The following is a 70,827-nucleotide window of genomic DNA, read 5'->3' on the forward strand; positions in this document are numbered from 1 at the left end:
CCTCTGTGTGCTTATTTGGTAACCTGAAGTCACACCTGGCACACAGGTTTTGTGAGGCTGGAGCCAAAGGCATCACGATGATGATGGTGAAGCCATCTGTCTGCGCAGGAGTCAGTCTCTTGGTATAAATGACAGGTGTAGGTATTGCCAGGAAGTTAGGGGCCAGGCCCAGAGTCCCAGGGAATGTGAACAAGTCTTTGAAAGCCTTCCCCATGGCTGAGCACACATTCCCAACAAAAGCTGTTATCGGGGGAAAGGGAATTGATATTTGCTGGCTACCTACATGCATTTGTTCCTTCCATTCCTGTAGGTGTGTGTAGGTGTCCCCACTTACCTGCCAGGTGACCAGCAAGTAAACCCTTCAGAGACACGATCTCTTCATGCGTAAAATACAATATTCCCCAACTCAAGGTTGCTAAAGACTTTAGTGGATATTGACTGCGCATGGCTGCTCAGCACCCAGGTACGTTGCCTACCTGGAGGAATTCCAAGCTGTATGGAAGCTGAAGGGGGCAGCAACTCTCCCCCTGACCCCTGTGGGTCTGGGCAGAGCCACATCAACACCCCCACCTGGGCCTTAAGTCCAGCAGGAATTAGGCAGGTGGGTGAGGATGAGATGGTGTCAGGAGGCTGTGGGACCAGAGCCCAGCAGCATAGTAGTGAGCAGCAGTGGCTGTGCGGTGTCAAGTGGGGCCTGTCCTAACCAGACAGCTCCTGTGGAGGGTGGACGGCTTCGGCTGTGTCCAGCTACCCCTGATTTCTGTCTGGCTCCCTCATCTCCTCATCATTTCAGTGAGCCATCCAGCAGCCTTCCAGTAAAGCTTCTTTTTGCTTTGTTTTGCCAGGGATGGGTGGTTTCAATTATTTGCAACCGAGAATCCTGACTGATATAAGGTAAGCCATGTAACATGCCAGACATGGTGCCCGGCATGCTCTAAGCACTCAAAAACCACACACACACACACACACACACACACGCACGCACCCCCCCCCCCCACACACACACACACGCATGCACGCGCACAGAAACCGAAGTTCAAGAGCGCCTGGGCGGCTTAGTTAAGCATCTGCTGTCAGCTCAGGTCATGATCTCAGGGTCCTGGGATCAGGCCAGCCCTGCATCGGGCTCCCTGCTTCTCTCTCTGCCTCTCCCTGCTCCCCTACCCCACAGTCTCTTTTGCTATTTCTCTTTCTCAAATAAATAAAATCTTTAAAAAGAAAGAAACTATGGTTTAGAAAAGTAAAATGACCTGCCTAAGGTCGCACAGCTAGGCAGTGGTGCTGGTATGGGGCTGCCCATGAAAGTCGTAGGGGTTTATGGTATTTAGATATCACTTTACATCACAATGCATCATTTTCAAACAATTTACTGTTGACACATTGGTTCAGAAGGTTCTGAATATGCTGGGAGGCTCACGGGGCCAAAACGTTTTCTTTAAATAGAGAGGAAGGTGTTAGCTCAGTGTAACCCCATTATCTGTAGTGGCCTGGGAGCCAGGTCTCAAGGCCCAGGGCTGGTGTGTGGGTGGTGTCCACACATAGAAGCTCACATTTGCCCGTGCTGCTACAGCTGGTGAAGCAGCCCCATCTAAATACGTGGATACCTGGTGCGTTAGCGACCTGGGGTGAGTCAGCAGCTGCCTGTGAGGCCATCAGGGAGGAACACGATGTACCAGAACCTGCAGAAAGGAATGCTCCTGCAGCTACTTACCTACTTACCCTATGCTAATGGGTGAGGGGGAATAGGGGGAGGGTGCTCGGAGTATGGGGTGGGGGGCGACAGGTGGAGTCATCCTAAGTTGGGGCCTCCTCTGCTGGGCCTACTAATTGAGGGAGGTTTTGATTCCTGCAGTGTTGCCAAAGTGATTTAATTGGGCCTAATGGGAGACTGTGTGTGATGAATATGGATAATACAGGTGATGAGGCCTCAGGGAAAGCTGGCTGGAGGAAGGGTGAGGAGCTGAAGACAGGTCTGATGGGAATTAGGCTGATTCCATGGGTGAGCCCAGACAGCAGGGCCGACTGCTCCCCACCAGAGGCCTAGACGGCTGACCTGGGTCTTCATCCTGCCTGGCCTTCAGACCTTGCCTTCACACTTGCATGAAATCAGAGTATGTCAGACTCACTGGGTTTTGTGATTAGAATCAGGTTTAGGATTCTAGAATCTAGACCTTTAGCCTAACACATGTTAATCATAGATAACTTCAGGATCTAACAATCAGAGGGCCTTGGGAAAAAAATGTAGGCGATCCTTCTCCAGCCTTCATTTAATAACAAGATATAACATCTGTTGAGCTTATCACAACTTCCAAAGTACTTTCACATCTGCACAGCTGTCACACGGAAGGGGTGGTGTTGGACTTTGAGGCTGAGTCCTGTGCGCAAGATCCAGATGAGCAGGTTGTGACCGGAATCCAGCTTTGCAGGATAAATTCTATTTTCCACGTGCCAACACATTTTCCATGTGTCTTGTGTTTCAGGGTTACAGACACACTTTTAACTGCTTGGCATAATGTGTCCAAATTCTCAGATGTTTGTTGTGTGAATTCTGCATGATCTTACACCGTTTTTCTTAATGCGTTCTGGGGAGTTGCAGCGCTCTGCGGGCGGTGATCTTTGCTGCATCCGCACCTCCTCCAGCCCTATTTCAGTTCACGAAGGACGTAAGGACAGAACCCGGAGTCACTCCGGGTCTAGTCAGGACTTGCTCTGAGTTTCTTGGAACAAAAAGTCAAAATCCCAGAACTGCGGAAAGGAGAGACGGGGCACAGCCCGCCTCCTGGGCCGCGCGGAAGGGAGGGGGGGCTCAGCTGTACCCCGATCCCTGGGGCGGCCTGCGGCAGGTGCCTGCCCTTCTCGGGGCCCGAGGCTGGCGGGGGGGGCAGCGCCGCGTCCTGGGAAGTTGGGGAGAGGGCGGCCGCCGTGGGGGGCGGGGAGCAGGCGGGCACGCGGCGTGGGAAGCGCGGGCTGCAGGTTCGCAGGACGCAGGTGCCCGCACGGAAGCTGCCCCGCCGGCAGGGCCGGGCTCCAGATGCCGCCCCCGAAGCGCCGAGGCCCAGGCCGGGGCATCCGAGCCGTCCGGACCCACGGCACCGCCGGGCGCCGTCCCGCCGCGCGGTTTCTCTGCGCCTGGGTCTCCCCGCTTGCACCACGCGGCGGTTGAAAGGCCTGGGTCTCCGGGGGCCCCTGGGGTCCCAACGGCGCTTCCTGGGCCCCGCGAGCGCACGGGGGCTGGCGAATCCCCGGACGAGCACCGTGGGAGGGGTGGGCTTTGTCTGCTGGTCTCTGGGTCCCCCACCGCAAGGAATGGGGAGGCACAGGGAGGACGTTGGTATCCGTGGGCGAGGTTCATGCAGAAGGACACATTCATTCTTTGGTTCCACAGGTTTGAAGAGTACCTATTATGTGGCAGATACTGTGATAGCTCCGAGAAAGCCTCAGCCATTGAGGACTGCAGTGTTCTGGAAGCCTCGAAGGAGGAGAAAGCCTGGAGCAAGGGAAGGGGGTGCCCAAAAGGGACAGATGTTGGAGAAGACTCCAGTGCCTGGAGCCACCCAAGAAAATCCACTGCTTTCATGTCCTGAGGCTTCTCAGCCAAGCATGACTTTCCTCATCCTGTCTCCAGAAGGAGGATTTCATTCTCAAGATTCCTGCTGGGCAGTGAGGTAGGCAGGGCTAAGACCTTTTGTTGGAAAAAATCAAAAGTTCTTTCGAAGAAGAGGTAACCCCTGCTTCCTTCTCCTAGAAGGTCTCACTTTATTTATTTATTTTTCTTTCCTTGTTGGCTTATTGGAGAGGTGTGTTGAGGCCAAGCCTCTTGCTCACCCCTCACCTGGTGTGGCAAAAAAAGAACAGTGAACCAAGAGTCAGAAACCTGGATTCAAATTCCAGCTCAATGTGTGGCCTTCCACAGGTTATTTTCCTTCCCTGGTCTTAGTTTGCCCAGGGAGATTAGATAGATAGATAGAGAGAGAGAGAGAGAGAGATCTTCACAGAAGAGAATGAAATGGGAAAATAGCTATGAAATCCTTCCTACCTCCTCACCAAAGTCATATTTATCATTTACTGTGAGCCAGACATTTTACAAACTACCTATAACCTGAGCAACAATCCTGGAGTGTTGGTATTTGTTATCCAAATTTAACACCTAAAGAAACTTGAGACTCTTCTGGAGAAGTGAAGAAATTTGCCTTAGGCCAACCAGCTAGGAAGCCACAGGGTCAGGATCCAGACCCTAGTCTTTCTGATCAAAGTATAACTTTAACAGCAGTTTCCTTGGAATTTTCATTCCTCCACCAAATGACAGCTATTGAGCATATACTGTAAGCTAGGTTGCAGCTGAGGGTAGAATAAGGAATGAGACACTATCATTCAGGATGTCAGAAAGAAATAGATGACATTCTCAAACTGGGTAATTTGAGAAGAGTTTAATAAAGGGATTATTTAATATAGGGACAAGGAGTAAGGAAATCCTCCAGGGCAAGTCATGTTAGAGCACTAATTAGTACCCATAGGCCTAAAGGGGCAAGGGACGGAGGACTTACTAGAATCTGGATAAAGAAAGCCATTGTAAAACCTGACGGGAATCATATCCCTTGGTCCAAAGATGTACCTGGTGGTGAACCTTCAGGGAGGAAACTAGGAGAATATGTACTCTGCTGGGACTCCAGTTGGCCAGACCCTACCAGATTCTAGAAGGCAAGGAAGCCCCTGTGTAACCCTCTCAAGGTACAGAGCAAGGTGAAGAAGGAAAGAGAGTGTATCTGGAGTGGCAAACAAGATATTTAGCACAGTTTCCTTCCTCTAAGGAGGAGCTCATAGACAAATGGAGAAGACACGTACATCTGTTCACAAGTGTAACAAAATAAGTGAAAAGAACTCACATAAAAATGAGCGTGTCACTTACAAAGTGTCAGTAATCTTTTGCTATGTAACAAACTACCCCAAAATATTTGGCTTAAAACAATAACCATTTATTTGCTCATGATTCTGTGGATTGGCACTTTGGGTTTAGCTAGTGATTCTTCTGTTGATCTCATGCAGGGTTACACATGTAGTTCCACTCCTCTAGTGGTTCAGCTGGCAGCTGGTTGGTTTAGAGGGCCTCCATGGAGAGCTCATGGTGTTTCGACATAGTCCCGGCTTCCAGCGGGCTAGCCCAGGCTTAGGGCTCTCCTGCATGAGCTCCTTCAGACCATAGTGACATTGCATTCAAGAAGGTGAGAGAGGAAGCTGCAAAGTCTCCTGAAGTCTAGGCTCAAACGTGGCACAACATCACTTCTGCCACTTGCTATTTTTCAAAGCAAATCACAAAGTTAGGGTAGAAACAAAGGATGGGAAAATACATCCCATCACTTGGCTGAGGGGTGGCAAAGTTACATTGCACCAATGTAACACCACGCGTAAGGTTAGCATAACCATCTTCCAATCAACAAATGAACAAAGCACTCTCTGCACTGTACTGTAACTGTCCCTTTAAATAACTGGTTTTCCCCAACAACCTGAGAGCTCCCAAGGATAGGAATTTTGACTGACTCATTACTTTGTTCCTCATGCTCAGAACAAGGTTTGGCACACAAAGGATATTAAGTGTATGTTTGTTGAATGACTATGGCTGGAGTAGGGCTGGTGAATGATCTCTTTGTCCAAAGGCCTCGGAGCCACAAGTAGTATCTCTTTATTTATTTATTTTGTAAAGATTTTATTTATGTATTCATGAGAGACACACAGAGAGACAGAGACACAGGCAGAGAGAGAAGCAGGCTCCTTGTGGGGAGCCCGATGTGGGACCCTGGGATCACGACCTGAGCCAAAGGCAGACGCTCAACCATTGAGCCACCCGGGTGCCCCAGTAGTATTCTCTTTAAATATAAAGTTGACATTATAGAACACTTTCTCTACCTCATTGAAACTCTTCAAATACTGCCATGATCCATCAAGGTCAAATTCAACCCTGACTTCTTCCATAAAGGCTTCCGAGGCTATTTCTTTTCTTCTGTTAAACTCTCTGCAACTCTAATGGCTTAGAGTGCCGACAGCTTGGCACTTGGTTTTGAATTCTCTGACTGCTCCCCTAGGGGGTTTATGGGTCAAACCTACTTTTCATCCCTAGTGGTAAGTCCCCAAGGACAGAGCTGCATCTTCTCCCCTAAAGGGCTTGTCACAGTGCTGGGCCCATAGGATGTCCCCAGTCAACACTCCCTGAGGGGACCATCCACTCCGGGTGGCTTTGACCCTGTGAGGTATGGAGAAGGCATGCAAGGAACCATTCATACCCTTGTCAGTGCTGTGCACATGGGAGCTTCCCAGGTCTCTGGGACAGAGCAAGTCATAGCACCCTTCTAGGTCTGGTCTAGGGCCTGGGCCTTGGTTGTACCAGGCTCTGGCCCCTGAGCTAACCGGGCCCAGGCCAAGAAGAGCAGAGTCTTAAATGACAGTGGAATGGCCTCCTCCTCCTAATAAGAATCCAGGGCCTGAGCTATTTCTTGTGGACAGATGAGCCATCACTGCCCTGCACACTTCTGAGGTTTCAAGAACCTAAGGAGCAGGTGTTGAATAGACCCCCCAGAGCAGAGCTCCTGGGGAACGTATTTTACTCGAGTGTCATGAAGAACATGAAAGCAAGCTACTGCATAAGGTTCTGAGTCCCTTCCCATGCTAAACCCTTTCCAGTCACTTCCGTTGCCCTCAGGATAAAGTGTGAGACCCTTAATATGGCGAAGCCTTCAGGACTTGGCTCACATATCCCTCCAGCTTCATCTTTACCACCCCACCGTGACTCTAGTGTCCATCCGCTCAAACTGAACTGCTTATTGTCCCTTGAATCACCATCTGCTCTCTCCGGGCTCAGGCCTTCATGTATGCTAGTCCCTGTGCCTTAACTGCTGTTCTGCATCTTCCATCACGAACCCCTTTTCACCTGTCAGTGGGTTCCTCAAGACTAGGACATCACTTCCTCCCAGAAGTTTCCCGGAAGGCATCTCCTGTAGATGCCAGATGTGGATCCTGGCAGAGAATCACTGGCAGTCAATGTTGAAGGAATAAATAAATGAGAATGTTGGAGAGGCTGGAAAACCGACTGGCAGGAGTGTGACAAGGGTGAGTGCAAGGTTCTAGTATTTTCAAGATCTAAGATTCAGCAGTTCCCCAATTCTTGGCTGAAGATTCAGACTTGGACGTCCCTTCATCTGGGCACCCCCCCCCCGCCCCCCGCGAGTCCCCTCCCACCCTGTGCCTTCTGAGTGTTTGCTCTCAGCCAGGCAGGCGCACATGTTGTGAACATAACCGGAAAGCAATTTCCGAGAGATAATTGCTGGTGGATGTGCGCTTGAGGGCAGGGTGAGCACAGGCTGTTTCTGCGTCAGCCCCCCCCCCCCCACCGCCCCGGGAGGCGGCTCCCACTGCTCCCACTGTTCCCACTGCACCGGGTGAGCAGTTGTCTTCTGAGCCCAGACTCAGACAAGCCAACCCCAGGGGAGAGAGCCAGCTCCCAGGGTTGATTGAATGCAAATGGGAGAACCTGAAACTTGAGGGGATGGGAAGAGCTTTTGGGGGGCCTGAGGTGACAGGTCAGCGATCCTTTTCCACCTATCCCTGCCCCATCCACCCGGGGCTCCTGCTGGCAAGTTCTACTCCGCCTTCAGGGAAGCTGCTCAGTGTGAGGTGCCTCTTCATCTCTCCAGCCCAGTCCTCTTTGTTCTTCCTGGCCAATCATGCTCAAAAAGGTGAGCCCAGACCAGCAGCATCAGCATCACCTGGATGCAGGTTAAAATTGTGGGGACTACTCCAGACCCACAGATTCAGACACTCTGAGGTAGCAAGAGGTGGGAAAGAGATGGGCCCAGAATCTGCATTTTAACAAGCCCTCCATCTGATTCTGATGTTTAGTCTGAAGTTTGAGAACACTGCTTTAGGCCACTGATGACCAATCAAGCATTTTTGTTTAAGATTTTATTTATTCACAACAGACACACACACACACACACAGAGGCAGAGACACAGGCAGAGGCAGAAGCAGGCTCCATGCGGGGAGCCCGACGCAGGACTCGATCCCAGGACCCCAGGATCACGCCCCAAGCCGAAGGCAGATGCCCAACCGCTGAGCCACCCAGGGATCCCAAGTTTTTAGAATTTATAGATTATGTCTCCCATCAGACATGAGCAGCCTAAAGCACAGGCAGTACTGGATTCTTCCCTGAGACCGCTCAGCACAGAAAGTTCAGAGGAAAATTGAAATGTACTGATGGGGATACTAAGAAGAGAGACAGGATCTGTCCCGGGAAAGGTCATACAGAACATCAATGACTCCACGTCCTGTCACCCAGTTCTGCCCCACACGTACACGGAGCCCACACTCTCTCCAGCAGACAACTTGCTGTCCCTGAACTGTGCTAGGCTCTCTCTGTTTTGAAACAGGTTGTACTCTGAACATAATGTCTTCTGACCTTGTCTCACCTGGAAACTTTGAGTCATGTTTGATGATTCAGCTCAGACATCACTTTTCCCTTGTTCAAAGTGCACGAGGGGCCACCATGGGGCCTACTGCCCTTGCGTGTACTCTCCTTGCCCTCCCTCCATGCGATCTCCTTGAGGGCAGCAGCTGTGGCCAATTCCGCCTTTTTTCTGGGAACCCATGAGAGTCCTGGCACAGAATAGATGCCACTGGATGTACAGTAAGTAGACAAAGGTGCTGGGTTCAGAGTGCTGAAAATAAAAGACACACAGACACATATGCACATGTGCATACACAAACATGTATACATATGCACACACATGTGCACACACACACACAGAGGACAACAAATGAGGACCAGAACCAAGGTCTCTCGACTTCCAGCCTAGGCCACTTCTAGGCCACTCCTGCCTTGCCATGCCACCATGTGCCCTTGGCTGGCTCAAGCACCTTGCACAAATATCTAAGAGTGGCCATTTCACTGTTGCCAAATCCAGCAGCAGGTCGTATCATGGTCAGAAATGCTGAGAGCTGCTTTTGATGGCCACAGAGTCTCCTCAATCCTTGCCTTGCACTCCCAAGGCAAAGCCTAAAGCCATTGCCAAAGTTAAGATGAGAGAAGAGCCAGGAGTCAGCTATCCTGCCCTAAGATTCCTTAACAATAAAGATGATGATGATGATGATGTTGATGATGATGATGATGATGGCTAGTACATAGTGCTTTCCACATGCCAACACTGTTCTAGGTACTTGGCTGGACTAAGTAATTTAATCCCCCCCAAACTCTACAAGGAAGGTGCTACTAATATACCTGCTTGCATAGATGAGAGAACCGAAGCACAGATATCACTTAGTCAGGATTGGAACCAGGCATTTGGTTCCAGAGTCCCTGTCCCTCCTCACTATGTTATACTGAAAAACATCTAGCTGTAGTTTTGTTTTGTTTTGTTTTTTTAAAAGACTTTATTAATTGGGATCCCTGGGTGGCGCAGCGGTTTGGTGCCTGCCTTTGGCCCAGGGCGCGATCCTGGAGACCTGGGATCGAATCCCACGTCAGGCTCCCGGTACATGGAACCTGCTTCTCCCTCTGCCTGTGTCTCTGCCTCTCTCTCTCTCTCTCCCTGTGTGACTATCATAAATAATTTTTTTAATTAAAAAAAATAAAGATTTTATTAATCTATTCATGAGAGAAACACAGAGGCATAGACACAGGCAGAGGGAGAAGCAGGCTCCACGCAGGGAGCCCGATGTGGGACTCGATCCCGGGTCTGCTGGATCACTCCCTGGGCTGAAGGCGGCGCTGAGCCACTGAGTCGCTGAGCCACCCAGGATGCCCTGTCTAGAGTTTTAAAAAAGTCTTTGTAGCACTTTCATGCTTATGAAGGGAGACCATCTCCATCATCTCACTGAACACTCACCATTGCCCAGCAGGGAACTGGGGCTCAGGGAGACTAAGGATCTTTATCACGGCCACACAGTGGGGTCAGGAAGTGGCTGAGTCTACACTGGGCAGCCTGTGTTCGGGCTGTTAACCATACAGTCCCTCACCCCCTTGTTTATTCACTTCTTCCTCCACCTCAGCAATGGAGTGATCCTAAACACGGCTGGGCCCTGTGTACTCTACAGCCCCTCTCCTTCTGTGCCTTTGGCAGAGCTGTAGGAGAAGCAGGAGTCACCGGCCTTTGGGTCCCAGCCAGCTTCCTGGGGGATGTAAAGTACACCTGCTCTGTGATGGGAAGACCATGTCAGAGTTCTCGGGCTCCCTAAGGTAGGTGAGGGGCTCCTCTGAGCCTCCAGAGGCCCCGGGCTCCCCCACTGGATTGCATGGAGTTGTCACCAACCATTTCCCTGGGACTCCTGTCTCAACTCTCTTTGGCTCACAGTAGACCGGACAGAGCAATCTCCCTGGGTCCCAAAGCAGGGCATAGGGGGGCCTGCTGAGAAACGCCCTCATATCCCACCAGTCTCCAAAGTCCCTCTGATCATCCCTTCCCCTACCTTTTATGGAAAAGAGGCTCCAGAAAAAGAGGGTGTAGAGACATTTATTGGATGTTTATGGGGCTGGTCCACATGGGTCTAGGTTTGGGACAGGGGCCTCCTCAGGGCTTCCTGGGATGTCACTGGCAGTCACTCTGGCCATGAAGCAGTGCTGGAGCAGGCGTCTGGGGTGCACAGGCTGCTCCTCGGTGCCGTCCAGCCGTGGGCTCAGGAAGGGGTGATTCTGCTCAAGAGTGCTCGTTCCTGGCACCTCCATCCAATTGCCGGCACTGCCACCTTGGCAGCCTGGAGGCCCCTCCTCCCTGGAGTCTGGAAAACAGCAAGTTGAAGGCAATCTCTTCCTCCCCTACAGTCCCACACACCCTGGCTAGCTTTTCTGCATGCTTACCTTGGGCAGAACTGCGCTCAGAGCCTTAAACACTTCATTCGTTTAACAAGTATTTATTAACAACATACTACATCATTCACCAGGAGCTGTCAGTGTTTCTAATGAACTTAAAGTCAAGTGGGGGAGACAGACAATAAGCAATTGTTAGGGAAAAAATGAAGACTTGACCTTGACCATAAACCCATGAGGTAAGTACTATTAAAAACTCATTTTATAGGGATCCCTGGGTGGCGCAGTGGTTTAGCGCCTGCCTTTGGCCCAGGGTGTGGAGACCCGGGATCGAGTCCCACGTCAGGCTCCCGGTGCACGGAGCCTGCTTCTCCCTCTGCCTGTGTCTCTGCCTCTCTCTCTCTCTCTTTCTCTCTCTCTCTGTGTGACTATCATAAAAAAAAACACACATCATTTTATAGATGAGGATACAGGCTGACTACACAGCTAGCATGCAGAGAAGTGTTGGAAAAATTTTAAAACATACATTATTCTCTTAAGAATAGATCCCATGACGCTCTTCAGCTACTGCTTTAGCCTCTCCTCCTCTTGTATATGAGCTTGAAAGGAGGCTCATTTGGCCTTAGCATTCCCCATTTCCTGTTCATGACTTATTCTGCCTCAATTTACTCTGTTTCTGCTCCCAACATACCTCAAAATGTTTTGTCACTAAATCCTACAGTCACTCACAAATCCTTACCTCCCTTGACTTATCAGGAGCATTTGAAACAATTGAGTATTCCTGCCTTTTTGGATAAAATGTGTTATCAAGCTTTCAGGGGCACTTGGCTGGCTCAGTTGGTGGAGCATGAGACTCTTGATCTTAGGGTTGTGGGTTCAAGCCCCATGTTGGATGTAGAGGTTATTTTATTTATTTTTAAAATATTTTATTTATTTATTCATGAGAGACACACAGGGAGAGGCAGAGACACAGGCAGAGGGAAAAGCAGGTTCCATGCAGGGAGCCCGACGTGGGACTCAATCCCGGGACTCCAGGATCATGCCCTTGACCAAAGGCAGATGCTCCACTGCCGAGCCACCCAGGCATCCCAGGTGTAGAGATTACTTTGAAATAAAATCTTTAAAGAAAAAAAAATAGCATATCAAGTGTTCAAGCTAGAAATGTGAGTCACCAAGTCCCACTGATTCCATCAATCACTGTCTTCCATATTCACTCATTTCTCTACATCTTCAAGGCCTCCACCCTCAGTCAGGTTTTCATCTTCTTCCTCCCAGACCACTGGAACAGCCTCTAGTTGGGTCTCCTTCAGTCTACTCTCCAGTTTGTAGCAAGGGAGAGCTTTCTAAAGTCAGGTGAGTCCCATGTACTGTTCTTTCTCCAGAGCCTTCAGTGTCTTCCCATTACCTGTCATCCTTGAGGTGGCATTCGAGGCTCTTCACATACTGGCCCTAACCCTTCTCTTTAGCTTCATTACTATCACTCTTCCCTTAAGAAATTTATGTTTGTGGGATCCCTGGGTGGCGCAGCGGTTTGGCGCCTGCCTTTGGCCCAGGGCGCGATCCTGGAGACCCGGGATCGAATCCCACATCGGGCTCCCGGTGCATGGAGCCTGCTTCTCCCTCTGCCTGTGTCTCTGCCCCTCTCTCTCTCTCTCTGTGACTATCATTAAAAAAAAAAAAAAAAAAAATTAAAAAAAAAAAAGAGAAATTTATGTTTGTGACACCAAGGCTTTCACTGTGCCCTAAATAGCTCTATTCCTCTACATCTCTGATTCTTTGCTTATCCTATATCTTCTGCCTGGAATGACATTTTATATCTTCTCTGTCTAGAAAAGTCCTTTGTTTTAACAACCATTAATGAGGGGTACCCAGGAAGAATGATGCCTCTGAATCCAGGGGAAGTGTGAATTTCAAGGAGGAAGTTGTATTTGATATTGGCACTGGCTACCTAACATCCATTCCACCTCTTCCCATTCAGTGACAGCAATTATATTTGGGTGGTATTGGCTCCATCCCAGCTCTAGGAATGGGGCCTGGGTGATCTGATCCAATCAGATAATACCATTCCGTTGCCACATGGATTGGCAATAGGTCCATAAACATTTCCCTGGGGACAGTGAATGGTTTAGGGGTGGACAGGTGACCTGAATGGTCCAATCAGAGTAGAGCTCAGCACCAGCACCCCCACCTTTGAAGGAAGAAATAGTTCCTTCTTTCTTCTCCTGGCTAGAAGGAACCAAAAAGCCAGTGGTCCCAGGGACTGCTGGTAGCCAGCTTTCTACCATTAAAAAAAAAAAAAAAAAAAAAAAATCTGCCTGTGGAGTAAGCCAACTCAAAAAAGTAGAGCTGAGAGACTCTTAGAGGATGGAGCCACAAGCCTGACAACATAGTGAACTTCTATTCAAACCATGCAGAAAGCCCACCTTACTTTTAGACTTCTCACCTACAGAGCCAATAAGTTAGCTTTTTTTTAGTGTGTTTTGAACTTTCTATTTTTAAATAATTGAAGACTCATAATAAGTTACAAAAATAGTACACTTACCCTTCACCTACCTTTCCCCATTGATAACATCTTAAATAATCATAGAATAACTTCAAAGCTAGGAGACTGACATTGATACAACATGATTAACTAAACTACAAATCCTATTCAATTTCTACCAGTTATTGTATGTACTCTTTTTCTGGTGTATGGTACTATCAAAGTTTATCACATATATAGATTTTTTTTTTATTTGAGAGAGAGAGGGAGAGAGAGAGAGAGAAAAAACACAAGCAGGGGTAGGGGCAGAAGGAGAAGGAGACTCCTTGCCGGACAGGGAGCCTGACACGGGGTTTGATCCCGGGACCCTGACATCATGACCTGAGCCAAAGGCAGACACTTAACTGAGTCGCTCCATCACAAATATGGATTTATATAATCATTGTCACAGTCAAGATAAAGAACTGTTCCATCATCACAAAGAAACATCCTCATGCTTCCTCTTTATAATCAGACCTTCCTCCTAAACCTAACTCCTGGTACCCACTAACCTGTTCTCCATTACTATAATTTTGTCATACCAGGAGAGTTACATAAATGGAACTATATAGTATACAAGCTTTTAATATTGTTTTTTTTTCACTCTACATAATACCCTTGAAATCCAGTTAAGGTGTTATGTGTACCAATAGTGCATTCCTATTGATACATATATTCCATTGTATGGTTGTACCATCTGTTCATTGAAGGACTTTGGGGTTGTTTCCAGTTTTTGTTGGTTACAAATAAAGCTGCTATGAACATTCACGTATAGGTTTATGCAGACATACATTTTCATTTCTCTATGATAAAAACCTAGGAATATAATTGCTAATTTGTATGGTATAGTGGGCTGAATGGTAGCCCCAGATAGCAGGTCTTAATCTCTGGAACCTGTGAGTGTCACCTTGTATGGTAAAATTTTGCAGATGTGATTAAATTAAGGGTTTTGAGATGAGGACTTTATCCTGAATTATCTAGGTGGGCCCTAAATGCCATCACAACTTCCTTTATAAGAGAAAGGCAGACACACAGAGTGATGTGAAGACACATGTAGAGATTGGAGTGATATAGCTACAAGCAAAGGAATGCTGGTAGTCACCAAAAACTGGACAAAGCAAGGAACAGATTCTCCCCTGGAGCCTTTGATTTCAACCCAGTGAAACTGATTTTGGTTTCTGACCCCCAGAAATGTGAGATAATACGTTTCTGTTATGTTAAGCCCACCAGGTTTGTGGAAATTTGTTACGGCAGCCATAGGAAACCATACATATAGTAAGTGTGTGTTTAACTTTATGAAAACACCAAGCTGATGGATGATGGCAATGGCTGATTAGTGATCTCCCAACACCTTTTAGAGGGAGAGCTGAACTCTTGTCTATCATTTTCCCCATTTCTGGGGAGTCTCTTATTAAATCTGCTGAGGTTGGAATATCACCTCTACACATACTTCATTCACTTCATCTGCAAAATAGGGTTGAGAACTTGACAGAGTAGTTGAGCAGATTAAATGGGATAAGGTGTTTAAAGCATAGCACCTAGCACAACAGCAGGAACTCAGGCACCCTTCTGATCAAGCTAGTTCCTCACAAAGTACCAGAGTAAGAAAGTTATGGTCTTTGCTACATCCTGAGTTTGGGGGATAGGGTTGTGGTGGGAGTGATGAGACAGTCAGAATGCCTGGGCAGCAGAAGAAACATATTTTCAGAAACTCTGGTCCATTTCCACTCTGCTCTTGTTGAGGTATTCCCACACTGCCCTTGTCCCCATAGTCAGATACCACAGCCCCAAGACACAGTGCAATGATCATAGGCTATAGAATCTGGGAGATTGGGGTTACTCTGAACAACACAAGCTCACTGGCTTGGCTAATTCACTTTCCTTGGCTAACCCTTGGTTTCCTCTGCTGTAAAATGGGGTTAATGATCTCTCCCCATATCCTACTAGAGAGGGAGACAGAAATGAAATGTCTTTGTAAAGGTAAAGCTCTTGATGAATCTTGATGAATGTAAGACAGTGGGCCTGTAAACCGTCTCAGATGCAGGAGGAACAAGAGGCTCCTGAGTAGATGCTTTGAGTTCAGAGGAAGGAGAAAACAGTGCTTAATGAAGAAGGGGAGGTAGGAAGAGCTGAGTTTAGGCAAAAGGCAGAGAGAGCTGAAAGCTATCATATAGTAAAAGGTCAGGAAATGTATTTTCCATCTTAAAAATAAGAAGCAGGGATCCCTGGGTGGCACAGCGGTTTAGCGCCGCCTGCAGCCCGGGGTGTGATCCTGGAGACCCGGGATCAAGTCCCACATCGGGCTTCCTGCATGGAGCCTGCTTCTCCCTCTGCCTGTGTCTCTGCCTCTCTCTCTCTCTGTATCTCTCATTAATAAAGAAATAAAATCTTAAAAAAATAAACTAAAAATATATACCTATGCTCCCTAATTCCACTTCTAATTATCTACCTTAGAGAAATAGTTGCACTAGGAGATGACTTGTAAGGATAGATCTATGATAGCTTGTCATATTAGAAACAAACTCAATGTCCATCAGTAGAGGAATAATGAAATATTATATCACAGTTAAAAGGAATGAACTAGTTCTAAATAGACCATCTCATTTGCTCTTCACAATAACTGGGCAGAATATAGATCTTCTTACTACGCATTTTACAGATGAGGATTTTATTGACTAGGCCCCAAAGTCACCTAGTGAGTGAGTGACCGAGCCAACTCCACCTCCACCCTCTTTCCTCCGCTACCCCTGCGCTGTGAGAGGGAAGTCCCCACGATGTGCTGGATACCGAAACTGCACATGCACCATCTCATCTAATTTTCCCACCTTTCCCAGTATGATAGATATCATTGTCACCCGTTTTACAGATGTAAAATCCAGGTGTCAGGGAGGTTAGATGACTTGCCCAAGGGTTTACAACTTATAAATCATGGAACTGGATTTTAAATACATGTATCTTTCTACCTCCAAAGTCCTACTGCTTCTGTGTCACCAGGCCAAGTCTGTGGGGTGCTCATGTCCTGCTCTTCTCATCTCTCCCTATATTATCCCCCTAAGCCTTTCTGACTCACAGGAAATATAGTTCATCCCTTAGCCTCAGTGAATGAAAACCACCCTCCTACTTTTCACTGCTCAGCCACCAGCTGGATTATTCAATCTCTACGGTTTACGGTTTGAGACAGCTTGTGTTCTTGCTTTTTGCTTCTTTTTTTTTTAATTTTTTTTTTTAATTTAAATTTTAAAATTTTTGCCACCGGGGCTGCCCTATACTTTTAGTTTAAATAGATATTGCCAAATTGGTCCACAAAGTGGTTGTACCTATTTATACTCTTACCAGTAGCATATAACAGTATCAATTCCTCACACTGAAACTTCTCACTATTAATATGATCCATTTTTGGATTTTTGCCAATATAATTTTTTAATGTTTATTAATTTTTTTTTAGTAACCTCTACCCCCAATGTGGTGCTTGAACTCACGACCCCAAGATCAAGAGTTGCATGCTGCTCTGATTGAGCCAGTCAATGTACTTGTTTAAAAAGTTACATAATTGGGGTGTCTGGGTGGCTCAGTCCGTTAAGTGTCCAACCCTTGATTTCTGCTTAGGTCATGATCTCAGGGTTATGAATTCGAGCCAGCCTGCCAAGTGGGCCTCAGGCTCATCAAGGAGTCTGATAGGAAGTTCTCCCACCGGACGCCTGGGTGACTCAGTGATTGAGCGTCTGCCTTCAGCTCAGAGCGTGATCCCAGGTTCAGGATCGTGTCTCACAACAGGCTCCCCTCAGGGAGTCTGCTTCTCCCTCTGCCTGTGTCTCTGCCTCTCTCTCTCTGTCTCATGAATAAATAAGTAAAATCCTTAAAAAAAAAGAAAAAGAAGAAAGAAAAGAATGCTCTCCCTCTCCCTGTGCCCCTCCCCCACACTGGTGTGTGCACGCTCTCTCTCTCTCTCCCCACCCCATAAATAAATACATCTTTAAAAAGATTAAAAACCTACATCATTCTTAAAGTGCATTCTTCTCCCTCCCTCCCTCTTTCTTTCTTTTCCTTCCTTCCTTCCTTGGGGCAGTGACCCAGGGAGAAGGAGAGAGAGAATCTTAAGCAGGCTCTACACCCAACTCTGAGCTCAATCTCATGACCTGAGCCAAAATCAAGAGTTGGCACTTAACTGACTAAGGCATGCGGGTGCCCCACGCTCTTTTGATTACTAGTAAGGCTGAGCAGCATCTTTTCATGTGTATTGAGCATCTGTATGTCTTTTTTTGTAAATGACATTTTTCTGGTTTGTTTAAAGATGTGCCTATATATTTTGGATATCAACCTCATCTCTCTATATAGTTGATTTCATTATTCACAGTAGTTATATTCTATAAAGTCACCACAAACACTGAATTAACAAATACTGAATAATTGCTCCTAGGGAAAATACAAGGCTCAGTTCCTGTGAGCCTCTGGTCACAACAGTTTTGTCAAGCAAACAATATAGAAATTTGCTTTTTGTGTGTTTCATTTAAAGACACATTATTTAACGTATATTATTGGCAGGACACCTGGGTGGCTCAGTGATTGAGCATCTGCCTTTGGCTCAGGTTGTGATCCCAGAGTTGGGATCAGGCTCCCTGCAGGGAGCCTGCTTCTCCCCTCTGCTTGTGTCTCTGCCTCTCTCTGTGTCTCTCATGAATAAATAAATAAATCCTAAATATATATATATATATATATATATATATATATATATATATATATATAAAATTGTCTCATTAACAGTGAAACTCATGACCAACAGTACTACTCTAACTTGTGCCTGAACAAAGTTCATCTAATACATGTATTGTCTCCACAGGGCATATCACAGCCTTCCTAGGCTTAGGAACAGTAGAGAATACTAAAGCACTACATTTAGAGGCCACTTGAAACAGTGAAGTTAATAAAAATCACAGAAACGCAAAAAACATGGCTCTAAATAGACACTTATTTACAGTATGAGAGTTGAAAACAAGAAGGTCAAGTGTAGGGATCCCTGGGTGGCGCAGCAGTTTAGCGCCTGCCTTTGGCCCAGGGCGCGATCCTGGAGACCCGGGATCTAATCCCATGTTAGGCTCCCGGTGCATGGAGCCTGCTTCTCCCTCCACCTGTGTCTCTGCCTCTCTCTCTCTCTCTCTCTCTGTGTGTGTGACTATTATAAAAAAAAATTAAAAAAAAAATAAAAAAGAAGGTCAAGTGTAGACCTGTTTAACCTCAGCTGGGAATATGTGTGAGGGGGCAACTCAAAGTATGTGCTGTTCTGCGCACGTCCACATCCACAGATGACCTCAAAAACACTGCTAGTATTGATTCTGAGGTTACAGATCAATTTTAGCAAGTAAACAAATTCACAAATACCAACTCTGTGATTGATGAGGATGTCTGTGTGTATTTATCTTTATGTTATCTTTGTAGTCCACCACTATTATGTATGATGTCTTTTGTCTTTTTTTTTTTTTTTTTTTGAGAGGGAGAGAGAATGGGGGGGGGTGGCCAGAGGGACAGAGAGAATCTGAAGCAGGCTCCCTGCTGAGAGCCAAGGCCCACTCAAGCTCCGTCTCACAACCCTGAGATCATGACCTGAACTGAAATCAAGAGTTGGACACTTAACCAACTGAGCCATCCAGGAGGCCCGTCTGATTTTTATTTCATGTCTATTTGGACTTGATGAAGGCAGATTTGCCAATTTCCCCCTTTATTTAAAAAAATAAATGTTTTACTCAAATTTCTTTTTCTTTTTCTTTTTTTTTTTTTTTTTTTTATGATAGTCATACAGAGAGAGAGAGAGAGAGGCAGAGACAGGCAGAGGGAGAAGCAGGCTCCATGCACCGGGAGCCCGACGTGGGATTTGATCCTGGGTCTCCAGGATCGTGCCCTGGGGCAAAGGCAGGCGCCAAACCGCTGCACCACCCAGGGATTCCCTGTTTTACTCAAATTTCTATATTTTAATTAATCTGTTTCTAGACTCTCTATATTTTATTCTAGCGTTTTTCAACATTGGCACTATTTATGCTCTGGGTTGAAAAATTCTTTGTTGTGGAGTGTTGTCCTCTGTTTTCTAAGATGTTTAACAGCATCCCTGGCCTCCACCAAGGGACATCTTGCTCTTTGTGACAACCAAAAATGTCTCCAGACATTGCCAAATGTCCATGGGGGGCAAATGTGTACCCTGTTGAGGACTACTGCATTGCCCAATTCTATCTGTCAGTTGCTGTGCCAATAGCAAGCAATTATTATATCTTTTTAAAATGTCTGTTATCTGATAGGGCAAGTCCCTCCTCTTCTTTCTTTTTTAAAAATATTTATTTATTTATTTGTTTGAGAGAGAGACACACACACAGCACAGAGGGAGAGGGAAAGGGAGAAGCAGGCTTCCCACTGAGCAGAGAGCCTGATGTGGGGCTCGATCCCAGAACCCTGGAATCATGACCTGAGCTGAAGGCAGACACTTAACTGAGTCACCTAGGCCCCCTCTCTTCTTTCTTCTCCAAAATTATTTTGTACTTTTACTCTTCTAGATTAATTTTTTTGAAGATTTTATTTATTCATTTGACAGAGAGAGAGAAAGCATAAGCAGGGGGAGCAGCAGGTAGAGGGAGAGGGAGAAGCAGGCTCCTGCTGAGCAGGGAGTCCCATGTAGGGCTCGATCCCAGAACCCCTGGGATCATGACTTAAGCCAAAGGCACATGCTTAACAGACTGAGCCACCCAGTCACCCCTCTTCTAGATTAATTTTAGAACTAATTTGACAAATCCCATGAAATATTTTGTTGGGAATTTTTTTTAAAAGATTTTATTTATTTATTCATGAGAGAGACAGAGACACAGGCAGAGGGAGAAGCAGGCTCCATTCGGGGAGCCTGACGTGGGACTTGATCCCGGGTCTCCGGGGTCACACCCTGGGCTGAAGTCGGTGCTAAACCGCTGTGCCACCCGGGCCGCCCTTTTGTTGAGAATTTTATGTACAGATAAATTTGGGAAGAACTGATATGCCTATGATACAGTCTTCTATCCACGTACATGCTGTCTCATGAGACAGGTCCTTTTATGCCTTCCACTAACTTCTATGATTTCTCTCTATCAAAGTTGAAGCCTGGGCTGTCTGGTCTCCCTTGGGTGGTCTGGATCTATGCTCAGGCTTTCTTCCCGTTCCCCTGCCACTGCCTCCCAGGTTCCTGACTACGAGGGGAACCAGAAGAACCCTTCTGCCCTCAGAAGCCATCCCCCCTACTTTTCAATGCTCAGAAACAGGATTATTTATTGTCACCAGGATCTGGGAAGGGTTCTTATACTGTTATTTGTTGCACAAGTTGATGTCAAGTTGAAAAACTAATCTTTTACAACTAAAAAGCCCTCTCTTTCTCTGAAATTCAGCTACTTACTACACATTTTTCTACTACCCTGATAGTTGCCACCCTTCCTTCTTCTGCTTAAATTCCTGCCTGCCCTTATTTACATGGTGCTCCAGGGTGAATGACCCAGTCATTGCATAGGTCTTACTCAGAACTACCCACACACTTTTACCCATTATTTACCCTACCCTGGAATACTTTTTCTCTTTTTAACCCAACCAAGTCCTTCGCTAATTCAGTGCTCATTCAAATCTACACACCTTTTTGAAATTCTCCTTACATTTGGTATTAAACAATTTTGTACTTAATTATATATCTGCACAGACCCCGTGTAGTGGACAGAAGAGCACAATTTAAGGTAGAGAAACATGGGCTGAACTTTAGCCTTACCAGTTATTAGCTGCAACACTTTGCATAAGTCATCTAATCTGTTTTAGCCTTGATTTTCTCATCTGTAAAACGGAGATAATAATACTCATTTTGAGTGTTGTCTACCAAACTATACAGAAAGACCACTTGCCAATAGGCACTTGTATCTTTCACAGTACCTTGCAGAAGTTGTAAAAATGCGTGCAATAAAGACTTATGAAAAATCAACACTTTTGTTGGGCGGGGCGGGGGTGGGAGGGCTTTGAGGCTCTAGAAGGCCTAAGCTAATAATGAAGGAAGGGGTAGTACAATTCAGATTATCAAAAAATAACTTTAATTTCTGAAGAAACTGAGTTTGGGGAGCAGCAAATTTTTCTAGTTGATTCTATTTTGTTTGGTTTATCTATTTTTTTAAATTTTGTTTGGTTTAATATTAAAATCAGTTTTCATTCCTTCAAGCTAGAGTTTTAAAACACCATCTTAGAAAATCCACAAGATGGATTAATGTTTGTGTGACAAATAGAATGCTGACTATATCAAATGATTTTGATAAACACTGGGCACATGAAGACTTCAGGATGAAAATGTTCAGATTGTGAACTTTCTAAAAAAATGTGCTGCTGCTTCAGAATATTCTAGGAACTCTCATGAGGCAAATGTTCCAAATATCATCTAAATATCTCCCCTATGGACAGCCCCAGTGGCTCAGCGGTTTAGCGCCGCCTTCAGCCAAGGGCGTGATCCTGGAGACCCAGGATCGAGTCCCACGGGCTCCCTGCATGGAGCCTGCTTCTCCCTCTGCCTGTGTCTCTGCCTCTCTCTCTGTGTCTCTCATGAATGAACAAATAAAATCTTTAAAAATATATATATATCTCCTCTCTGTAAAGGTGCTAGTCTGTTGGTTTTTTTTTTTAAGGATTTTATTTATTTATTTATTTGACAAAAAGAGACAGAACACAAGTAGGCAGAGCAGCAGGCAGAGGATGTGAGAGAAGCAGGCTCTCTGCTGAGCAGAAAGCCCGATGTGGGGCTCGATCCCAGGGTCCTGAGCCAAAGGCAGACGCCCAACCAGCTCAGCCACCCAGGTGCCCCGGTGCTAGACTGTTTATTTTATTTTATTTTTTTAATTTTTTTATTTATTTATGATAGTCACAGAGAGAGAGAGAGAGGCACAGACACAGGCAGAGGGAGAAGCAGGCTCCATGCACCGGGAGCCCGATGTGGGATTCGATCCCGGGTCTCCAGGATCGCGCCCTGGGCCAAAGGCAGGCGCCAAACCGCTGCGCCACCCAGGGATCCCGCTAGACTGTTTAATAAAGGAATTGTGAGGTCTGTTTCTTACCTGCAGGCTGTAAGCTTAAGCCTGGGTCCAGCTTCGTGTGGGGCTTTGAGTTGATGAACAGGTAGCACAGCACACAGGCGGTGACAATGAAGGCCAGGAGAACCACTGCTGCTATGGACAGGCCCACAAGGGCGCCAATGCTGCGGAGAGAAGACCACGGGGAGCGGAGTGTCGGGAAGGGACTTAGGAGGCAGCCCGTGAGATGTGAAGTGTTGTAGGTGTTATTGGGATCAGCTGGCTTCAACTTTTGTTGTCTCTACTTGCCTTAGGCTATTTGTGCGGAGCATGAGAAAGGGCATTAGCTAACTGCCAAGTACTCACTGCACACGTGACACAACATGCTTCAATGCCACCATGTAGTTGGCACTCGGTATGTGTTCCCTTTCTTCTCCTACCCTCCCTACAATCTTTGACCTGCTTCCACCCCAGGAGGCTGGACACGGTCTTAAAGAGCCCTCCTCACAATGCTGTTTCTTTTTTTTAATTAATTAATTAATTAATTAATTAATTAATTAATGATAGAGAGAGAGAGGCAGAAACACAGGCAGAGGGAGAAGCAGGCTCCATGCACCGGGAGCCCGATGTGGGATTCGATCCCGGGTCTCCAGGATCGCGCCCTGGCCCAAAGGCAGGTGCTAACCCGCTGCGCCACCCAGGGATCCCATAATGCTGTTTCTTAAAAACCAAGACGCACAGTATTAGGCCTTGACTAGAAACCAGCTGACCGTGCAGCCTCAAGGTAGTTTCTGATCCAGCTTCCAGTGGGTCATCACACTAGTGTGGACTCCATGGTTAGAGGACCTCCTCACTGCTGTTGCCTCAACCCTCCAACCTCGTCACCTCTGCCCCACGTCAGGCCCTGGCCACCTGGTCTCCAGATGACTATCTCCTGGCTCATTTGGGAGCCACTATCTTTCCTGTTTCACATGATTCCTTCCCATCATCTCCCCACGTTAGAGTTTTACCTGTCCTTAAAGGTGCATCTCAAATGTCCCCTCCTCAGTAATGCTTTCCTTGGCCATCTTTCTCTCCCCACCCCCACACATGCCAGACTAATCCATCCAGGACACTTCACTCAGGGCTTCTGGCGCTTCTCACTGGGTCAGGCAGCCCAGTGTGGTAGGAAAGAACAAAGGGCTTTGGAACCAAACCTACCTGGGTTAGGACCCAGGTATGTAACAATTCACTCTGAGATCTTGATGAAGTTATTAGACCTTTTGAGCCTCAGTTTCTTTGTCTGAAAAGTGAAAAATGATCAAAACACAATACTTCACAGGTGGTAGTGAGGATGATTAATACATGTAATATTCTTGACATACAGTAGGTGTTCAACACAATCCTTAGGTGTTCCTTGAAGGCAGACTCAGGCCGTGTATGATCAGCTTTGTCCTCTCCTTACAGAAGCCCTGGCACAAAGTAAGCATGTAGAAATTTTGCTGAGTACCTACTATGCGTCAGACACTGTGAGATGTTCTTCCAACAGTAGTGGAGAGGCAGGCAGCAGGCTTCGTGTGCCCCTCCTGCCCAGGACTCCTTCACCGGCTTTTCTGCCCACTCCTCCCCCTGACCCCAGCCCCAGACTCCTGCCCTTGGCACTTCTGCTAGATTCCGCTCCCAGCTAGCTGATGCCTATGTACCACTAAGCAGAAACACCTCAGAGCTTTGGAGAATCTGTCTTCCCAAGGCTAAATAGATTACTGAACACCCCTACAATGGAGTAGTATAGAGCCATTCAAAACGTGTTTTCAAATAATATTTAAGATCAAGGATAAGTTCTGATGAGACAATGTTAAGTGAAAAGAGTAGGACACAGTACTAAATACACAGCATAATCCTAAATTAAATAAACATAAATATATACATGATTATACGTGTGTAAGCTGGGATAGAAGCACACCACAACGCTAACAGGCTGTCTGGTTGTAGCGCAGGCTGTGGACGTCCTGTCAGTGGCCTGTCGGGTCCTGTCATTGTACAACATTCTGGCCAGTTTCAAATGCCAGCATCTGCATCCCTTTGCCTGAGGGCTCCCATCGGCCCGGCACAGTCTCCATTTGTACATCGAGCAGGTCAGAAGCGCAGGAAAATTAACGCCCCGCTTCTCCCGTCAACATGCAACTAATGACCGACAGAAATTGGCATGTGCATACCCGGTTTTCTGGCCCTCAGGTGGGATGACTCAGGTGTAATTTCTATAGTGGCGGGTAGGGTTCAGCAGGTTTAAGCTCCAGGGACCCTCAGCACTGACACTATCCTTTGTGCTTGCCCTTCCCTGCCTCACTTTGCCGCCCTCTACCAATGTTTTGTAGGATGGCTTTCCATAAAAACTACTGGCTCTCAAATCCTTGTTTCTGAGTCTTTTGGGGAATCCAAGCTAAGACACTGGATCTCCCGTGATTTCCCTGTCCTTTCCACATTTTCCATATTGACCATGCCGTACCTTTTAGTTCTCCTAAGTACTTTAAACATATTTCCTTTTTTGAGATATGTTCACTATTTATAAGGCTATTATCTGGAAGACGTGTGCTCCGGTTGGGACCACTCACTTTACATGGGACATCTGTGGCAACCTGGGTGGAAAGGGTCCTCTAAAATAGGGTCCTTTGAGGAATGGCTGAGAGAGCTGTGGAGAGATATCCCAGATTGCAGTGGGTCAGGGAGCAGGCGCTGTCTCTGACAGTCTGGGGGCAGAGGAACCAGGCCCCAAGGACAGAGCTGGGGACAGAGGAAGCTCCAAGGGGAAACATCTGTGCTTGGCAGAAGATGGACTTCAAATAATTAGAGTTGTCTCCAGGTGAATGTACTGCCTCGAGAGGTGGCAAGTTCTCTATTATTGCACAGGTTTGTAAAGAACACCTGGATGAGTACACTTTTCAACGAAGTTGGAGTTTCCTGCCCCGGGTGGGAAATTAAAGAGCTCCTAGCCTTCTCGGATTTCAGGCAGTTCTAAGTTCAAATCTCAGTTCTGTCATATGTAAACTGAAAAATCCTTCATCTCTTGACTTTCATTTTCCTCATTTGGAAAGGTTCCTATCTCACCAGGTGTCCCTAAAGATTAAATGAGGTGGTGTATATACGTGCCTGACAACCAGGTCTGCCCTGCGGCAAGGCTGCTGCCTTTGGCTCACGTCCTGCTAAAACACAGAGCTACTAATAGAGGGTGTTTGGAAAGTGGACCAGACATGTGATGCACCAGCTGCTTCTCCACAGGGAGTCTTCACTTCCTGAGACACACTTTTAAAGACAGTAATTCTCCTTGAGTGCTATCCAAGGAAACAGTTGTTCACCTGGAGATTTTTATGCTTTTAAGGGCCAACTTTCATGAAAAAGGCCAAATGGAGTCAAGAGCAAAACAAGCTCGCCACCCTGCAATGGGGGGCTCTGGGGAGCACTCCAGGGGGGTTAAGGGTTTAGAGTACATCGATTACCTACATGTCCTGGGGACCCTCAGTTCCCCTCCTCCATTTTGCAACTGTCTGTGATGTTTATAAACCATGTTTTGTCCAAGCCTAGAAAGAGTCAGCCCTGCAGGCTAAACCTTTCAACTGCCCTTGAGGTCACAGAATGGGAGCACAATAACATGTGATGTGACCTCAGAGGTCACCCCATCCAACCTCATCGTCTGAGCCACTAAAGCATTCCACATATCACGAGGGCCCAAGGCAACAGGAGGGACCACAGGGGTGTGCTAGGAAGGAGGTGTTAGAAGAGGGATGGGGTCTTGGCTAGGTGCTGAGGGGGGGGGGTTGTCTCCAAGGGCTAGCACAGGACCCAGAAGATAGTAGAGGGTCAATGAGTGTCTTTTCAAATGATCTGAGTAGAGCTGGGCTAGATTTAGACAGCTGTGACACAGGACAAACCCAGACTTGGAGCCAGACAGGCCTGAGGTTTCACCCCAGCTCTGCCACTTGCTCTCACCAGGGCATTCCCAAGTAGTAACTTAACTGCTTTCAAGTTCTCATATGTAAAATGGGCAGAAGACATGCCAGGGTTGTGAAGGTGCAAATACACCTAACTCTGGGTTTGTCCTAGGTGATGCTCTTTAAATCTCCGTCTACCCAGACATTGCTAGAAGATCTTGGATGATTCACTTCCAGACTTCAAGCTTCACTTTCCCACTGTGACACTGGGAAAGAAAGTCCATCCAATTGAGCATCTACAGTATGTACTAGTTACTTTCACATGCATTATTTCACCTAATCCTCACAACAATCCCATGAGACAGGTAGTACTATCGGCATTTTGAAGATGAAAAAAGAGCCTTGGAGAGAATTTGCCTGAATTCACATAGCAATTAAGTGACAGAGCCAAGGTTTGGACTGACTAGTTCTAATCAATCCCAAAGGTCCACACTATCTCTGTACCTCAAAGGGAGGTCAAGGCAACCATATTTCAGCACTCAGCTCGGGGCTAAGCACACAGTGGGGCTTCAGCAAATACTCCATTGTCATACTCTAGGTACATATCATATCTCTCTGAATGGATGATGAGCTCCTCAGGGGCAGGCAATAATTAATTAATCGTTGTGTCCCTGTTGCCTAGCATAGCACCTCGAACAAAGCAAAGGCTATAAGGAATGAATGACTTTATAGTTGAATAGAGAATAACGTAATTCCTCAGGTTACAGAGAGCAGCCAAATGTGCAGGATTGGAACATCTGGCCACCTGAAAATAGTTCTAGAATTACAGATTGAACAGGCTAGGAAAAGCAATTATCTGTAATTGTCCATGGCACATGTCAAGTTGATTTCATCTATCTCATTTGGTCCTAGTCAGAAATCAGGGCAATTGTTTATCATACTCTTCATCTGATAGTTGCAAAGAGAGGTCTCTGAGGCAGACTGTCCTTTCCTACCAGAGGATATGCAGCCCCTGGTCGCATACCTCCAGGAACAGGAAAATCGCTGTCCCCTGAGATGGCCCGCTCCATTTTTCCTGATGCCTATTTCCCAGAGTGGGCTCAGGCTCAGGTCCTATTTTCTGGGTGAAGCCTTTGGAGATGGAGAGAGGTGGAGAGAGATGGAGACCCATTGCCCTCTCAGCACTGCACTTAGGTCCCAAGAATGTCAGCGCTGGTCTATCCAGCCCCTTCCCTGAACAGGCGGGGAAACTGAGATCCTCTGAGTGGGGATTCACCCAAATTACACTTCTTTTAATCTATGGTGAGCTGGCTTCTGCTGCGGCATTACGCCACTGATGAACCTGCAGGGGCTCTGATCCCTTGGTCTTCTGCTTTAGCTCGGGAGTGGAGTCCATCCCCAGTGCACCCCCCCACCCCCCCCATCCCCAGCTCAGTGCTCCGTAAGGGGTAGCTGGAAGAATGACTGCGCAGGAGGAGGAAGGAAGCGTTGAGTCTTGGCCAGGCCGGGAGGTGGCATCGGGCGGGGGCGACCTGGGGCTGAGGTCTGGGTGTAGGGCCCGACGGCGTGGGGAGTCCGAGCGGGGGAGGGGCGCGGGGTGGGGGGTCAGGGATGAGGTCAGGACGGGGCCCCGGTGAGCGCTCGGGGCGGGGGGTAGAGTTTGGGTCTCCTGCGCAAGTGGGAGCAGAGGGCGGGGGTGGGGTGCCGCGGCCGGTACCTGAGCCGCCACACGTAGCTGTGCTCGTAGGGGAAGAAGCTGTGCGGGTCGTCGCAGCAGTACTTGTGGTCGCGGAAGCCGCAGCAGAAGACGGCGGCCGCCTCGCCCCCCGGCCGCGGGCAGCGGAAGCCGCGCACCAGCTCCCGCGCGGCGCTCACGTAGCTCGTGCAGGCGCCGCTCATCGCGCCCGCGCCCGCCGCCGCCTCGGGCCGCCGCTCGGGGCCGTCCCGGGACCCGGGCGCCGCGCGCAGGGAGGCAGCGACGCAGGGACGCGGGCGTTGGGGACCCGGCGCCCCCAGGACCCCGAGAGGCGGCCAGGTGCGCGGGCGCGGCGGGGGCGGGGCCGGGGCGGCTGGACGCTGCTGCGCGAGCCCAGCGAGTTGGCGTGGGAGCCCGCCCGTGGGAGCCCGGCCGTGGGAGCCCGGCCGTGGGAGCCCGGCCGTGGGAGCCCGCCCGTGGGAGCCCGGCCGTGGGAGCCCGGCCGTGGGAGCCCGCCCGTGGGAGCCCGCCCTTGGGAGCCCGGCCGTGGGAGCCCGCCCGTGGGAGCCCGGCCGTGGGAGCCCGCCCGTGGGAGCCCGTCCGTGGGAGCCCGTCCATGGGAGCCCGCCCTTGGGAGCCCGTCCGTGGGAGCCCGCCCGTGGGAGCCCGGCCGTGGGAGCCCGCCCTTGGGAGCCTGGCCGTGGGAGCCCGTCCGTGGGAGCCCGCCCGTGGGAGCCTGGCCGTGGGAGCCCGTCCATGGGAGCCCGCCCTTGGGAGCCCGCCCTTGGGAGCCCGTCCGTGGGAGCCCGGCCGTGGGAGCCCGTCCGTGGGAGCCCGCCCGTGGGAGCCCGCCCTTGGGAGCCCGTCCGTGGGAGCCCGTCCGTGGGAGCCCGCCCTTGGGAGCCCGTCCGTGGGAGCCCGTCCGTAGGAGCCCGCCCTTGGGAGCCTGGCCGTGGGAGCCCGCCCGTGGGAGCCCGCCCGTGGGAGCCCGTCCGTGGGAGCCCGCCCTTGGGAGCCCGTCCGTGGGAGCCCGCCCTTGGGAGCCCGTCCGTGGGAGCCCGCCCTTGGGAGCCCGTCCGTGGGAGCCCGCCCTTGGGAGCCTGCCCGTGGGAGCCCGCCCGTGGGAGCCCGCCCGTGGGAGCCTGACCGTGGCCTGGCCGTGGGAGCCCGTCCGTGGGTGCCAGCCCGTGGGAGCCCGTCCCTGGGAGCCCGCTGGGAGCCCGCCCGCCCCTGCGGGACCCCAGGTGGGTGCGATTCTCACTGACTTTGGGAATGAGCCCCAGGGCGGGAGAGACGGCGCCTCCCCTTGTCCCCGCGGCGGGGGGGGGGGGGGGGGGGGGGGGGGGGGGGGGCGTTGACCCGCGTTTCTCTAGTCCCCAGGCTCGTGTTATGTGTTGTTTCTGGGGTTTTCACTGGGCCTCTTTTTCCAGTGGACTTTTTTTTTAACTTTAAAAATATATATATTTATTTATTTATTTTTCATTCATTCATTCATTCATTCATTTGAGAGAGGGCGCGGAGAGGGAGCGCACGGGCACCGGGCACCAGAGCGAGAGGGGAGGAGAGACGCGGACTCCCCGCCGAGGGGCCCATCCCAGGACCCTGGGATCAGGACCCCAGACGAAGGCAGACGCCTAACGGGCTGAGCCACCCAGGAGCCCCAAGACTGTATTTTTAAGTCACCTCGAACCCACAACCCTGAGTTCCAGTCTCCCCCTCCACCAACTGAGCCAGCCAGGTGTCCCCCCATTGGAGGTTTAAATATCCTCAGCCTCTGGCTTCCTTACCTGCCTCTTCCTCCCTGGAGCTGCTAACTCATGGATCGACCTATTCACACTCCTTTGTTCAGACTCGCCGCCGCAGTGGTCTAGAACAGGGGGCTACAGCATCCCAAATGGTAACCCTAACCCCCTAGGAAGCAAAGCCAGCACACCTCTCCACTCTCAGAAATTATTTCCAGATCACCAGAGCACTGTTCTCACTAGGATCCAGGCATACAGTCTGAAGGAGCCTATGTGGCCCTTAGAAATTGCCTGTCTGTCCTCTCAGGGTATACTGGGGAAACTGAGGCTCTGAGAGGTACACAGCCTGGCCCAACCACACTGATCCAGGACTAGAGATTCCTGAGCTTTAGTTGTCCCATTTTATATGAGCTTTAGTTATCCTATTCAGCTAGCCACGGGGTGTGGGGGCTGAACAAGACCTATGGGACATGTGACCAGTTAATGAGTCACTGGCTAGCTTTAGAAAATAATAATTAGGAATGCCCAGGTGGCCCAGTCTGTTAAGCATGAGATTCTTGGTTTCAGCTCAGGTCTTGATCTCAGGATCATGAGTTCAAGCCCCATTTTGGGGCTGAACTTAAAAATAAATAAAATAAAAATAAACAGTAATAATTGGAATAGAAAAAGTGCATTGCAGAGAGTAAAGCTAAGTATTCTTTCATAAAATGTTTCAGTTACATATCTATGTGTGTATTATGGATCCGATCACAATATAAAATGCATTTATTAGTTTGAGTCAGGTCAAAAAGGTTTGAAAGCCCCTGAATCTCATTAGACAGATGGGCAGGGGCCAGCTGGAGATGACAAGCTCTTTAGCTCTTGTAATTTTTCACAGGAGAGGGTAGAGAATAGTTACTGTGATGCCTGGAGACTCCCCAGTTTCTCCATCCTTTGCTCTGGGTGTGTGGGGGATAAACATGGGCATCAAGGCAATCTGGGCTCAAGCCCTAGCTCTCCTCCTTCCCTGATTTTTCTCTGTGTTTCAGGTTGCCTTTCTTCACCTAGGCCAGCTTCTAAGACGCTAATGTGTGTCATGCTTTTGAGCTGAGCACTGGAGTCCCTGACAGGAGTCAGATCTGAGTGTGCCCCTGAGAAACATACAGTATGGTGGGAGAGTCACACAGATGATCAAAGGACAGAGCAGTGAAAAGGAAAATGTGGGGACTGTGGCTGCAGAGCGACCACTGTCTGAAGGAGAGAAGATGAATTTTGAGAGGGTAGTGTCCTCAAGGGTCACTATACGGTCAAATATGAAAACTGGGGGGAATTGTTGCTGTCCCCCAGAAAACCTTCCTACTGAGCTGTGTATCTCTGCAAACTGGTGTACTTTGGCCTCTTTATTTATCAGATGGAAAGTAAAGGGGGTGGAGTGGAAATCCTGTGGAATGAGAGAGGTCTCCTGGAGACAGAGCTTAGCTGGGACGTAGCAGGCACTCTGCTCTGGCTTTTGGGAAAATTGTGAAGCTGCCAACAGTTTCCAGAGCCCTTTCCCAGCCAAGAATTAATTTGTTCCTCCCAACAACCCTGTGAGGTGAGCCAAGCATGGGTGATTGTGCCTCTGAGAAATAATAAACCCAGTGTCACACAGCAGTCAATGGCCCATGCAGGACTGGCACCCAGATCTCGTTTAGCCAAGGGTTCCTTTGGCGGTCTGATGAAGACTGATGGGCCCCTATTCAGAAGAGTATTTTTAACTATGAAAAGTAAATTACTTAGGATAACAAGAATACCAGTTATATAGAATCATTATCAAAATATTTTGTAAAGATTTTATTTGTTTATTTGAGAGATATAGATAGAGAACACAAGCTGGGTGGAGAGGGCGAGAGAAGACTCCTCGCTGAGCACACAGTCCGATGTGGGGCTTGATCCCAGGACCCTGAGATCATGACCTGAGCTGAAGTCAGATGTTTAACCGACTGAGCCACCCAGGTGCCCCTCAAAGTACTTTTTAAAAAATATTTATTTTGTGAATGTCTTTTTAAAACATTAAATAAGATCTAGTTATTGGAATTTTGAGGTAATGAATGAGTGTAAAAAGTATTTCAATTTCAAGTATATTGCAATTATAATGCAATACAAAACTATCATTTCTATTGGTGACAAAGTCACAGATACTGCTAAATAGTACTGTGATTTTTTTTGCTTCCCTCCATGACAGAAAGAAATGCTAAATTCCAATTAGAGGTTAGTGAAAACAGGATGTAATTTTTTTCCCACTCTAAGTTCATGGACCACCCCTGCCAAACTCTTACCATGGAGCCTTTGGGCTCTGTGGAGCCTGTGCTAAAATTCTCTAGGTCTTCTGGCCTAACTCCTACTCTAATGCTGGTTCTTCCCACAGGCACTTACTGTAGACCTACTAAGTGATTGGAAGTTTTCCATCTCCTATGTCACATAGTCCAGAAAACTTCTTATGAGATAGGTGTTATTCTTTCCACCTTGCAAAGTAACTGAGACTCAGGGAGGTTAAGTGATTTACTGAAAGCCACACAGCCAGTAACTGATCAGAGTCCTGTCCCACCAACTCCTTTGTCCCCAGCTGAGGTCTGGGGACCAGAATGTCCAATACCACAGGGGAAAGAAAGTAGAGGAAGGAGGGGTGAACAAGGAACGCTCACATTTATGGAGAACACACTGTAATCTTGAGATTGTGTTCTGTGCTTTTCATCCACTCCTTTAAAACTTAGTGCAGTATTACTCTCCCTGGTGTTTTTTGTTTGTTTGTTTGTTTGTTTTTTAGATTTATTTATTTATTTGAGAGGGAGAAAACATGAGCATGGGGAGGGGGAGGGGCAGAAGGAAAGGGAGAGAATCCTCAAGCAGACTCTCCACTGAGCTCAGAGCCTGAGGAAGGGCTTAACCCTGGAACCTGAGATCATGACCTGAGCAGAAATCAAGAGTCCAAAGCTCAACCAGCTGACCCAGCCACGTGCCCCTCCCCATTTAATATTTTTTTTTTAAATAACAACATATGTATCATCATAAAACAAATTCGAAATTACAATAAGTTAAAAGAAAAAACAAAAATCACCCATAATCTCACCACACAAAAACAAATACTTCGGTATGGTGTCTTCTAGATACACAGACACATGCCCACACCACTATAGCAATAGGAAAACTGGGCCGAGGAGGTAGGGTAGCTTGCCCAAGCGGGTAGGAGGAGCAAGCCCCGGTCACCTGCGGGGGCCCCAGGTGGGTCGCTTCCCCCTTCGGCACTGCGCAGGGCAGCAGTTACAGTTACCCGAGACCGAGGAGTGCCCAGCCTGGCCAGGGAGCCACTGCAGGAAGCCCCTTCCGAGCGGCTGTCACAGCAGGGCCCCTAGACCTCGGCAGCCCAGCCCCCTCGGAGACGGTCCGGAGGGCGAGGCCCCGCTGGGGTGCACAGTGGAGCCGGGGGCCGGTCCCCGCGGCCTCCTGCTGGGCGCTCGCTTCCCGTTGCCGCCTGTCCCGGCTGCTCCGCCTGGGTCCCCGCCCATCTCCCCGCCCAGCCCTGAGGTCGGGGTGCGGTCCCGCGGCCGTCCCTCTCAGTGCGGGTCCCCTCGGGGTCTCTCCCCTGATGCCCAGGACGGACCCTTTCCCTTCCTGTCCATACTAAGGCCCCTGCGTCTCGTCCTGGGAGAAGGGACTTTACCCGATGGAACATCCCACCCAGCGACAAATGGGGACCCAGGCTTTGATCTGATATCAAACTCTCTCCCGAATCTAGGTGACCACCCTTTAGGTTTAGCGTGTTTGTTAAGACACATAAAGCGATGTAAAGGATAATATAGGGACACCCACGTACCCTCCACTCAGTACACGGCAGCCGCTCAAACGCGGAGCCACCCAGACGCTCCAACGTGAGATAAAAATTTAAAAAGAAATCATTATACGGCATGTATTCTGGAAACTATTTTTTTTTCACTTAATCTTGTGTTTGTGAGCTTTGTCTGTACCGATGTGTATGCTCAATCTGGTTCATCCATTTTTGCTGCTGTGTAGTTTTCCACTTAGTAAATGTATGATTTATCCATTTTCTTAATATTTAGATTCCTTTCATGTTTTTTTTATTGCTATACAATGATGCTTTTCTTGAGGTTTTTTCTTCTTCTAAAATGAATTTTAGGGACGCCTGGGTGGCTCAGTGGTTGAGCGTCTGCCTTTGGCTCAGGTCGTGATCCTGGAGTCCCAGGATCGAGTCCCGCATCGGGCTCCCTGCAGGGAACCTGCTTCTCCCTCTGCCTGTGTCTCTGCCTCATTCTCTGTGTCTCTCAGGAATGAATAAATAAATAAAATCTTTTAAAAATGTAGAATGTTAAAAAAAGAAAATATAGTGAATTTTATTGAGGTATATTATATAAACAAGAGAACATACCTATTTTTAGGTTTTAAAGCTTGGTGAGTTTGACAAATGTACACATTGGTGTGCTTACCACCGTAGTCTAGTACAGCACATCTCCGGCACCCGTCCTCACCCTTGCGCCCTTCTGCAGTTAGCTGTCCTCCCCACCCCAGCTCCGCCTTCCGGCCACTCTCTGCTCTCTGTGTTCCTAGAAGTGAGTTTTGCCCTTCATGAACTCTGTTAGTGGACTTGGATAGTACGTCTTCTTTGTGTCTGCCTTCCTTTCCTCACCCCAGCGCCTTTGAGATACTCAGAGATTATTGTGTATACAAATAGTTCTTCCTTTTTATTGCCGAATACATGGAAATACACTCATTATATGGAAATACTACAATTTGTTTATCCATTCAACCATTAATAGGCATTTGGGTTATTTCCAGGTTGGGACTATTATGAATAAAGTTGCTATACACATTTTGCGTGTATGCACACACATGTGCACACATATATTTTCATTTCTCTTGGGTGAATACTTAGGAGTGGAATTTCTGGGTGATAGAGTAGATGCATGTTTAACTTTATAAGAATTCACCAAACTGTTTTCCAGGGGCTGTACCATTTTACATCCCCACCAAAAATGTATAAGAGTCAGGGCTCCAGGGGCACCTGGGTGACTATGTTGGTTAAGCATCTGACTCTCGGTTTGGGCTCAGGTCAAGATCTCAGGGTGGTGAGATAGAACCCTGTAGGGCTCTGCACTCAGCATGGAGTCTGCTTCAGATTCTCTCTGTCCTTCTTCCTGTACCCCTTCCACTTGTGCTCTCTCTCTCTCTCTTAAATAAATAAATCTTTCTTTTATTATATTTTTAAAATATTTTATTTATTTATTCATGAGAGACTCACAGAGAGAGGCAGAGACACAGGCAGAGGGAGAAGCAGGCTCCATGCAAGGAGCCCGACGTGGGACTTGATCCCGGGTCTCCAGGATCACACCCTGGGCTGAAGGCGGCGCTAAACCGCTGAGCCACCCAGGCTGCCCTAAATCTTTCTTTTAAACAGAAGTTTATCATTTTTTTCTGTTAAGACTGTGCTTATTGTGTTCTATCTAAAAAAATCTTCACCTACTTCAAGATGGCAAAGACTTTCTCCTATGTTTTCTTCTAGAAGTTTTGTTTACCTTTTTTCTTAAGATTTTATTTATTTATTTATTTTTTAAAATTTTTATTTATTTATGATAGTCACAGAGAGAGAGAGAGAGAGAGGCAGAGACATAGGCAGAGGGAGAAGCAGGCTCCATGCAGGGAACCCGATGTGGGACTTTATCCCAGGACCCCAGGATCACACCCTGGACCGAAGGCAGATGCTAAACCACTGAGCCACCCAAGTGTCCCTACATTTACCTTTCTGAGTTAGTTTTTGTGTCTAGTGTAAAGCAATGTTTGAAGTGCACTTTTACATATGGATATCCAATGGCACCTGGCTGGCTCAGTGACAAGAGTGGGTGACTCTTGATCTCAGGGTTGTGAGTTCAAGCCCCATATTGGGTGTAGAGGTTACTTAAATAAGTAAAACTTTAAAAATACATATGGATCCAGTTGTTCCAAAATCATCCTTTGAAAAGATTGTTTTTTCTTGCATTGAATTAACTTGGCACCTTTGTCAAAAGTCAATTAATCAAAAATGGGTGGATTTACTTCTGGATTCTCCATTTCATTAATCGGAATCTATCCTTAAGCCAATATGATTCTGTCTTTATTACTGTGGCTTTATAAGTAAGTTTGAAATCAGGTAGTATAAATCCTCTTTGTCCTTATTTTTCAAAATTGTTTTAGTAATTCTAGGTCCTTGCATTTCCATATAAGTTTTTTTTTTTAAGTTTTATTTATTCAAGTAATCTCTACATTCAACATGGGGCTCAAACTCAGTACTTGAAGATCAAGAGCTGAATGCTCTTCCAATTGAGCCAGCCAGGTGTGCCCATATAAGTTTGAAAATCAGTTTATCAGGGGGGCTTAAGTGACTCAGTCAGTTGGGCATCTGCCTTTGGCTAGGGTCATGGTCTTGGGATCCTGGGATGGAGCCCTGCATTGGGCTCTCTATTTGGCAGGGAGTCTGCTTGTCCCTCCACCCCACCCCCCACTCCTGCTTTCTCTCTCAAATAAATAAAAAAAATCTTAAAAAAAAAAAAAAAGAATCAGCTTGTCAATTTCTGCCCCTTAAAAAATCCTGCTGGGATTTTGCTTAGGATTATGTTTAATGAATAGATAGACTTGGAGTGAATTAGCATCTTAATATTTAGTTTCCCAATCCATAAACATGGTATATCTCTTCATTTATTTAGCTCTTCTGTAATTTCATCAATGCTTTGTACTCTTATGTAAGGTCTTGTACATATTTTGTAAAATTTATCCCTTTTTTCTATTTTCGATGCTATTGTGAATGACATTTTTTAAAAGGTTTTATTTACTTATTCATGAGAGACACAGAGAGAGAGAGAGACAGAGACATAGGCAGAAGGAGAAGCAGGCTCCCCTTGGGGACTCAATCCCAGAACTCATGATTCTAGAGTCTCCAAAGGCAGGCTCTCTCTCAACTGCTGAGCCACCCAGGCATCCTGTGAATGACATTTTTAATGTGATTGTCCAATTGCTTGTTGCTAGTAAAAGAAATACAATTTATTTTTTTGTATTCACCTTGTATTCTGAGAACTTACTAAATTCACTTAGTAGTTCTAGTAGCTTTTTTGTAGACTACTTTTAAGATTTTTTATTTTAATACAAAAACATAATTTATTCACAGACAACATGTTTTACTTTTCCTTTCCAGTTTATGCCATTTAAGTTTTTTTCTTGTTTTATTACATTATCTAGGATCTCTAGTATAATGTCAAAAATATTCTTTTGAGTTTTGAGGCAGATTGTGCACTTTTTTTATCTGCACTTGATTATTTTCCTCACTTAGCAGAGATTTTCTTTTTCTTTTTTTTTTTTTTAAATCACACAGGATATTTCATTTTTTTTTTAAGATTTTTAATTTATTTATTCATGAGAGAGAGAGAGAGGCAGAGACACAGGCAGAGGGAGAAGCAGGCTCCATGCAGGGAGCCTGACGTGGGACTTGATCCCGGGTCTCCAGGATCACACCCTGGGCTGAAGGCGGCGCTAAACCGCTGAGCCACCCAGGCTGCCCTCAGCAGAGATTTTCTGAAGGCTTGACCTGGGCTGTTGAAATAGCCCCAGTGATTCCAGTTTTACTTCTAAAATCTGAACTCTCCCTATCCCTCCAATTATACCTGACTCTCCTTTCCTAGAGGAAGCTTCTGATTTAATCAGACCTGAGAAGGGAGCCTCCTCTCCCAGGTTTTTGTTCATGTAGCTCCCCCCTTGTACTTACCTAAATCCTTTCCACCCTTCAATGTTCAGCTTTAAAAAAAAAAGCCCCTTCTGCAAGAAGCCCTTCTGTGAGCAATTCTCAGGGCATTGTTCTTTTTTACATTATTTGTTGTTCTGACTATATGTACCATTCACTGAACATCTTCCATGTACTATTATCTCACTTAGCAATTACAGCTTCAGACTACAGGCTCCTCTTCGATGGAAGTTGCACATACTTTAGTCCCAGTTTCACCGCACTCAGCTTAGGGTCTTCTTGAAGGCAGGGCTGCTGCTTTGTGTTGCCTTTACTCCTTTGTGCATAACAGGAAAAAAAAGGAACCTTACCTATGGTCTGATGTAGGTCTATGCCAAAGGTAAGGCTGGGTAATTAGAGTTCAGGCCAGATTTCGATTTCCACTTGTCTCTTCTGCTGCACATCTTCAAAACCTGCATGGCCATAAGGGTCAACTATGCCTCAAGGAAGCAATTAATAACTGAACAGATCATTCTGAAATATGTATTTTAAATATAAATATGTAGGTATTATATATATTGAAACTCAGAGAGGTTAAACTACTCACCTCAGGACCCAGTCGGTTTTGTCCTGGGTCTGTCGGTCCCCAAAGCTCAAGGAAACACTGCCTTTGCCTATCTCCCTCTCTGGTTTCAACATTAGTCCAGCACTTTACATGTTAGTAAGCATTTTTCATGTTCACAGTTCTCTTTCAACCCACAGTCAGCCACTTCTGGAGTTTACTCCAAGATTTCTGCAGTCTGGGGTGAATGTCTTCCCTTGTTCCAGGACTATGTCTCTAACCCTAAACCCCTGTCCTAGCTGGAGTGTTATCAGAGTCCAGGAAGCAAAGAATAGGGAAAGGCAAGGATTCTGGTATGAGATCAGACTGTCTCTACTTGGCAATTGACTTCCTGGAAGAATTTGGACTTTTTACTTAGCCTCATCTGTAAAACGGAAGTCAAAATATCCAACCCTATAGGAATAATGTAGAGGTATGTGAGCACTCCTTCCACTTTGCTGAGAGCAAGGATTATGTCTCATGTCTTATGTCACACACAAGAAGACTGCAGCATTTATTTACAGGGGATTCTTAGTGATGTTTGTCAACCCTATGACAGGAACTGCTTTTTCTCTTGATCTTGGGCAAGTCTGTTCCCGTCTCTGAGCCTCAATTCCCTGTCTTTTAAATGGAGACAATAATACCTAAATAGCCATAGGAACTATCATTTACTGGATATTACTATGTGTCGGGCACTGCAGTGGTTTGTGGGTCTATTAGAATAGGCTTATGAGGTAAGTGCTATTAATATCCTCCATGTCCCAGAGAAAGACACTGAAGCCCAGAGAGGTAGAGTACTTTGTTTATGAGTCACCCAGCTGCTAAGCAGCAGAGCTGGGTTGTGAATCCTGCTTTGCAATTCTCTAAACTAGGATTTCTCAACCTATTGACATTTTGAGATAATTCTTTGTTGTGTTGGATAGTCCTGTGCATTACAGGATGTTTAGCAGCATCTGTGGCTTATACCCACTAGATGCCAGTAGTACCCATCCCCCAGTTGCAACAACAAAATATGTCTCCAGATATTGCCAAATGTTCCCTGGCAAGCAAAATCACCCTTAATTAAAAACCACTTGTCTATATTCTAGAGTCCTAGACAATGTCTTTCCTCTGCAATATGACCAAGCTAGGGAAGCTTCTTTCCCCACAAGAGTCAGTAAAGGAAGTCAACTGCAGACAAGTACTGCATTGGTGATAATACTGTTTCATATATGTTACAGCCCATTTCCACTTACAGAGTACCTTCTCATACATTAGTTTCTATGAATATTCCAGGTGAAGGAACATATAGACAAAGGTGTCTAGCACAGTCCCCAGTGCTTATTAGGTAAAATCTTGATTTTCTTTTATTGGCTAGTTGAAGCAATGATAGTTTAGTGGGGTTTAGTGACAGTTCCAAGTTTACACAGCTGGTAAGTGGGTACTGTCATTTGTCATGTCAATTAACCTGTTAACTATTGTTCTTAGGTTTTCTACTTTAATCCAAAGAGTTTCTGCTTTCATTGGGAGGAACAACGTAAATCAGAAGAGTTAGAATCTTTGTTTCCTGGAGTTGAAAGGAGCCTCCAGGCCATTAGCTCAACTCACTACTGTATGGTATTCAATCCAGGGAAGGGTTGCCAGGGTGGCTAGTTAAAATTGAATTTCAGGTAAACAACAAATAATTTTTTTCAACAAATAATTTTTTAATAGAGGTATGTCCCATGATGATATCACTAATATCAAAGACAACTGTGGCCCTGATACTCCTTCTGGAGAATGATGAGCAGGGCTCAATTGGCCATGCAGTCAGAATGGAGCACTTATATTCTAAGGGATTAGAGAAGGGGTTTCTGACTGGGCTTTCCCATATTGCTGAGATGGGTCATCTACTCTGTGGAGGGAGCCTACCAGATGCAGGGGTCCAGACAGTCCTTGGGACATTCAGAAAAACAATAGATGATGACCATGAGGTCAGTCAAATGACAAATGCCTTTTGAACACCTACTCTGAGCCAAGCATTTCTTTTTGTTTGTTTTTTTTTTAAGATTTTATTTATTCATGAGAGACACAGCAAGAGAGAAAAGCAGAAACATAGGCTAAGAGGGAAGCTGACTCCCTGCAAGGAGCCTGATGTGGGAATCGATCCCGGATCCCAGGATCACACCCTGGGCCAAAGGCAGACGTTCAACCGTTAAGCCACCCAGGCATCCCTGAGCCAAGCATTTCTTATACCCAAAGAATACAAGAGGGAGAGCAGTCCAGGTGGCTCAGAGGTTTAGCGCCGCCTTCAGCCAAGGGAGTGATCCTGGAGACCCAGGATCGAGTCCCACGTCGGGCTCCCTGCATGGAGCCTGCTTCTCCCTCTGCCTGTGTCTCTGTGTCTCTCATGAATGAATGAATGAATGAATATATATATATATATATATATATATATATATATATATATATAAATACAAGAGGGATAAGGCAATATCAATATAGCAATATCAAGGAAAGTGAGAAAATTTTCTACCTATGTGATCGGAGGAAGGAATAAAGAGAATATGGCAAGAAATTGAGGAACATAAAGCACAAGGGCTTTGAATGGCATACTAAGGAACTGAGCCTTTACTCCAAGAATAGGAATGGAGGACACATTGAAGCAAAATGATGATATGGTCAGGTTTGCTTTTTTGGACCATCATTTAGCTTGTGATGTGAAGGATGGATTGAAGGAGGGAGTTGGAACCAAGATGATGAGCTAGAAGGATGAGAAATCTTGAGTTAGGATAATAATAGCAGGAAGAAGGAGAGGGGAGAGATTTGAAAGATATTAAGATGTGGGGCTTTGTGTTCCTGCCCCCCCCCCCCCAACTATTAGGACTATTTGTTCTCCCCTTCTTCTATGTTAATGAAACTCTCAATTTTCATCTGGGCACATGGCCATACAAGTAAAAACTTTATTTCTCAGTGATCCTTGTCTGAGTGGCTATTTGGTTAAGTTCTTCTGACCTGGAGGATGTGCTGTAGTGCCCTAACATAAAAGTAGAGGATGGAGGGGCACCTGGGTGGCTCACTTGGTTGAGCACCTGACTCTTGGTTTCAGCTCAGGTAAATGATTTCAGGGTGGTGGGATTGAGCCCCACGTTGGGCTCTGTGCTCAGCTTGAGATTCTCTCTCTCCCCCTCTCTCTCTCTGCATCTCCCCCTCTTCACACATTCTTAAACAAATAAATTTTTTAAATCTTCTTTTTAAAAAAAGATACAAGGTTGAGGTGGTCAGCTCTCTTGGGTTGTGCAAATGATGTCACTATCCTAGGGATGGCAAAGCCATTAGCCTAGCTAAAGGTCCAACTTTTACATATGGTAAAGTTGTGGCTTTAGCCACTGAGCCACCGAAGTGTCTCCTTTCCCCTAACTCTTATTAAAGTTTCAATTCTTGGGTGCCTGGGTGGTTCTAGTCGGTTAAGCGTCTGCTGGGCTCAGGTCATGATCCCAGGGTCCTGGGATGGAGCCCCACAGCTGGCTCCCTGCTCAGTGGGGAGTCTGCTTCTCCCTCCTCCTTTGCCCCTCACCACCTGGTTCACGTGCACACACTCTCTCAAATAAATAAAATCTTAAAAATAAATAAATAAAATTTCAGCTCATGGCTTAAATGGCATTCATCAGGGAGATTTCTGAACTCCAGAATAGCTCCAGTGCCAGTCTTTCTGTACTTCTTCCCTGTGCTTGTCATAATTATGTAATAATTGGTGTAATTATTTGCTTAATGTTTGTCTTTCCCACTAATGTTTGTCTTTCCCACTATTCTCTAAGTGCCAAGACAGCTAGGAACATGCCTGTTCTGTTCACTGATGTATCCCTAGAACGTAGTGCAGAACTCGACACATAAACAGTGCTGAAGACATATTTGTTAATGAATGAATGTCCCTTTCAACCATAACTTTCCAGAAAGTACCCTCATCAGTATACTCTCTTCTTAGCACACTCTAGCCCAGCTCAGAGAGGTCCTCCTTTCTTGAAGGACCTGGGACCAGTTGATGTTGGAAAAGGAGAAGTCAGCCAAACACAAAAAGGCCTTTTTCATACCCACAGCGAGAAGTGACCCTTTTCCAAACTCCTAACTCGTGGTCTCTGGTTTGCTAATCTACTCTGAACTAATAGCAGATAGCTAAGGGAACAGTAATAAGACTTAAGCAGACAACATATTGATTAAAAATTAAGCTTGGCAAATAGTTAAAGTACTAAATGCTAAGATAAAACCTGATAAATATATTGCTTATAAACAAAGTGTTAGAAGATAACTAAAGTGTTAGTTGAAACTCAAATATTAACTACTCAACTGTTAGCTGATTACCAATAGATTAATTTAAAACTAAATTGTTAGCAGATACTGATTAGCCAATGATGAAGGTGACAGTTGATAAGGATTTAAAGAGATTTATTCCCCCTAGGGAACCCTTGCACAGTAGAGGGGACATGGGAGCATCAAAAAGCTGATAGAGCATAGGAATGACAGCCTAATTGGGCCTGCAGAATCCTCAGCTGGACTTTAAATTTCCGGGGGAAACTGCTCATCTTTGGTTTCTAGATAGATTCTAGTCAGGGATAGTATGGAGCTGGTGCTCGAAATGCTTACTTTATAATTAAATTATATATGCTAAGGGCCAGGCACTGTGCTAAGGAGAGGAGAGCAGTTGCTTAAATAATAATAATGTAGTGAGTGAGTGGTATGTGAAAGGAAAGGTTGTGGGGTTTGCAAAGGCTCAGTGGAAGAGAGACAGTATCTCAGGGAGAGATGATGAGTTTCGTTCTGGACATGTTGAACTGAAATCTCAGTAGACATGCCTAGTAGGCAGGTGACTATGAGTCCAGTGTAGAAAAAAGGTAGAGATTTGGGTGTCAGTAGGGCATAGATGGCGGGGTGCCTGGGTGGCTCAGTTGTTAAGTGCCTGACTCTTGATTTCAGTTCAGGTAATGATCTTAGGGTTATGGGATTGAGCCCCATGACAGGCTCCATGCTCAGCTTAGAGTCTGCTTGAGATTCTCTCTCCTGGGACGCCTGGGTGTCTCAGCGGTTTAGCGCCTGCCTTCAGCTCAGGGCCTGATCCTGGAGACCTGGGATGGGGTCCCATATTAGGCTCCCAGTATGGAGCCTGCTTCTCCCTCTGCCTGTGTCTCTGCCTCTTTCTGTGTGTCTCTCATGAATAAATAAAATTAAATAAATAAATAAATAAATAAATAAAAATTTTTAAAAAGTTTCCTCTCACTATCCCTCTGCCCCAACCCCTGCTAGCTCTAAATAAATAAATAAATAAATAAAATGTTTTTTTGAAAATAGGGCATTGATGGTGGTCAAACTAATGAGATGGCTGTAGAAGGGTACAGGGAGTGAGGACCAGCCTGTTACCCTAAGGAAGACCAACAGGAAGGAGTAAACAGGAGGAAGAGACATCAGCAGATACTGAGGAGGAAGGAGCACTCAAAGAGAAAGGGGGAAAACCAAGAAAGGGAAGAGGATGAGTCAGGGAAAAGAATGCAGTCAGCAATGTCAGATGTGGCTGAGAGGTCAAGCGAGACAGGTCAGAGAGAGGTCCACTGAGAACGTGGTTCCGAGGTGTCCATCAGGAACATTTCTGTCATTGCTGCGTTTCATTGTGGGTGTGCGCACACAGCATATGCGGAGCTGGAACTTGGAGCAGGGTGTGTAAGGGCACCCTGGAGGCCACCATAGTGGGGCTCGTGGTCACTCACAGAGAGTCCTCATTTACTCTGGGTAGCTTTGGAGAGGGACCATTAAGGGACACTGCAAGAAGGATAAGCACAGTTTAACCCTTTCATTGTCCAGTGGGAAAATGGAAGACAGCAGAGAGGAAACAATTTGCTTGGTCTAGGAGTCAGGGGCACAGCCAGGACTTAAATCTGAGTTTCCCTTCTAGAAGAGTGACCTTGGGAGGAGTGGACATGAAATTCTTATTGGCTAAGGAATTATCAGTCAGTGACTTTGTCTATCACCTCAGTTTTTAGCTGCCTCTTTTTATATTTCTATAAAAAAATACGTATTTTACATACAAAATTCAAACATTACAGAAATACTCAACAAAGACAGTGAAGATCTCCTGTTATCCCCTTTCCCCTGACTCCCTCATTGACAACCACCATATTAAGGTGGTCGACGGGCACCTGAGTGGCTCAATTGGTTAAGTGTCTAACTTTAGCTCAGGTCTTGATCTCAGGGTCCTGGGGTTGAGCCCCAGGTCAGCTCTGCCTTTCGCTTCCCACTGAGCCAGTCCCTCTGCTTCTCCCTTTTCATGCTCTCTCTCTCAAATAAGTAAATAAAATCTTTAAAAAAAATAGTTTGGTCCATATTCTCTCTCTTCCTCACTTAACACTAAAAATTTTTGATAAAAATATTATACTTCCTTATTCTGGATTTTTTAAATAATATTTTATTTTGGGATATCTGGGTGGCTCAGCAGTTGAGTGTCTGCCTTGGGCTCAGGGCCTGATCCCGGATTCCCAGATCGGATCCAGTCCTGCATCAGGCTCCCTGTGAGGAGCCTGCTTCTCCTCCCTCTTCCTTCGTCTCTGCCTCTCTCATGAATAAATAAAATCTTTAAAAAATAAATAAATAAGAAAAAAATAAAAAAATAAATAAAAAATAAAAAATAAATAAATAAGAAATAAAAGATACTGCCAAATCACCCACTTGTGCCAGTTCATTGTCCCACCAACAGGTATTATGAATGCCCATCTCCCCACAACCTTACCAGCTATGGGTATTATCATTTAAAAAATCTTTCCAACTTTAGTGAGGCTGAATATCTTCTCATAGCCTTATTATCCTTCTACAATATTCATTGAATTATCTATTTATAACCTCTGCTTATTTATTATTATTGAGTACTTTCAGTCAGTGAGTTCTTATTGGGCAATAATGATTGGCTCGATAAAAAAAAAAAAAAATAGGAAGTCTTTGTACCAAATTGCTAACAGTATTTATTTACCTCCAGGGAATGAGATATAGAAAATGAGGAGGGGGGATATCTTCATTTTTATTTTACATCATTCTGTGTTATTTTACAATCTATATGCATTACTTTTGTAATTTAAAAAATAATACAGAGGAAAACAATTACAACAACAAATAAATCTTTGGCCTGGATTCTCAATGGCTGGAAATTCATGTTGGGCACAAGTTTTTATTGATTACAAGTTATTTTTTGGTTTATATGCAAAAAAAAAAAATTATTGAATGACTCCTAATAAGCTGGCACTGCCCTAGGCACTTTAATAGATCTTTCATCCTCATCCTCACAACGGCCCTGTGAGGTAGGAAATGGTCCCATTTTACAGAGTTCTTAATAGGCAGGAGATTATTGCTTGATATACTTCTATTTGCCACATGTTTTCACGGGCTAGAGGTTCTTATTGGCTGGTGATTCATTGGTCAAGAGCTCTCATCGGCCAAGAGTTCCGATAAGTTGTTCTAAGACTCAAGTAATCCAAAATACTAGAAAATTTCCCCCTTAGGAGTAATAGGGAAGGTGGGATAAAAGTGGAGTCCATAGGCCCTCCCTCCAAGCACCATTGAGCACCACTGAGTTTGCTTTGGTCACCTATTCAAGGTGGAAGACGGAGGGAGAGTAGGGAATGGGACAGTGGGAGAGGAGAGAAAGTGGTTATAAGTCTTCTCGCTTCTTCAAGATGAGCTTCCTCACAAGTGCTGTGATCTGGGGCCTGATATCTTCCACCGACACAGTTGGGTCCCAAGCCCCTACTACCTTTCCATCTGGGGCCACTAGGTATTTCCAGAAGTTCCAGGTGGGCTCCTTCCCAGAAGTCTCTAGAGAAAAAGGAAGAAAGAGAGCAAAGTGTGCTTCCCCTGTATCCCCTCTCCTGGAATTCCACTACCAGTGTCCATCCTTCCCTTGAAGCAGTGGTTCTGTTGGTAAGAATTAACTTTTTAAAATCCTGATGCCCAGTCCACACCCAGACTACTTTTTTAAGATTTATTTATTTATTTATGATAGACACAGAGAGAGAGAGAGAGAGAGAGGCGCAGAGATACAGGAGGAGGGAGAAGCAGGCTCCATGCAGGGAGCCCGAGATGGGACTCGATCCTGGAACTCCAGGATTGCACCCTGGGCCGAAGGCAGGCGCCAAACCACTGAGCCACCCAGGGGTCCCCACACCCAGACTACTTAAATCAGAATCTCTGGTAGTAAGATTCAGGGATCAGTATTTTTTAAAAGCTCTCCAGGAGATGCCAGTATGGCCCCAACGTTGAGAACTATTGCTTTAGGATTCTGTTAAGTGTTTGATAAAAGCAGTATCAGCTCCTCCTTTCTTAATGATCTCAAACTACTGAATAGTCTACAGCTATTCTCTAACGAAATCTTAATGGTTTCCAAATGTTAATCTGTGGACTGGTTGCATCTGAATCATGGTGGTGGGGGGGAGATGGTGTGGGGTGGTGGTGGGGGGTGGTTAATATAGACAGATTCTTGGGATACTCGGGTGGCTCAACAGTTGGACATCTGCCTTCGGCTCGGGGTGTGATCCTGGGATCAAGTCCCACATCAGGCTCTCTGCAGGGAGATGTCGGTGTCTCTGCCTCTCTCTGTGTCTCTCATGAATAAATAAAATCTTTAAAAAATGTATATAAAGAGATTCTCAGGCCCTACTTCAGTAGGTCTCAGGCTAACCCACTTTTAAGAGCTCCCCAGTTGCTTCTAAAGCAATATTAGATTTGATCTATAACTATGAGACCCAGAAAAAGTACTAATAAAAACATAGGGGAATAAACAAATACTAGGATTGACTCATAGAACAAAATTCAAATCTGCCTCGGTAAGGGATCCTTTGTTTGCTATACTGTTGTTTTTCATCTACTCCTCCAGGCGAATGGGGGGTGGCGGTAGGGATTTGAAGGCATCAGAAGCATGGAGCAGGACAGGGCAAAAATGGAGCCCAGAAAGGAAGAGAAAGGCCCAAGGGAAGAAACAGGGCCATAGTGACAAGGTTGGCCTATGGACCTCGTCTTGTGGTTCGGAGGCTTCTGGGGTTGCAGAAGGGATCTATTTCTGAAATATTAAGGTCTGGTATTTTTTGGCTCATGGCCTCCAGACTTGGCCCCTAACTCAGGGCAAGAGTCGCCCGTCCTGTCCCCCTCTTGGCCAGCCTTCTCTGGGGATGTGGCTTGTTTTCTCTATCCTAAGCTCGCCTGATGCACACTGAGGCAACTGAGGGCCGGGTCTCCTTTAAGCAGCCCCGCGAATGAAAACAGGGTCCCAGCGAGGCCTGCAGGAGTGGGGGGGGCCTCAAGGGCCGGGTGGGGCTGCTCTCGATCGCCAGCGCCCAGGCGCCCCGCCGGCTCCGCAGGGCCCGTCACCCAGCCGGCCAGCGGCTTCTGCTGCGGGGCCGCGACCGCAGGGGACTCACGGGTCAGGTACTTGAAGGCCGGGTGCGCCCCGGTGCCCGTGACCGCGACCTTGCTGAACATGGGGAAGGAAACGCCGTAGGTGCGGCGGGCGAAGCTCTCGATCTCACGGTCGCCGTCGGGCTCCTGCTGGCCGAACTGGTTGCAGGGGAAGGCGAGCACCGTGAAGTGCCGGGGCCCCAGGTCCCTCTGCAGCTGCTGCAGGCTCCGGTAGTGGCCGTCAGTGAAGCCGCACGCGCTGGCCACGTTCACCACCAGCGACACCTGCAGCAGAAGCAACCGGACACATGCAGCCTGAGTGGTCGGGCCCTGGGTGCCCCGGGGCCTGACCTCCAGTGCCGGGTCACCCCGGGGGACCCTGACCTCCAGTGCCCGGTCGGGGTCGCCCCAGGGGCCCCTGACCTCCAGTTTCGGGTCGCCCGGGCCCCTGACCTCCAGTGCTGTGTAGCACACAAGGGCAGCACCCCAATGGGCACCAACACGCCCACAGAGGCGCCCCACATCACACGTGCACGCACGTGTCTGAGGACAAGCCTCCGCCAGCCACAAAAATACATTTAGCACACATCACACAAAGCCCACCAACACACACATTTATAGAGGTGCACCCACGGGTGCGCTCACGTCAGGAGGCAACGTCGGGGAGTGCAAAGGTGGATGTGCGTTCAGGTTCGGGCCCAGTTGACTGTGCTCATCGCCCTAGTGGCCTCCCTTGCAATAGACCCACTGGAAACCCACGAGGGCAGGAGCTACGTCTGCTTCACTCCCAGGCGTGACACACGGAAAAGGCTCAGGAAGTGTTTGTTGAATGAACACATGTGCACACGTACACAATCACCTGCAGAGGTTGTAGATAGACATGGGGTTTCTTCATAAGAGGCCCTCAGGGCAACCCCATTTTGCCCCCCTCCCTCCAGCACACAAATACCACTCTCTTGAGTCACTAGACTAAACCTTAAATGTATTATCACCTTATAATAAATGTGTTTAACTATAGCCTTTAGGTGATAAATACAAAGCTGGCTGATAGAACTCAATTATAATACTGCATATAGAATTTTGGCACCAATGCTGTTTTTAGCTTCTAGTTATACATTGTTAAAGAATTCTTAAATCTTACCCTGTGTCTGAGCAGCCCAGCCCCATTCCTCTGGCCACTTCTTTAGAAGAGCCGGGATTATACTGGCTGGCTCCATAAAGAGAGTCCCCTCCCATAGGCAGCCTGGCCACGCACAGGTACAACTGCTCAGGCTACACACGGTTTCTCAACCTCAGCACTTCAGACATTTTGGGTCAGATATTCTTTGTTACACGGGGGCTGTCCTATTCATTGTACAGAGTTTAGCAGCATCACTGGCCTCTACCCACCAGATGTCTAGTTTTGACAGTCCAAAATGTCTCCAAACATTGTTGCATGTGTCCTAGAGTAGGTGAGAACTACTGGGCTGGATGGTGAGAACACTGAGTTAGAACTCCCCTCCCCTGCTTCCACCAGGTAAGGAAGGACCCAGTCCATGGGGCCACAGGTCATTAGGACAACCTCTCTCATTTGTGTCAGCATGTCATAGTCTGCCTGTGATGGGGAGAAACTAGGACCCTTAACTCCCTTCCCTAGTTAGGGGTCTTTCTCTTTTTTCTCTGCTGGATCCCTGAGCAATGAGAGCATGAAAGGTTGCTTATTTTTAATTTACATCTTGTGCATCTGCCCACTTTTTTGGAAGGAAATTCTACTTTTCCTTCCATACCTGAAACCTAAAAAGTTTATCTTTAAAGTGACCAAAACATGGATGGACAGACACATCCAAATGCACATAGTTTATATATATATATATAGGACAAGGAACACCAGGACTCCCGCCATAATTTGGCATTTTAAGGTTTAGAAAGTGCTGATAGCCATTTCTTTGTGGTCCACCCAAATCTGGATGCTGTACCTATGTGTCCATTACCAACTCCCCACATTTCCCACACCAAGGCCCTAGGTAGGTCCATCTTTTTTTTCCATCCTTTTTGCCTCAAGCCCATTTTGAGAAATGGACTGTGAGTGCTCCCTATTACACACAGTGCAACATCTAGGCCTCTGAATATAGCGTTCAAGGCCCCTCTTGGGCCCTCCCTACTCTCTCCAGTCTCATCTTCCGCACTCAGCCTCACGCTTGATACTCCTGCCAGCAGAGCTGCTCGAAGCCCACCCACCCCTCCTCCTTCCTTGTCCATGTTGGTTTGCTTCTGAGCCTTGGTATGAACAGTTCTTTGCTTGGAATGCTCTTCTTGGGTCTTGCCACTCACTCTTGTTTCAAAGACTTACCCAGGCCCATTTTCCCTGTGAGTCCTCTCTGAGCTGAGCTCCCGCCTTGGTGAGGAGACAGCTGTCAGCCTTGGGGGACTCTGGTAGCTCAGCCCCACTGCCATCTTAGGGTTTCGCCTAGAGAAGTCTACGGATGGATGGGGGAGTCCCCTCTCCGCTCTGCTTTGTGGAGCTGGGCGAAACCCTGGGCAAAGGCCTTTCCTCTGGGGCCTTGGTGTGGGCGCTGGAGCAAGGTGTGCGCGCACCTGAGCGGGTCCCTGCCGGGCTGCACGTGGCCTCCGCGGGGCTCTCAGAGGCCTGGGGAGCAGCACGGGCCCAGCGTGGGGGCGAAGGGGGCGGCGCTCTGCAGCCGGGGGACAGGGGCTGGGCCGGCCGGTCTGACTCCCTAGCCCAGGGCCGGGAGGGGAACCCGTCGGCGGACGGGGTTTCAGGTTTCCCTGCCCGGGCCGGGGCCACGTCGCCGCGGGGCTGAGGGCGGGGAAGGGGGAGAAGGGGGGACAGGGGGCCGGGCTGGGGGGGCAGCAGGCCGTGCCGGGGGCGGGGAGAGGAGCAGGCCCTGCGGGGGGGGGGCAGGCCCTGCCGGGAGGGGGGGCACCAGGCCCTGCCGAGGGGCGGGGGGGAGCAGCAGGCCCTGCCGGGGTCGCCCCCCGCGCCCGCACTCACCGAGCCGCGGTATTTCTCCAGCGACACCAGCTTGCCCCGGATGTTGACCGCCTGGAAGGCGTAGAAGTCCTGCTCCCGGGGCGCGCAGGCCGCAGCCCACAGGAGCAGCCACGCCGCCACCAGGGCCACCATGCCTGGCTCCGAGCAGGCAGCGCAGCGAGGGCGGAGTGGGCGCGGGGGGGCGGGGGCGGGGGCGGCCCCGGGGAGGGGCGGGGGGCAGGGGCGGCTCTAGGGAGAGGCGGGGGCGGGCAGGGGGGCAGGGGGGCAGGGGGCCCGGGGGCGCGGCGGGGGACCGGGCGGGGGGCGGCCGGGTGGGGGGAGGACCGGGGGGAGGAGGAGCGGGGACGGCCCCGGGGAGGGGGTCGGGGGGTGGGTCCGGGGGCCCGGGCGCGCCCCGCCCTCTGCCCACTGGCGCGGGTTGCGGCCGGGCCTCCGGTGCCCCCCTGCGCCGGCCCCCGCGCGCCCCGCAGCCCCGCAGCCCCGCAGCCCCGCAGCCGCGGCAGGGAGGCCCCGTCGGGGTGCAGGACGCCGCGACCCCGCAGCCCCCGGGGCACCCGCGCACCGACCCCCCGCGGAAGGGCAGGGAGAGAATGGGGTGAACTGAGGGCAGAGAGGAACAAAGGAGTCCTGAGGTCCGCGGATCGGGACTCCTCTGCTCTCTAGGACTTGCCTCGTTGCGTTGTCCTGTCGCTTTGCTCTTCTTAGTGTCCCTTTCCCGGTGGCTGCGACCCCTCCCAGGGGCTATTGGCATCCCTCCTGAGCGCTGGCCCACTGACAGGCACCTTCAGGGTCTCGTGATGAGCTCGTACCAGGCAGTAGTAAATGACCTTACCGTAGGGCAGCTGGCCCCCTCGAGGTCCTGAAAGCTTTCCTTCAAAATTCCTTAGAGCCTCACGCTATCCCTAACCCCCACTAACTAAAAAATGTATCGTCAGTCACCCCTCAGGACTCTCGTGCAGCTCTTTCCGTCCAGGAGTCCTATCCCTGTGCTTTAATAAAAGCACCTTTTTGCACCAAAAAAGCATCCCAAGAACTTTTTCTTGACCGTTTGCTCCTGGTCCATGACTTCAAAGTGCTTGTCAAGTTGAATGGTGTCTACAAACTTTAGGTGAATGCATGTAGGTTTCCTGAGAGGGATGGCACAGAGAAAGGGAAGAGAAGACAGAAAGGGCCTGTTGCAAGTTGGGTTTGGGAGAAGTAGAGATGGAGGTTACGGTGCAGGAATTTTTGAGGGAGCACTCTTGGGATCAACATCTGTGGAAGGGAGGGAGGGAACAGGAGTGGGCTCCTACTGTAGGGTCCAGAGCTCCTACAGGCCAAAGACCAGTGTTGGCTGACCCCCTGGGGACTCTGGAGCTACAATGGCCCATCACAGTAGTCCCCCAGATAAACTAAAATGGCCAGACTAGGGTTTTATATCCCTGCTTCACCAGTCCTTTTTTTTTTTTTTTTTTTTTTTCACCAGTCCTTGAATGTGGGGCCAACTAGGAAGGTGACCTTGTCCCTGGAGGGGCTGACAGTTGAAGGTCTTCCACTGACTGCCCTCCCAGTAGCTGGTGTCTCGGGTCTTTACTGATGGGGAGTCTGAGCAGCATATCACAGTGTCTCACACACTCAGAAAACCCTTACCGAGCTCCACAAAATGCCAAGCATGGTGCTGGGTGCTGATGCTCTACTAGCTCTTCAGGACCTCACAGGCCACTGTGACAGTGCAGCTGGGGCACAGGAGTGGACGAGCTCCTGGCTCCAGGGGTCCCAAACAGACCAAGTTCAGCTACCTGTTTATTAACTGATAAAATCCAAAGGCAGAGAGATGTGTGGGAGTGAAACAAGAAAGGAATTTATTCAGGAAGGCCACTCCTGGGAAGACAGCAGACTAGAGTCTCAAAGACTGTCTCCACAGAGCCACAAGTGCTTCCAGGGTTATATAAGGAAAACATGGGACAGAAGTGGGTGGGATGTGCAGGTGGGCAGTGGCAGATTGATCACTGTCTTGGAGTCAAGTTATGGTCAGGGCCTTACTGGCTCAGGGCAGTCCTGATTGCCTGAGAGGGTGAGTTGGGTTCCCATCAGGGGATGCTTTGCCTGCAAGGTCTTCAATCCAAGCTTAGAGACAAACTGGAAAAAAAAAAGAGCCCGACTGGAAAATTTGAGATCAAAATGGAGGCAGCTGAATTCCTTTTTCAGTTAATATCATGGCTACATACTCCTATAGTTCTTCGACAAACACTTTATTGAGTACTCGGTCTATGCCAGGTTCTGTTCTAGGTGCCTCTAAGAAGTGATGAACAGGACAGCAGGGTCCCTCCGGGGGGACACAGGTATTAACTAATTCATAAACAGGTCTATAATCACTGCTGTGTTAAGTACCATCCTAAACCAGCCTGCTGCGGGGAGGGGTGCAGACAAGGAGGCCTTCCCAGAGAAAGAAAAGTTTGAGCTGCACTCTGAAGAGTAAGTAGAAATTAGCCAGGTTGAAGCCAGGAAGCAAGTGCAAAAGTCCTGAGGGATAGAGAAACATGGTGCACTGAAGAATACAGAAGGCTGGTCCTGGGGGCGCAGAGAGAGCAAAGGGGAAGGAATGAGGAGGGTAAGAGTGAGGTCACGCAGTACTGGTAGGCCACAGTAAAGAGTACGGTCAAGAGTAAACCAAGAAATGATCATGGTTATTTATTTATTTGTTTGTTCATTTATTTATTTATTTATTTATTTATTTATTTATTTATTTATTTATTTATATTTAGAAGGTGAAGAGGGGAGGAGCAGAGGAAGGAGAAAGAGGAGGGGGAAAATCTTAAGAAGACCCCACGCCCAGTGCAGGTCTCTATTAGCCCAGTGCAGGTCTCGATCACATGATCCTGACATCAGGACCTTCGCTGAAATCAAGAGTCAGCTCTTAAAACTGAGCCACCCAAGGGCCCATTGTTGTTATTTAAAACAGGGGAGTGGCAGCGAATCCTATGGTGTGGAAAGGTCTCTCTGGCTGTTCCAAAGAAAGTGCATAGAAACAGGAAGAGCACGTGTGTTCTGGACACTGAGGTAAAGGAAACTCTGGGTTCTTAAGCCATGAGCAGTGGTGAACCTAGCAGTCAGGAAAGTTCCTGGAGGTGGTGACACTACAATCTTGTCTTCAAGGAGGAATGAGAACTCTGCAGGTTAGGGAAGAGGAGGGCGAAATGTGAGCCTGAGAGAGCAGGGCCTGTGAAGGCCCGGAGTCTACAAGGGGCTGCTTGGCCGTTGGCATAAGAAGGTAGAGGGTAGATGAGACTGGGGGGTCGTCAGGGCCACATGGAGGGGGTCGTCAGGGCCACGCCGAGGAGCTTGGGCTTTGCTCTCTGCTGTGATGAGCAGTTTTGGAAGGTGGCCACAAGCTCACAGTCAATGAAACTGAAAGCCAGGCCTTTAAAGTCAGAGCTGGGCTCCTTCTGCACTGCCAGGGTGGCCTCTCTGCCCAGGAGCAGCAGCCTTCTTGGAAGAGGCAGAGAAGAGAAAAGGTGCCCCCACCCCCCCAACCTTGGGCCGGTGCCGCCTGTCCCTTTCACTCAGCTTCTCCTTGCAAGTCCCAATGACGGCGGTCCACAAATTCTGCGCCATACAACTGGGAATTTTGCAAGCTTGGCCAAGCTATTTCCTGTTAAGACCCAGATGGGACGCCTGGGTCGCGTGATTCTGGGCACAGGATCGAGTCCCATGTGGGGCTCCCCGCATGGAGCCTGCTTCTCCCTCTGCCTGTGTCTCTGCCTCTCTTTCTGTGTCTCTCCTGAATAAATAAATAAAATATTAAAAAAAATAAAATCCAGATAGGTAGGCATTTCTACTAAGCAGGGAAAAAAATAGTGGTGAAATGTTTCTCTTCTGGGATCTATCCTCCTCCCCTAGTCTGGTGACTTTTATTACTTGTCTATGCTAGAATCTGATATGAAATGCTATTGATTTTAGACATCAGTGAATATTTTGTCATTTTCTTTTCAGTCCACTATGAATTTTTTTGTGTTTCTGAAAGAGCGTAGCTGATTCCAGGTGGTCTCTCTATACAAGTAGGAGACCCACAGGCACACATATGTGCACACACAGTTCTTAGCAGAGCACCTGAAAGGGCAAGGGACTCACTCCTAGATACCCTGTACTCCTCTTCCCATAATAAGCTCAAAGAAGCTTTTCCTGGGTACTTAGAATACGCATTAATGGTTTGTTCATTCATCAAATAGTTGAACACCTACTATCTACAAAACAAATTTTAAGAGTAGGGATATAGTAGTTAATAAGACAGACAAAAAAATCACAATAGTGGGCAGCCCGGGTGGCCCAGCGGTTTAGCGCCGCCTTCAGCCCAGAGCCTGATCCTGGAGACCAGGGATGGAGTCCCACATCGGGCTCCCTGCATGGAGCCTGCTTCTCCCTCTGCCTGTGTCTCTGCCTCTCTCTCTCTCTCTCTCTCTCTGTATTCTCATGAATAAGTAAATAAAATCTTTAAAAAAAAAGACAATAGTTCTTGAACATACATCCTAGTAGAGGGAAAAGAATGATAACTAAAAGTATAATATGAAACATATAGTACATTAGATGGCGATAAGCTGGGGAGAGGGATTGAGAATGGAGTGGGCAGTGGGAGGGATTTGGCGACTTTAATTCCAATGATCGGGCAGGAGGCCTCACTGAGAAAGTGGCATTTGAGCAAAGATCCGAGAAAAGAGAGCAAACAATGGGGAAAATTAGAAGAGCAGCCTTCCAGGAAGAGGGAACAGCAAGAACACAGGTCCTGAGGCAGGAGCATAGCAAAGAGGCTAGTGTGGAGGGAGTGAGGGGAAGGGTAGCAGGGGAGGACACTATGGGGTAACGGGATCCAGCATCCAGCAAGGCCCAGGCCCTTTGGCCTCGGAGCCATTGCAAAGACACTGGCTTGGAGTCTGAATGTAAGGCCCTTAAAGAGTTTAAAGCAGGGCGCCTGGAGGGCTCAGTTGGTTAAGTGCCTGCCTTCAGCTCAGGTCCTGATCCCAGGGTCCTGGGACCATCTGGGCTCTGCTCCGCAGGGAGCCTGCTTCTCCCTCTCCCTCTGCCTGCCACTCCCCTTGCTTGTGCTCTCTCTCTCTGTCTCTCTGTCAGATAAACAAATTTTTTTAAAAAGTTTTAAGCAGGGAGGGGCGCCTGGGTGGCTCAGTTGAGCATCTGTTTGATTTCAGGTTGGGTCATGATCTAGTGATGTAGTTTTTGAGTGTAAGTGAGGTCCAGAGACGATGGCCAAGAAAGAATTCTTAAGACATCTTGGGTGCAAAAACGGTGGTTTTGTTAAAGCATGGGGACAGGACCTGTGGGTAGAAAGAGCTGCTGCCCTGGGGTAGCACTGACTGTATACTTGGGAGCTGGGGAGTAAAGGGAAAGGAGGATTTTCAGAACTTCTATATGCTAAAGAGGACCTACAAGACACTAAAGGCCTTGCCATTATCAAGTTCAGGTTGTTTTCCCCTCTAGTAAAGCATTAACATTAAGATAGTTGAAGGAGTTAAGGGAGTTTCCTTGTGGAAGTTAGGTTCTTGGTAACAATGCTTTTTTTTCCCTTATAAATCACTAAGACATTTGTAAACTGAGGGAGAGTCTGGTCTTGCTGAACTGTGACCTCAACAAGTTAACCATTTGTTTTTCCTTTCCTTAGCTTTAGGGCAGCCAGGAGTGCCCGAGGAGTGTCACACACACCCCACCTGTGAGTGGGGGTGGATTGCGGGTGTCCGCTCGAGCTTGGCTCTCAGCTTGCCCTCTGCTCCCTCACCGGTGGGATCGAGCCCAGCACGGAGCTCTGCGCTCGGCATGCAGTCTGCTTGTCCCCTCCCTCTGCTCCTCATGCTGTCTCTCTCACGCATGTACGGGCATGTTCTCTCTCTCTCTCGAATAATAAAGTCTTCTTTAAAAAATTAAAAAGAAAAAACAGAGTTTTAAGCAGGGGAATAGCATTTCTAATTCATATTTTAACAGAATCACTGTGACTATTGTTGAAGTGAGGAGACCAGTCAGCAGGCTACTGGGGTAATCAGTGTGAAGCAAAATGTAGGCTTGGGGATGCCTGGGTGGCTCAGTCAGTGGTTGAGCGTCTGCCTTTGGCTCAGGGTGTGATCCTGGAGTCCCGGGATGGAGTCCCACGTGGGGCTCCCTGCATGGAGCCTGCTTCTCCCTTTGCCGGTGTCTCTGCCTCTCTCTTTCTCTCTCTGTCTCTCTGCCTCTCATGAATAAATAAATAAAATCTTAAAAAAAAAAAAAAAAAAGGAAGTAGAGGCCAAAGGATTTCCTGTTGCTTGGATGTAGGGGATAAGAGAAAGAGAAGAGTCACAGATGACTTAAAGGTTTGGCCTGGGGTCGTGAGAGCAACTGGAAGAATGAAGTTTTGCCATAATTGAAATGAAGATGCCTACAGTGGCAACTGGTTTGGGATGGAAAATCAAGAGCTCGGTTTTGCAGCTGCTTATTAGTGGCGGTATGCTGTCAGTGTTTGACAACTGGTTCTCCAGGGAAAAGTGTGTGTGTGTGTGTGTGTGTGTGTGTGTGTCTGTATAAGTTTATTATAAAGTTTACTGATATAAATGGGTGCATAGCACACAACTCACAAATAATTAAATTTAGCAGTTCTCCCCCACCTGTGGGAGATGTGTTCCAAGACCCACAATAGATGCCTGAAACCATGGATAGTCCTGAACCCTATATAAAACCATGTTTTGGTGTGCCTGGGTGGCTCAGCTGGCTAAACATCTGAATCTTAATTTCAGCTCAGGCTATGATCTCAGGGTCATGGGATTGAGCTTCGTGGGACTCTGTGCTCGGCAAGGAGTTAACTTCTCTCCCCCTCCCTCTGCCCCTCTAAAAAAGACCCCAAAACCTATGTTTTTTCCTATACATACATACCTGAGAAAGTTTAATTTATAAATAGCTTAATTTATAAATATAAATTTGCAACAAGTGCAAATAATAAAATAGAGCAATTATAACAATATAGTGTAAACGTTGGCTGAATGTGGTCCTCCTCTCAAAATATCTTGTACTGTGTTTATAGTCAGGGCATAGAAGTGGAAGAGCACCTGGCTCCAGGGGTCCCAAACAAACCGAGTTTGGCTACTTTTTACTGACAAAATCCGAAGGCAGAGAGATGACTGGTAGTAAAACAAGAAAGGAATTTATTTCAGTGAGGCCAACACCGGGAAGATAGCAGACTGGTGGGTCTCAAAGACGGTCTCCAAAGTGTCGAAAATACTTCTAGGTTTCTATAAAGAAAAAGTGGGACAGTGGAAGGTGGGTCCATGCAGGTGCGCAGTTAGGGTCAGGTTGGTCATTATCTTGAAGTCAGTCACTGGCAGGGTCTTACTGGCTCAGTCAATAAGGGCAGTCCTTGTTGTTTGAGGGGTAGCTTGGGCTCCCCTCGGGGATGCTTTGCCCGCAGAGTCTTTTGCCTGAGTCAAGATTTGAGCTGGAAAGAAGAACTGATCAATGTGAAAGTACAGACCGAGGTCATAATGCAGGTAGCTGACATCCTCTTTTATGTTCACCCTTCCTGTAATGATGTGAGATAATAAAATGCCTAGATGATGAGAGGAAGTGGGACGAATGACTAGGCGTTTGTGATGCAGTATTAGGCGGTTACTGACCTTCTGATGGTGCATGAGGAGGACTTTTTCCAGACTGCAGTTGACCTGGGTAGGTGAAACTGCAGAAGGCAAAGCCTCGGGTAAGGGAGGACCACTTTATATGATCCTCTTTATCATAAATTCCATATGGCCAATTTATTCTCACAGAATGCCTTAATTGATTTTTGCCAAGCTTGTTTGTTCACTTGTTTGCTTCTTTTTTAATGAAAATTTTAAGTTATTTATTTAAGTAATTTCTCTACCCAACATGGGGCTCGAATTCAGGATCCTAAGATCAAGAGTTGCATGCTCCACTGACTGAGCCAGCCAGGCAGCCACGATTTTTGCCAAACTTGTATCTGTAGCCAACTAATGGTTGCAATTGCTGAACAAGTATTGTTCTAAGGTTCAGCCATAAAAAAGAATGAAATTTTGCCATTTGCAACGACATGCAATTAAAACGATCCCCAGAGAGTATTACGCTAAACAAAATAAGTCAGTTGGAGAAAGACAAATACCATATGATTTCTCTCATATGTACAATTTAAGAAACCAAACAAACGACCAAAGAAAAAAAGACAACCTGAAAAGCGCTTCTCCCTCTGCCCATGTCTCTGCCTCTCTCTCTGTGTGTCTCTCATGAATAAATAAATAAAATCTTTTTTTTTTTTTTAAAGAAAGAACAAACGGTCATCAGAGGGGAGGTGGATGGGGAAAGGGGTGAAATAGGGGAAGGGAATTAAGAGTACACTTACAGTGATGAGCACTGAGTAACATAGAATTGGTGAATCACTATATTATATACCTGAAATTGGTATAACATTGTATGTTAACTAGAGTTAAAATAAAAATAAAAATTAAAAAAGGATAGTTCCAAGGTAAATATTAGTTAATATTTATTTACATTAATAGTAAGGCAAAAGTAGGAATCCTGGATGGCTCAGTTGGTTGGATGTCCGACTCTTGGATTTGGCTCTGGTCAGGTCTCAGGGTTGTGGGATCAAGCTTTGGGTCAGGCTGCAGGCTTGGGGCAGAATCTTCTTAAGATTCTCTCCTTCTCCATCTGTCCCTCCCCCCATTTCCTTTCTCTTTTTCTCTTTTGCTGTCTCAAATAAATAAATAGAAAAAATAAAATCTTTAAACTAGTAAGATGAAAGTGAAATAATAAATACTTATGTTGGAACTTCACCAGTCAATGACACAAATGACTGCTTTGTTGACTCAGATAGCAGTTTTCCAACGCTGGAAGAATAGTTCCTCAAATTTCTAATGTCATTTACAGTGTAAAATCTACAGACACAATGCAATCTAAATTTATTGTTTTAAGATATTATTTACTTATTCATGAGAGACACAGAGAGAGGCAGAGACACAGGCAGAGGGAGAAGCAGGCTCCATGCAGGAAGCCCGATGTGGGACTTGATCCGGGGACCCTGGGATCACTTAAAAATTAAGTCCTGAGCCGAAGGCAGACATTCAACTGCTGAGCCACCCAGGCGTCCCTGCAATCTAAATTTAATCTGCATTGTTAATATTCTTTACGTCACTTTCTTAGATATAGGCAACTGATAAAGTAGTAAATCAAAGTGGTCAAATTTGCCAATTTCTGCAGAATAATAATACTCTCACCATGCCTGATTTCAGAGCTACCAACATGACGTCACTGAATGTGGAGTTAGAAAGAGATGCAAGAATAGCACACATTAAATAGTATTTCTATAATACAGAGAGAATAGATATAAATAACACCAAGAGCATAGGAAATAATAAAATATAGGAAAGTGATCAGTTTTGGGGTGCCTGGGTGGCTCAGTTAGTTGAGTGACTTTGGCTCTGATCATGATCTCAATGAAGGTCCTGGGATCGGGCTCTGCATCATGCTCCCCACTGGGTGGGGAGTCTGCTTCTCCCTCTCCCTCTGTCCCTCCTCCTGCTGGTCTTTGTCTCTCAAATAAATGAATGAAATATTTTTTTAAAAAAGTGATGAGTTTTGAATAGTACCTTTGTTTTTAATAGAATTTATTTAATTTTTAAGTTTACATAATTTAATTTTTAGTAATGGCTGTGTTTAACAAGAGGCTGGGAAAAGTCCTGAAAATGTAACAATGGGCTCTAGGAGACAGCTCCAGACAACACTCCTTTCTCTAGTTAAGTTGGCTAGCTGAGTCTGGACTTGGAAGAGAACTCCAGGTCAGAGATATAAATTTGGGAGTGGACGGCAGATGGAATATTTAAAACCATGATCCTGGGATGCCCGCGTGCCTTAGTGGTCCAGGGCGTGATCCTAGAGTCCTGGGATCGAGTTCCGTGTTGGGCTCCCTGCATGGAGCCTGCTTCTCCCTCTGCCTGTGTCTCTGCCTCTCTCTCTCTCTCTCTCTGTGTGTCTCTCATGAATAAATAAATAAAATCTTTAAAAACCAAAAACCATGATCCTGGATGATGATGAAGAGTTGGTGTAGATAGAACGAAGAACAGTTCTTGGGACGCCAACATTCAGCATCAGGGAGATGAAGACATCGGGGGAAATGAGACTTAAACGAGTACCTGGAGGAAGGACAAGAACCAATAGAGTGCAGTACATGGAGGCCAAGTGACAAATTTGTGTCAAGGAGTGGTGGGGTTTTTTTGCTTATTTTTCTAATTTTGTAAGTTCTTAATTTTTTTGTTTGTTTTACCAAGAAGAAGTTATTAACAAGTCAAATACTGCTAATAGTAATATTAGAACTGAGAACTGAACATTGGATTTAGCAATTTGTCCTTAAGCAATGGAGAGAATCATACAAACAAAAATACAATATTTTCATGCCTTTTTGCCATTACTCATCCCACTCCCCTGCCCTTTTCTCCCCCTTCCTTATCCTTATGGCAGGCTCCCATCCTGCTTCCAGGCTTTATCAGTCAGTCTCAATAGGAAACAGATGACACACTCAGATTAGGACAATTAGACAAAGGTTTATTTACAAAGGGACTAATTTCAAACCTGTGGTGGGGGATAGAGGAAAACAAAGGGAGACAGTTCAAGAGCGGAATGGTAGCTGTTAACGCCCTTTGACCTGAAAGCGTGGGGATAGGGAAGAGGAGTTTCAGAAACTAGAGGAGTCCAGTTCATCAAACCAATGTGAAAGGGACAGTTACCTTCAAAGAAGGTTCACAGCCAGCTCAAGGGGAAACTTGGAGGAAATAGCCAGGGAATTAATTACCCTCACATTCCTCCCTCTCACCAGTCCCCTGCAAGGGTGTTGGCCCATACCTAAGCGGAAGCCAGGGAGCGAAGGAACCAATTAACTTAGTCTACACAGGTTCACTGTACCGGGCAGTGAGAGGACAGTAGATCCAAAAAGCCAGACAATCCAAAAAACAACAAAGAGCAAAACAGAAGTATCCAGCACACAATCCCAAATCCAAAAACAACTTCTAAGGCTTTTCTCAACATCTTTTATTTTTGAGTAATCGTTACACCTAGTGTGGGTCTCAAACCCACAACCCTGAAGATCAGGAGTCGCACGCTCCACCAGCTGAGCCAGCCAGCACCCCTCCCAACAGTTTTAGGTAGCGAGGTGTGTCTATTCTAAGCTTCCCTTTAACCTAGTGCTTATGCTCTATTGCAATGATCCTCAATTCTGGCTGCACCTTAGAATCATCTGGGGAGATTTTTAAAAATACTGACATCCAGTCCCATTCCAGACCAGTTGAATCAGAAAGTCTGGAAATAGGTCCTCAACATTAGTGCTTTCTAAAAATCCTCCTAAGGTGCAACCAGGACTGAGAACCACTGCTGTGATATCATTGCCTACCTACCTGTGTTTCCTTGAGGACTGTCTGGGCGCTTGGAGGGTAAGATCATGTCTTTAACACGCAGCATGGAACTTGATACATGGCAAGTGCTCAGGACGTAAAAGTTCCCATTACAGAGTATGATGACTTCACATTTTGTGTAATTTTGTTAGGATTGTGGTATATTTGTCACCTAGGGCATTGTTTTCTAACTGCAAATTGCAACCCATTAGTAGGTCGTAGGATCAATTTAGTGTCTCAGACCAGTATGGGGGGGAAAAATTGAATAGAAAAATATCAGTGTAGGTCTCAAATAATAAGAGTTGGGGTAGTGAAAGAGGTATGAGTGATCCAGATTGCAACACAAACTATGTTTCTACTGTAGCTTGCATTCACAATGCTGGAACTCCACTGCTCTAGGACAGTTACCAAACTCTGTGCTTCTGTTTCCCTATCTTTTAAAATGAGGATAATAATAGTACTTCCTACCTCATGGGGTTCTTAATGATTAATGAAGATTAAATGAAGTAATACACATCAAGTGCTTGGTGTCTAGCACAGAGTAAATAATCAACAGTAGCTGTTTTATTGTTCAACAAAAAAACGCTTTTTAAAAACAGAGTATAAAACTTATTTATCCTGCAATTATTGCTGTATAGTATTAGGTATACAGATAGATAAGGGGTTTTGTCTTAGATCAGTTATTATTTGTAAATGCTATGGCAATAAATAACCTTTTACAAACAGGAAGTTATGTACCCAACCTCTTTCCTTTTCTCGAGGTCAGGAATGTTGTGGGGCGTGATTCGGGTGGTGGAGGTGCTGCCTTAGATTCTATCTGAGGCTATGTCCTATTAATATCTTTACTGCTTCTGACCGGTGCCCGCAGGCTGTCTCTGCACCTGCTCTTGGAAAATTAACACAGCTCTGTTTAGAGGCCCTGGGAGGAGGACTCAGCAGGGCTTACTTATTTAAGTATCCAAAGCACTTAGCACCATGCCTCGTACGCAATAAATGTGGGCTAACCTATTGATAACTGTTGTGTGACATTGACCAAGTCATATACTCCAGACCTGAGTTTCTTGGGTATAAAATAAGGGAGAGGGATGCCCGGGTGGCTCAGCAGTTGAGCGTCTGCCTTTGGCTCAGGGCCTGATCCCAGAGTCCTAGGATCGAGTCCCACATCAGGCTCCCTGCATGGAGCCTGCTTCTCCCTCCGCCTGTGTCTCTGCCTCTCTCTCTGTGTGTGTCTCTCTCTGTGTCTCTCATGAATAAATGAATAAAATCTTTAAAAAAAAAAATAAGGGAGATTGCATGGAAATTAGAGGTAAAAGAAACCTCTGATTTTACAAGTGAGGTAGCCAAGATTGAATTAGGGGTAGGCACTTGCCTAAGTTCACACAACGTTAATAGAGAGGCAGATACAGTTGAAGGCTCTCCGCTCCACAGTAGAGCATTTTCTATGGCATTGTATTGTCAATCCAATTCTAAAATCCTGGCAAGCAGTTAGAAACAACGGACTAAAGATACACATAGCAGCAGAGATAGATCTTGAAAAATATAATGTGTTGTACATAATCCAGTGCCATTTACATAAATATGAAATAGGTGCACACAATATGAAAATGCAGGGATGCTTGGGTGGCTCAGTGGTTAAGTGTCTGCCTTCAGCCCGGGGTGTGATCCTGGAGACCTGGGATCGAGTCCCACATCAGGCTCCCTGCGTGGAGCCTGCTTCTCCCTCTGCCTGTGTCTCTGCCTCTCTCTGTGTGTTTCTCATGAGTAAATAAATAAAATCTTAAAAAAAAAAAGAAAATGCACATTTTGCAATAAAAACAGTTGTACAAACAACACACTAAAGAGTTACTTGCAGGGGTAGGGAGAGGAAAGAAGGTAAAAGAAAATAAAGAGGAGCACTGGCTGGCTCAGTCCATAGAGTCTGTAACTCAGTCTTGGGGTTATGAGTTTCAGCCCCATGGAGGGTACAGAGATTACTTTAAAAAAGAGAGAGAGAGAGAGAGAGAGAGAATGAATGAACGAATGAATAAATAAAACAAGACTTCCAGGCCAAATAAGACAACTAAGTAACATGTTTAACACAACTCTCGCACTTAAAGTTTAAAAACAAAATAAAATACTATAATCTCTGCCTTCTTGGGGCTTTATTTCTAGCAGTATACGCAAAATGCAAAGCAGTTAGGTTGTCATGGATTTCTAAAGATCCTCCCCTCCTCTCCTTAGCCTCTGTCCTCAATTAGGCCTCAGTTTCTCTCACATGGACTCCTGGGGCAGCTTTCTCTTTGGTCTCCCTGCCTCCACTCTTGCCCCATCCAATGCAATGCAATGTCCCACAGAGACACAAGAATAATCTTTCTCACACAAAAAACTGATCATGGTTCTTTCTCTTTTGTTTAAATACCCTTCAGTGACTTAGCCTGTGAGCAAATGATGTCTTTTTCTATCTGGCTTCTTTCACTCATCATAGGTCATTTGGTTACCCATTCTGCTACATTATGAGTTTTTTGAAGAAAGAAACAGTGTTTTATTAATCGTTAAACCCCCAATACCTAGCCCAGGGCCTGGCACTTGGTGGGAGCCCAGTGATTATTTGAGGAATGAACGGATGCATGATTCCCCTGAGACTTTGTAATTAAACTGGTCATTTCCCCATCGTCAGTGGGGCCCCAGCTTCAGATCCCTGGGTGATGCAGGTGAGTTGCTAGGCAACAGCATGAGGTTGGCTCTGGGGTCACAGTGGAGAGTGTGCTATGGGGGCTGAGGCTGAGGTAATTGGAAACACTTCTATTCAGCAGCCTCTGAACTGCCTCTGGTTTCGCCCCTCCGCCCCATCCCCCACACAGCTGCAAGACAGATCTTTTCTAAAACAGGCATAGACCATAGCACTCCCCTATTCCAAAACCTTTGGGCTCTCATTTGAGGAAACTAAGGTTCAGAGCTTTGAAATAACTTGCCCAATGTCCATATAACAAGTAAAACGCAGAGCTAAACCCAGGTTTTTCTTATTCCAAAACCCAAGCCCTTTCCACTATTTTGATTTTGGATGAGTTGAATTTGAGGTACCCATAGATCATCCAGTGGAGAGACCCAGGAGTCCATGGTGGCCTTGCTGCCCCTCCCATCAATGCCTCCCATGGAATAGGAGCTTCAGCAACAAACAAATAATTTAAGGCCGGGAGATCGTTCCCCTTAAGAGGAGGGATAATCTTGAAGGTTCTGTACAATTTGGTATCTAGAGTTCCAGTTAGTGGACTTTGATCCAGAGAGCAGCAACATCAGGCCCCCAGAGCCCATCTGCCTGACCTCACTGATTCCAGAAAGGCACAAGAGAGTGGTAAGCACTTGGCTAAGACTGGAAAAACAGAGGAGAGTTGTCGGGAAATGTTCCTAGGACAAAAGGACTTTTTGAACAATGAGTAGAAGACTAGGGAGAAATAAGGGGAATGTGATAGAGACAGTTCATAGGTCTGGATGTGTGAATTAGGAGAGATATAATAATCTAGTTGATGCCTACTTTCTTGGGTAAAATTATAGTTCTTTAAAGCATTCATTCGCATGCTCATGCCGCAAATATTTTTGGTTGAGCCGCATACCCTAACCTCAACCACACCGAACACTGTTAGTTCCAAAAGCTCTATCCCTCTCCAAGATTTGCACGCACACATAGTTCTATAGGAAACTATGGCAGTAAGTCTTAGTCTGGATGTAGGAAGGAAAAGGGGTGTGTGAAGGACGACTTCCAGGAGGAAGTGTCACCCAAATAGACACCAGAAAGATGTGGGGACTTAGCCAGTTCAGGGGGGAGGAGCAGGGAACTGGTCTGGCAGCGGAATAATGTGTGTAAAAGTTCAGAGGCAAGACAGCGTGGTGCATTTGGATAACTGGACAAAGCTTCTCATGGCAAATTCCTATACATTCTTTTTTTCCACTCAAACATGTCCCCTGTCCCTGTGGAGCTGTTCCCAGTTATCCCAGGGAGACTTGGAGCCTTTGCTATTTCCCAAAGCCTTATGTCTTTTCTTAAAAGATTCATTACATTATATTGTCATTTATCTGGATTGTAAAATTTTGTCTGTTCTCCTAAAGACCATTAAGTACTTAAAGGCAGGAAACTGATTCTGCTTTATGACAACAACAAACAGTGGCATTAGTAAGTGTTGTTGAATGAATGACTGAATGAATTAAACTCTTTATATGTCTTCTCCACTGAAATATGAGTTTCTCAGGGCCCAGGATCCTATCTAACTCATCTCTAAGAACTCTCTGGCTTTTGAGTTTATTGGAGAGTGCACAGGCTTCCGAGCACAGACAAAGGGCAACGTCAGTTGAGTTAGGTGTTAGCCATGGGACCTTAGCCTTCCTTGGTTTAGTTTCCCAATGGTCAAGGAAAGCAATCATTCCATTTTTACAGGGCTTCTGTGAAGGTGGAATGAAAAGATGTATGTGATGTGCTTTGCACAATGCTCAGCACATAGTAAATGCTGGTTGAATGAACGGGCAGATAGGCGGTATGGCAGTGGTTGAAGAGAAGACATAGGAAAAGACAAACAAGGAAAAGATGATTCCCTTCCAACCTTAGATGAGAGACGATTATTTCCCCCTCATCACTGAGAGATGACTAAAGCACTGTGCCTCCCACTCAAGAACTCCAAATTCCAATTTACGACCCTCTAACTCAATGTTTCATGCTCAGCCCCCCTTAGACTTTCCCACTTTGCCCACTCTTTTCACGCTCTTGTATTATCTGTGAGTTCATCTCCCCACATTGAAAAATCCTGGAGAAGAGGGATCAGGATAGATTAATGCCTGGCACTTGAGGAATGGCTCTCATTAATCACATGTGAAGTAGAAATATAAAAGACAATGAGGCAACCTACCGGGATGCCTGGGTGGCTCAGTAGGTTAAGTGGCAAGCTCTTGGTTTCAGCTCAGGTCATGATCTCAGGGTCATGGGATCGAGCCCTTAGTTGGCAAACTCTGCACTCAGTGGGAAATCTGCTTTTTCCTCTCCCTCTGCCTTTTCCCCTGCTCGTTCTCTCTCTGTCTCTCTCTCTCTCTCTCTCAAATAAATAAGTAAATCTTTTTAAAAAAGCCAACCTACTGAATGGGAGAAGATATTTGCAAATTATATATCTGATGAGGGGAAGAACTCATAAAGAACTTCTACAACTCAACACCAAAAATAACTGAATAATCTGATTAAAAAATAGTCATTTTTCCAAAGAAGATATACAAATGGCCAACAAACATAAGACCTTCAGCATCACTAATCATTAGGGAAATGTAAATCAAAACCACAATGAAGGGACGCCTGGGTGGGTCCCCGCAGGGAGCCTGCTTCCCCTCTGCCTATGTCTCTGCCTCTTTCTGTGTGTCTCTCATGAATAAGTAAATAAAATCTTAAAAAAAAAAAAAAAGGCAAGAAAACCCCCCCACAATGCTACACCTATCAGAATGCTAGGTATCAAAAAGACAATAAATAATATGTGTTGGTGAGGATGTGGAGAAAAAGGAACACTTGTGCACTGTTGGTAGGAATGTTAATTGGTACAACCACTGTGGAAAACAGTATGGAGGTTCCTCAAAAAATTAAAAATAAAGGCGCCTGAGTGGCTCAGTCGGTTAACAGCCTTCAGCTCAGGTCATGGTCCTGGGGGCCTAGGATGGAGCCCTGCATTGGGCTCCTTGCTCAGCTGGGAGTCTGCTTCTCCAGTTCCCTCTCCCTGGGCCTGCCGTGCTCTCTTTCTCTGTCAAATAAATAAATAAAATCTTCTAAAAATTTAAAAATAGAAATACCATATGATCCAGTAATTTCACTACTGGATATTTACCCAAAGAAAATGAAAACACTAATTTGAAAAGTTGTATGTATCCCGGTGTTAACTGTATCATTATTTACAATAGCTAAGATATAGAAGAAACCTAGGTGTCCATCAACAGATGAATGGATAAATATGTGGTATATGTATGGAATATCATTCAGCCATTAAAAAATGATATCTTGCCATGTGTGACAACATGGATGGATTTCAAAAGTATTATGCTAAGTGAAATACGTCAAAGACAAATACCATATAGTTTTACTTACATGTAGAATCTAAAAAAACAAAACAAATGAACAAACCAAAAAGCAGAAAAAACCTGCTAAATACAGAGAACAAACTGGCAATTGCCAGAGGTGAGGGGAGTAAAGGATGAACAAAATGGATAGAGAAGTGTGGGAGGAACAGGCTTGGAACAGTTTGGAATGAATAAGTCACAAAGGTGAAAGGTGACAGCATAGGGAATATAGTGAATAGGATTGTCCTAGTGTATGGTGACGGATGGCAGCTCCACTTGTGAGCATAGTGTAACCTAGGGAGTTGTGAAATCCCTATGTTCTACACCTGAAACTAATGTAACATTGTATGTCAACTATACTTCAATTTCAAAAGATAATAAAAGGAGCAGATATTAAACAAACAAACAAACATGAGTCTGAATAGTACATTCGGGGTGATTATGGACTCTAATTTAACTCAGACATCTTGTTAAAAAAAAATTCTTCCTTGGTAGCAATTTTCTGTTTGGGGCCAGTGACTTGGTTTATTGAAAAGACCTTAAAGTGTTGTTGATCTGAGCCAAAGAAGGTTCAGAAATCCTTTTCTTGGCAGGGACTCAATCCTTTCTATTATGTCCACTTCTCTACACAAAAAAAGGATTATAAAAAATCTTTCAAAATTGATTCTCTTGTAAACACTCAAAGAAAGAATGTCTATCCTGTGGCTGGGGTAATTGACTCTAAGAATAAAGTGGAGGTCTGGGGAGGGGGCTGGGAGAAGGAAAAAGAAAAGGTATTTTAATTGTAAAGACATAAAATGTCTGAATCTTCCCTCCCAAAGTATTTAGCGTAATTGGCAACAATTTCTCCCTCCCCCACTCTCTGATTGAGAGACAGCTCACTTCCTATTAGAAGAAAACCAGATCACTAACCTAGGAACCTGAGTCTTGGAAAGTTTATTTTACTAGAGCATGCTTCCAGAGGGAGCAGAGAGCAGGAAGCCTGCATTTTCTCTCTGTTTCAGTCCACCTGGTACCTGGACTTACCACCATGCTTGTGATTGGCCTCAGCTTCTCCCCCCTTCCTCTTGGGACACTTTGCAGCCTTAGAAATATTTGGGCAGATGCTTCCTGTGGAAAATATTTCACAGGGCTGCCCTCTGTTATATGAATTTCTGGTAGAAGTATTGAAGGTTTGAGGCTAGGCTCCATATTGAGATACTAGGAGGTATATTGTGCTTATAAGGGATCTGTTATTTATTTATTCATTCATTCATTCATTCATTCATTCATTCATTCATTCATTCATTCATTCATTTATGATAGACATAGAGACAGAGAGGCAGAGACACACACAGAGGGAGAAGCAGGCTCCATGCCGGGAGCCCGACGCAGGACTCGATCCTGTGACTACAGGATCGCGCCCTGGGCGGAAGGCAGGCGCTAAACCGCTGAGCCACCCAGGGATCCCGGGATATGTTATATTATTAGAAAATTCCTCAGAAATTTCTTTGCCTTGTCAAAAATTAAAACTTTTTTTTAAAGATCTTATCTATTTGTTTGAGAAAGAGCATGAGTGGAGAGAGGGGCAGAGGGAGATGGAGAGTAGACTCCTTGCTGAGCAGGGATCCTAACAGGGAGCTCTATCCCAGGGCCCCAAGATCATGACCTGAGCTTAAGGCAGACGCCCAGCCAACTGAACTACCCAGGCACCCCTAAAACCTCTTCTTTTCTTCAGCAAGCAAACTTTGAAATTTGTTAAATTCCTGGCCATACCAGCCCGGGTGGCTCAGCCGTTTAGAGCCGCCTTCAGCCCAGGGCCTGATCCTGGAGACCCGGGATTGAGTCCCACGTGGGGTTCCCTGCATGGAGCCTGCTTCTCCCTTGGCCTGTGTCTCTGCCTCTCTCTCTAGGTCTCTCATGAATAAATAAAATAAATAAAATTCCTGGCCATACCACATATTAACTATATAGTTGGAAAGGTTGCCTACCACCTCTGAAACTCAATTTTTTTCTGAAAAATTTTCTTTGGGAAATAACAGTCCCCATTTCCGTTCCTACCTCCATCGATTGTTATGAGGTAGGGAGAAAAGATCAGTGCAAATCTCCACAAGAGTAATCGCTTATAAATTATAACTATTATCAGTGTTATACCCTGGAACCAAAGGGTCAGTTCTGCTAGTTTTTGAGCCAGTCCCACGTGACCAGTGTAGAGGTAGACTGCTATACCTCTGTAGCAGGTGGGACCAAGAATTAGGCCTGGTTTGGGATAGGCCAGACTGATTCTGTTTGTGCGATTGGTCTTCAGCTGCGGTTCTCCTACTTAATACACCTGTTGCATGGTTTTCAGCCTGCGTACACTGTGATGATGGCTATGATAGAGGAAAGCAGAAGAGGCGGTGGGATTACAGAGAAGAGGAACTGGCTAGTATAAAAGAATCAGGAGAAACCACAGAAAAATATTCTGGGAAAGATGATGTCTGAGGCCTGAAGGACAAAGGGGTTTCAGCTAGCTAAGAATTACACACTCCCTCTTACCGTCCCAGGCACCTGTTTGCAAAGCTTCAGAAATGAGGTGCCTTGCTTGGTGCCTGGCATCCAATCCAAAATCATGGACACCATTGCCTAGGTATCTCAGCTTTTTGATCTGAGAACAGAGACAGAATATGAGTACTAAATATATTCTCTCCTTCATTAATATTCCTAATCTTTTTTGGAAGTTTCTAAACTTCCCAGCCCTGTGCTAGGCAGAAGTAGGAGATAAAAAAGGGGAAGCCATGATCTGTGCTCTTAAAGACCTTGTAATCTGGTTGTGGTAAGAACTAGGCCTGCAGTACGGCTAATGATGTGTTCCTCGGGAAAGGCAGCTGTCCACTCAGACTTACCCCTCACAGGCTGGCATTACCATGGTCCAGTATCCTGACAGTCTCAGAACTCTGGTTATGTGGCACATGAAGAATGGAGATGTCTCTCAGGTTAGAGACATATCCTCAAACTCCTATTAACAAAGCTCAG

At 46.6% G+C, this 70,827-nt stretch overlaps 2 protein-coding genes and 1 long non-coding RNA gene across 4 annotated transcripts; 1 reads left to right on the plus strand and 2 right to left on the minus strand.

Annotated features, from left to right (window-relative positions):
- The first annotated feature begins 1,483 nt into the window (after nucleotides 1-1,483).
- LOC144281545 (uncharacterized) lies at nucleotides 1,484-56,486 on the plus strand. Its single transcript, XR_013350017.1, has 3 exons — nucleotides 1,484-1,625; nucleotides 3,386-3,665; nucleotides 56,028-56,486. It is a non-coding gene; the product is annotated as an uncharacterized LOC144281545 (long non-coding RNA).
- SHISAL2A (shisa like 2A) lies at nucleotides 10,479-28,162 on the minus strand. The gene is made up of 3 exons (XM_077844893.1): nucleotides 27,966-28,162; nucleotides 22,389-22,528; nucleotides 10,479-10,759 (listed from the first exon to the last, which is right to left on the minus strand). Exons 1-3 carry the CDS (start codon nucleotides 28,145-28,147, stop codon nucleotides 10,506-10,508), a joined length of 576 nt encoding a protein of 191 aa, XP_077701019.1. The 5' UTR covers nucleotides 28,148-28,162; the 3' UTR covers nucleotides 10,479-10,505.
- GPX7 (glutathione peroxidase 7) lies at nucleotides 44,940-50,550 on the minus strand. Of its 2 annotated transcripts, XM_077844894.1 has the most exons (4): nucleotides 50,378-50,550; nucleotides 49,715-49,759; nucleotides 47,409-47,670; nucleotides 44,940-45,810 (listed from the first exon to the last, which is right to left on the minus strand). In XM_077844894.1, the coding sequence occupies exons 1-4, from the start codon at nucleotides 50,507-50,509 to the stop codon at nucleotides 45,647-45,649; spliced, it is 603 nt and encodes a 200-aa protein (XP_077701020.1). In that variant the 5' UTR covers nucleotides 50,510-50,550; the 3' UTR covers nucleotides 44,940-45,646. The 2 variants fall into 2 exon arrangements, with proteins under 2 accessions (XP_077701020.1, XP_077701021.1); XM_077844895.1 differs by lacking the exon at nucleotides 49,715-49,759.
- Nucleotides 56,487-70,827: the final 14,341 nt, after the last annotated feature.

The sequence above is a fragment of the Canis aureus genome, chromosome 13, assembly GCF_053574225.1.
Source record: "Canis aureus isolate CA01 chromosome 13, VMU_Caureus_v.1.0, whole genome shotgun sequence".
Classification (NCBI taxonomy): domain Eukaryota; kingdom Metazoa; phylum Chordata; class Mammalia; order Carnivora; family Canidae; genus Canis; species Canis aureus.

Bases quoted from the DNA above. Each gene is read 5' to 3' on its own strand.
- GPX7 (XM_077844894.1), bottom strand. From the start codon at position 50,509: ATGGTGGCCCTGGTGGCGGCGTGGCTGCTCCTGTGGGCTGCGGCCTGC. The intron at 49,760-50,377 runs GTGAGTGCGGGC...CTCCTCACCAAG, and splicing joins TGGAGAAATACCGCGGCTCG to GCGGGAGCTCAGCTCAGAGA. The intron at 47,671-49,714 runs GTAAGTCTTTGA...CTTCTGCTGCAG, and splicing joins CACAGGGAAAATGGGCCTGG to GTGTCGCTGGTGGTGAACGT.
- SHISAL2A (XM_077844893.1), bottom strand. From the start codon at position 28,147: ATGAGCGGCGCCTGCACGAGCTACGTGAGCGCCGCGCGGGAGCTGGTG. The intron at 22,529-27,965 runs GTACCGGCCGCG...TTCTCTCCGCAG, and splicing joins AGCTACGTGTGGCGGCTCAG to CATTGGCGCCCTTGTGGGCC. The intron at 10,760-22,388 runs GTAAGAAACAGA...GCTGTTTTCCAG, and splicing joins CTTAAGCTTACAGCCTGCAG to ACTCCAGGGAGGAGGGGCCT.